We start from the raw sequence: 71,202 nt of genomic DNA, 5'->3' as shown, positions 1-71,202 counted from the left end.
CAAACTCTTCCTATATTTTTGGTTGTGAGCCTAGCCTTTAATGGCTGAGCCATCTCTCCAGCTCTGCCAAATAGGCAACTATGTCAGCAAGGCCTACCCGCCCCCCAAGTGACAGCTCACAAAGCCGGGAACCTGGAGCACACTGCATCACCTGTAGGCAGTGCAGCAGGTTGGAGAGCGTCCTTTCCAAGTGCCTCAGATCGTCTGAACCTCTTTCTGGCAGCTCAGCTGGCTTCTGCTTCTTCCAGGAAGCTGTTCTCCTGTGAGTCCTCTTTGCCTCTCCACTTGTCGGAGGGTCTACAAGGCAGCTGAGCACTGCTTACTCTGGCAGGGAGGGGCTTAGTGAATCTGGTCTGTTTCAGGGAGTTCTTCAGCTATTTTGAGTTGTTTACCCTCCTGTTTAAGGATCTTCCTGTGAAATGGAATATCTTGATCTCTGAAGAGTCTGTTACACAATAGGGAGACATGCAAGATCATTGGGATATCTGGGGATGGTGGGGGAAGCAAACAGATTGGTGATTATTCAGATGTGATTGGTGGGAGCTGGGAAATGCAAAACCCAGATATCTTGAACTTGGTGGGACCCAGAGACAATATGTGAAATTGTGCATTGGGGGAGGTTTCTTGAATCTAGAAAGATTGGACCCAGGAGTTAGTATTATTTAAATTTGTGGCAGCAGGGATGAGTAAGATGACCTTGTGGGAGCCCTGCCACTTAGGTGTTAGAGAAAGTGAGGCAGATCTGAGATGTATACTACATCTGCTGTAGTGGGGAAGATAGAACAGAGTCAGTATGTTTCCAGAGTTGTATGTGGAGACGGGACCGTGAGCTAAGCACAGAAGTCTGGGTATGTCTGCTGTGCATACCTAGGCTATGAGCGGGTCTCTCGCCCATATAAGTTCAAAGGGACTGGTTAGCGATGGGATTTTTGGCAGTCATTGGAGTTTGGCCAAGGCCAAGGGTAGGAGTTTTACCTAGTCTTGTTTTAATTCTATAGTTTGGTGAAGGTTTCTATTATGGCCCAATTCATCCTTTCCACTTTCTCAGTGGGTTAGGGCAGATAAGGGATGTGGAATGTCCAGGGGATTTGGAGAAAGGTGGATATTTATTGGGTGACCAAATAAATTCTAGGCCATTGTCTGACTGTGTGGAGGAGGGATGATCTCAGAAAGGAGTGTCTAAACTACAGTGTGCACCCTCATTTTTGCAGCTGGGAAGACCCCAGTCCGTCTTGAAACAGTATCTATGAATACAATTAAGTGCCTATGTGTCCTCACCGGGGCCATATGGGTGAACTCTACCTGCTAGTCTAGGGCAGGTAATGAACCTCTCACTTAGTGAGGTGGAAATAGGAGAGGACAGAGGTTGGAGCTAGGATTTGTATTTTGGCAAATCTCACAGGACTGGTGTCTTAGGATTTCTGTTGCTGTGAAAAGACACCATGATCATGTAAACTTTTATGCTGGAGACCATGAGAGTATACAGCAGGTGACAACTAGTATCTAATTGGTTGACATACCGGATGAATAAATAACTCTGATGGGAAATCCCACTTGGAAAAGACCTTGGAGTCACTGGCTGTGAATGACTGTTTGTCTCTGTCTGCAATTTTTCTCATGTGCCACTATAAACAGCTGTGGGTATTCTCCCCACTGTTTACATGATTATCTCATGTATCCATCTACTGGGCACATACAGCTTTATATGGCCAGGAAGATAATTTTTGATTAATCTGTATAATTCTGTTGAATATAACTAATACTAGGATACTTTTCATTACTCATATGGATATAGGAAAGTAATAGTTTTCTCAGGTACTAAACAGCTAATTTTAGACTCCAGAACAAATTCAAAGCAACCTGGTCGTACTCGGAAATTAATATCTGGTTGCCCCTAGAGACAAATACATGAGGTTAATTTCCCAGGTGTTTATTGCTGATTCAAGGTCAGAGCATGAAGCAACTTTAGTAGACATAACTTTCTCAGCAATGGACTTCCTGCACATATTCCCAACCTCAAGGTTCAGTCAACCAACTGTTTATTGTTGAGGTCATATGTCACTCTCTGTCTGGGAACCCTGGCCACTTAGAACTATGTGCATGGCCAAGCGTTACTCACTGGTCAGCCAATGTGACATCCCTAGCCTGAGAGAAACTGTGTGATCATTTTGTCTCTGTTTCTTATTATTTACTCAAGAAGTGCAGTGTGGCCCTTTCAGTGTGATTCCTATTGTTCAAAGGCATTGAACAATATTGCCATAGAGGGAAAGAAGTAGGAGAGAAGTGTGGTGGGGAAGGGTGATGGAGAGGGAAGTGTGATGGAGAGGGAAGTGTGATGGAGAAGGGTGATGGAGAGGGAAGTGTGATGGAGAAGGGTGATGGAGAAGGGTGATGGAGAGGGAAATATGATGGAGAAGTGTGATGGAGAAGGGTGATGGAGAGGGAAATATGATGGAGAAGTGTGATGGAGAAGGGTGATGGAGAGGGAAATATGATGGAGAAGGGTGATGGAGAAAGATGATGGAAAGGGAAATATGATGGAGAAGGGTGATGGAGAGAGAAGTGTGATGATGGAGAAGTGTGATGGAGAAGGGTGATAGAGAGGGAAGTGTGATGGAGAGGGAAGTGTGATGCATCTGTATGTAGAGATGTAGCCATATGGAGACAGAGAGATTTTTCAGAGATTTTTCAAGATGAAGTAAAAGCAAAGTTACCTTTAGAAAGTGTGTGTTTCCTTATTCACCTCTCAGATAGAAAAGTCTAGCCCTCACTCATTTGTGGATTTTTTATTTTTTGCATACCCTGGAGGCAGCCTTAGAGTAAGATCTTTCTGGGGTCTTTGATGGAGTTGAAGAATAGATAACTATTGTTACAGTTTTCCTTAGTTATGATAAAAGATAAAGTAGCTATAAATATTGTAACTGTAATTCTTGTTTGATACCTGTTATATGTAATTTTACTATGTTAAAGTTAAAACCTTCCTCTCTATTTGAACAGAAAAGGGGAAATGGTGTGGGAAGTCCTTCTGCATATGTTACTTTTATTGACTAATGAATAAACTGTTTCTGCCTGTGGCTTAGCAGAATAGAGCAAGGTAGGAATTCCAAGAAGATAGAGGAGGAAAGAAGGCAGAGTCAGAGAGAAGTCATGTAGCTGCCACAGGAGACTGACGCCCCCACTGAAGCCCACTGGAACTTTGCTGATAGGTCATGACCTCATGGTGATGCACAGATTAACTAAGATGGGTTAGTTTAAGATATAAAAGCTAGCTAGAAATACGCTTAAGCTATTGGTCAAACAGTATTGCAAATAATATAGTTTCTGTGTGATTATTTCGGGTCTGGGAAGTCAGGAATGAACAGCCTCCATCTACAGATGACACCAAGGAAAATGGGCCTTCAAAACATAGCACACAGAAGCTGTGGCAACATACACAGTACCTGCATGAGTCTGCAACAATGGGGTCCTTAGACTGAGAGGAAAAGTGGACAGAGCAGAATGAAAAGACCAGGCTGGGGCTAAGCAATTCCTGGTGGCCTACGATTATCACCCAATGCAGCCTGACTAAATTCCTGATTCAGTTCCTGAGGCCTGAGACCCTTCATCATAGCAGTAGAGCGAGGCAACTGTCTGGATCAGAGCTCAGGATTCACACCTTATACCACAATGAGGAAGCAGACACCAAATAAGAAATGGGTAGCTATTGAAACCTCAGAGCCCATCTCTAGTGACACATTTCATGCAGCGAGGCCACACCTCCTATGCCTTCCCAAACAGCACCACCCACTGAGAAACCAACATTCAAATGCCCCAGACAGTTGGGGATATTGCATTCAAACCACCACAAAAGGCTGTTGTGTGAGGTTTCCATCCTGTCCTGTCCCACCCATCACACAGAAACCATATTATTTGCAATACTGTTTGGCCAATAGCCTAAGTGTATTTCTGGTTAACTCATATCTTAAATTAACCCATCTCCATTAGTCTGTGTATTGCTACAAGGCTGCGGCTTATCGGGTAAAGTTCCATGTCTGTCTCTGGTGGGGCCACATGGCTTCTCTCTAACTCCGCCTTCTTTCTCCCAGTATTCAGTTTAGTTTTCCCTGCCTACCTATATTCTGCCCTTCTATAGGTCCAAAGCAGTTTCTTTATTAATCAGTGGTAATCACAGCATACAGAGGGGAATCCCACATCAAAAGGTTAAAATTTTGCTTCAGTTTCATGGTTTGTTTCTGAGAAAGGAACTTGCCATGTAACCCAGGCCAGCCTCAAACCCTCAACCCTTCTGCCTTCATCTCCTGTACGCTGGGGTTACAGGCAAGCACCCAGAGGGGCTGCCTTGTAACATCTCTGCATCTGATCCTTCTGCCTCCACCTCCAAAATTATAGGTGGGCAGCACTGTGAATGGTTTCCTTTTTCTTCCTGAAGATCTACAATGAGATTTTGCTCATTCACTGCAGTCAGAATTGTCCCTAATTCTACATCAGACCTGACAGGAAGTATAATTGTTGAATGGAATTGAAGTCCAGCATCCTGGATACTCTGAACTTCTTTTCCCAGAAAGTAAGGATAATAATTCCAACCACAGTTTTATGCCATAATAGTTATTATTTATATATTTTTAAAATATGGTCTCACTATGTAGCCCTGGGTAGCCCAGAATTCTGTATGTAGACCAGGTTAACTTTGAACTCAAGATATCTGCCTGTTTCTGCCTCCCGATTTAAAGGTGTGTGCACCCACAGCTGTCCTTTTAATTTTATTGTTTAAACACTAACTTTGCAGGAAATCACTGTGGAAGAATCATAACAGAAAAGTCGCCATGTGTGGATTAAAGCTCACCAATCTGTTAGATAGGCGCCTCGGTTAGCTATTTGTCCTAGATTTGAGACCTAACATCATCAAGTACTGAAAGACTCAGGAAAGAGTCAGGAAAAGCTCTGTGTCCTGTGGCTCTTTGGGGCCTCCATCTCTGTATCAGTGGCTGAGTTATTTGACTTTCCTCATCCCACTTCAGCTACAGCAGAGTAATGAGCTTTACACCTGAGCTGAGCATTCTCAGGGTTTTAAACTTGGTACAACTGCTCAAGGAGACACAATCTCAGGTATCCCAGGCTGGCCTGGAAGCCCTGGTGTTCCTGCCTCCAGCTCCAGAGTTCTGGGATTACAGGTGTGCACCACCACGCCCCTATGTGATGTCCAGCATCTAAGCGAAGGCTCTGTGCACGACAGGGAGGTACTCTGTCAACTGAGCTACATGCCAGGCCCGACTGTTTTTCTGAGAGAGTCTCATTATGTAGGCCATGCTGTCTCCACAGTGCTCAGAAGTTCTCCGCCTTGAGAAGTTATTCTTGGGGCTGGGTACCTCCCTCTAGACTTAGTCATGTAACTCAAAATCCTGGGAGGGGTGCAGTAAGGGTGGGAAAAGAATTGGAGCAAAGTATGAAGTCTATTACTTTGTTTGTTAACTTAAAAAGTCAATAAAGCCAGGGAGAGGCTCAGCAAATAAAGTGCTTGTCACGAAAGCCTAACAACTGATCCTTGGAACCCATGTAAAGGTGGAGAGAACCAATTTCTACAGGATTTTCCTCTAGTCTCCACATACAAACTGTGTGGTACGGATGCCCATATACCCATCACACACATATACATGCTAAACACATAGTAAATTTTAAAATATGTAAGTAGCCCAAAATATTCATCCAAAAAACTACCCCTTATTGGTTAAGCAGATATGACTTGCAGCTTCTCTGATGTACCGTAATTGAGTTGATTTGCTAGTTGTCAACTTTGCATTGCGACTGCCCTCTTGCAATATCTATGCACAGAGGAGGAGAAGCCAGGAACATTTCCCATATCTCCTCCCCTTTAAGGAACAGAGCCACAAGTTTGCCAGGTGAGGTACATATGTCACAGTCCTTTCAGAAAGTTATAGAGAAGTACTGTATTACAGACTGGGAGCTTATCAATAATAGAGACTGATTTCCCTCCTGTGTGGCCCTGCAGATATGATTAAGTGGAAAGACTGGCCTGTCCTCACTGAAGCCAGAAGAGCAGAGCCTTGTAGAGAAAGATGTGAAGGTACTTATACCATTGAGTTCAACTCCAAAGGGGAAGTCCAGGTGTCAAGGAATGCAGGTGGCCTCAGAAACTGCCCTGATCCAGGAAAGCAACTGTTCTCTAAAGCCACTAGAAGGAACACGGCCCTACTGACAACTTTTTTAAATCCGTGAGGCCGCCAGCGCTGTAAAACAGTATATCTTCGTCATTACACACCCCCAGATATAACTTGTGTCAACAGTGGTAGCCCATCTCTTGTCGCTTGTCCTAGGAATTATCCTCCTCTGGGCTGAAGAGCCTAAAGCTGACCTCTCAGAAGGGTTGCTTCCTGGGGGAGTGCTGATTCTCCTCAGCACCCACAGCTGCTACTTCACCTTACAGCACGTCTAAAGGAGTGGTTAGACTCCAGTCTAGAAAGAATACAGCAAAACAAATATTTTGTCGGATACACTGTGGGTCTTGACAAGACTAAGACAAATTGCGAAAACTTTTTAAAAATACTGTTAAAACAGTCTTTGTTTTGTTTTTTGTTTTTTTTTTTTTTTGAGACAATGTTTCTCTATGCAGCAATCCTGGCTGCCCTGAAACTCACTCTGTAGACCAGACTGGCCTTGAACTCACAGAGATTTGCCCACCTCTGCCTCTGCCTCCTGAGTGTTGGCTTAAAGGTGTGGGCCACCACTTCCCAGCTTAAGAGTTTTGAAATTTTATGCATTTTTATGTATATGAATGCTCCATCTGGATGTTTGCCTGCATGTCAGAAGAGGGCATCAAATCCCACTACAGATGGTTGTGAGTCACCAGCTAGGTACTGAGAATTGAACTCAGGACTTCTGGAAGAACAGCCAGTGCTCTTAATTGCTGAGACATCTCTCTAGCCTGATTAAAACATATCTTTCAAAGGATACATGATGTGGGATTCCCTTCGATGTGCTATGAATATGTTTTATCGCTATTGGTTAATAAACAAGCTGCTGTTTTGGCCAGTGGCTTAGCAGAGTAGGACAAGGCAGGAATTGTAAGCAGATAGAGGAGGAGAGGGTAGGCAGAGTCAGGGAGAAGTCAGGACCCACCAGAGGAGAAAGATGTGAGACGCTAGGTGGAACCTTTCTTGTAGACCACGAGCCTCTAGGTAAAATAAAATATAATAGAAATGGGATAATTTAAGATGTAAGAACTAGCTTAGAAATACACTTAAGCTATTGGCCAAACAGTATTGCCATTAATATAGTTTCAGTATGATTATTTCAAGTCTGGGTGGACGGGTAACATACAAGCAGCCTCCCCCAACAGATATACATACAACAGATACGATACGTTCAAAGGCGGGGGTTTGTCTAGTGGTACTTTAACCCAAAGGATAACTGGCAATCCAGGTGCCATAAAGCTACGCTTCCGGGAGTTGAGTTTTTTCTTTTCATTACACGCCATGGAAGAGTGCTGATGGTAAAGACAGGGTGGAAGAGAACAGCTGGTGATGTGGGTGAGGCGATGAGGTGGTAATCAGAGGAGTCAAATTCTTACATAGAGCTGGGCCCACACACGAGGAGTACGTGGATCTGTGGGACCAAAGGAAGACCCTGTGAGCAATGATGTCATCAACGTTTCTCAGTCATTTAAGAAGACCATTGCTTGCTGCAGACAGGAAAAGAGACTGAGGGATAATAAGGATATGGAAGGAGAAATTCACCAAGCCCACAGAATCAAAGAGTCTATGTTGATTAGAGAAGAACCTTTGTTGGTGACCAGGCTGCTGCAGGCTATGTTGATGTCTACAGTCTGTGTTGGCGATGGAAGCCATGTGGACGGCTGTGATCCCAGCCACTAGATGCTATGGGCTGAGAAGCTTCTTTTGCAATATATCAATGATTGCAGCATACACACACACACACGAGTCCAGACAGGAAGCTATTAAAGAGACCTTTAAAACTATTATAAAGACGCTGAAGTGTAGCTCTTCACAACGGATGGCTTCTGGGGCCAGGGAAGGACTCGGTTTTCTTTAAGGGGTTAACCACTGGCTTTTGACCACGCTCCAATGACTATTTTGGATTTGGTGGGGAAATTTTATTTTTTCACAGCATGGAATAAGGGTGAGAAGTAGAAGCAAATGTGATCAGGTATATTGTATGGATTTCCCAAATAATTAATAAAAATATGTTGGGGGAAAAAAGGAATACACAAAAACAGTCAAACTCTTGGGAAGTGATTTTCCCATCCAAACTGCTTAGGAAGAATGCCACTGCACAGGTCCAACACTCTCTCCTTTAACTTAATCTTTAATATTTATCATTTTAAAAATACTTTGCATAGAGCAATTTTATTTGATAAAATTAGAAAGCTGCAAGATTGTAAAGCTTAAACTACTTAAAAGTGTAAAGGCAAAACACCCACCTCTTTTGGTGCCCTGTTTTCACCTTACAAGAGTAGTTCGTGCATTGTTGTTATATTTCTTAATGCTTCTTAATGTATTCAGTGGATATATACAGTGTCTGTGCATATATTCTATAATAAGATAGATATGAGTTCAGATTAGATAGATAGATAGATAGATATTATGTAGGTATACATTGAAACAGATGTTGCATAAATTCTGTTTGGTATTAATAATAAATGCTCAGAGTCAGCTCTCAGGAGCTGAAAGCTGAAGGATCAGAGAAGCAGCCACGAGAGTTCTTACCTCTACCGATGCTCAAACCAAAGAAAAATCCCATCCTCGGGCTGTATTCTCAGACTGCATTGAGCTCCTGTCTCCTACCACCTTATATTCCTATCTCTGCCCAGCTATATCCTTTCCTGTCTCGACCTCATTAGTGCTGGGATTAAAGTCATGTCATCCCAAACACTGGAATGCACCATCACCGCTTGACTCTGTTTCTCTTTTAGAATGGATCAGTTTTGTGTAGCCCAGGGTGACGTTGAACTCATAGAGGCCCGTCTGCCTCTGTCTCCCAAGTGCTGAACTTAAAGGTGTACATCACCACTGCCTGGCCTCTAGGGCTAACTAGTACGGCTAGCTCTGCATTCTGATCTTCAGGCAAGCTTTATTTGTTAGATTAAAAGTAAAATATTACCACAGACAGAGACAATGAATACAGATGATAGATGAAGGTGTAGATAGTGGGCTGTTATTTTATCAAAAAGAATCTCTAATTCCTATTTTCAAAACTACCTTAAACCAGGTATGGTGATGCATGCCTTAAATTCCAGCACTCAGGAGGAAGAGGTGGGAGGATTTCTAAGAGTTTAAGGCTAGCCTTATCTACACAGGGAATTCCAGCCAGCCACATCTGCACAGTGAGATTCTGTATCAAGAGAGAGAGAGAGAGAGAGACAGAGAGAGAGAGAGACAGAGAGAGAGAGAGAGAGAAGGAGAAAGGGAGAGGAAGGAAGGAAGGAAATAAGAAAGAAAGGAAGGAAGAAATCTTAATATGTTGAAAATTTTAAAACCACTCATCAATTAGAATTAGGAAATCTCATAGTTTCGATCATAATATTAATTTTAAAAAACATACACATTTTATTAGAACAATATTGATAGCTCAGTTATGTAAGACTTTCTATCTGTTATGATTTGAATGTCATAGGTCCCCATTGGCTGATATGTTTGAACATGGTTACCAGATGGTGGTGGTGATGTTCGGGAAGCAGTGGCATCTTTGGGTGCCACAGAGCTGTAGGTGGCAGAGGCTCCTGGGGTCCAGCTAGGCCCTGCTTCGAGTCCCACTTTCAGCTTCCTGGTTGGCCGCTCTTACATGACCTACAGTATTCGCCAGTGAACAAGGACTGGACCATGCCCATCACCATGCATTTCCTGCCGTCACAGTCAAATTCTTGAGCCCGAACAAGCCCTTCCTCGCCTAAGGTGTTTCTGGTAGATATCCTGTCACAGTAGCAAGAAAAGAGAGCATCAGGAACGGGAAAAAACACGCCCTAACGCGGAGCTTGTGTTTACTCTTTTAAGGAAGAGTTCTTCCTATGTGAGAAACACTTACTGGGCTGTTTCACAATATTTTTTGAATTGAAATGTTATTTTCTTTCATATTTTACACATGATTGCTAGTATAAAGGCTAATATCTCATATGTTTATCATAGAGAGAAAAACCTTGCTAGCCTCATAAGTTCTGTCAAATTTAGTGGCTATTTTTTAAATTGACACTTAAAATTGTACATCTATGGTGGGTTAGAGTCTTTTGTTTTCTAGGAATATGTTCACATCAATTAAAAATAGCTTTTTTCTAGCAAAAAATAGAAAGAAAAGATCCTTGCATAAATCTAATGAACATCAGTTTTTAAAGTTTGGAAGACACTCGCAACCTTGTCAGTCCTTGGCCACGGGGTTCTGGATTGCATAACAGTGGAGACAGTGGGCAGGCAAGAACGGCTCAGCACGTAAAGATGCTTGCTGCCATGCCTGACAATCTGAATCCAATGCTCAGGATCCACATGGTGAAAGAAGAGAAGGGACTCCCAAAAGCTGACCTCTGACCTACAGAGAGAGAGAGAGAGAGAGAGATACAGATACACACAGAGAGATATACACAGAGAGACATACACACAGATACTCTCTCTCTCTCTTTCTCTCTAAACAAATATAATTAAAAATGTTTTCAAAGAGTGGAGAAAGCAAGCTGCACACTGGCATGTTTGTATTTATTGATTCAGTGCCCCCACCCCCTCTCTGAGCTATGAATGTAATATTACTATCTGCTTTAATGCCTCTATGATTTAGATGCCATGATGGTTTATAATGCCATAATGCCATTTGGGTCATAATCTGGAATTATGACCCAAATAAACCCTTTCTCCCTAAAGTTGCTTCATCAAAGTATTTTATGATAGTAACAGGATAAGCAACAACGACTTCACACTTGCAGGACAAATGTGTTACCCACAGCCTGTCTTTCCCTCTTCTAAATCTGCTATCTTCGATAATTAAAAATAATCTTTTCAATGCCCCCCACGCCCCCACTGAGCCTCAGTATAAGGCCCTCGCTGGCCTGGAATTTCCTATGTAACCCTGGCTGGAACTCAAAGAAATTTGCCTGCTTTAGGCTCAGGAGAAAATTGAGGGATGTGTGCCTAGCACTCAAGAGCTAATTCTAAAGCTACAGAGAAACTCTGTCTCAAAAAAGAAAAAAATTAATTTCAAAAACAATAAAGACAAATTATTCACTTCTACAACTTCTCTGAATGTTTTAAACATTCCATGCCACTTTTAAAATATTTTCAATGAAATTAGAATAAAAACATGCAATTTCACATACTAGGGTTTTTCAACAAATACAACACCAGACACATCCCTCATATCCCTTATTATTATATATTAATTAATTAATATAACAATATATTAATATTATGTATATTGTTATTTTAAACACATCTTTATAGTCTTTACTTATACTCCTAGTCCCCACACCTAGTCTTCATAGAGAAAAACGGAATGTCAACTAACATTCAGTTGAATAAGTATAATCTAAAATATAAAAATAACACTGCAGTGGTCACCCCTTCTCAGTTTAAAATTTCAAATAATGAATATAACTCTTTCTGCCACTGGAGAAATTCTCTTTTGGTAGGTTAAAAATAGTTTATCAGAGTTTGGCATATCTTGTACCTTTCAAGATTCTCTCTCTCTCTCTCTCTCTCTCTCTCTCTCTCTTTCTCTCTCTCTCTCTCTCTCTCTCTCTGAATAGTATGACAGCCATACTATTCAGGCCACTGAAAAAAAAGACCTCCCTTTTTTCTAAAACTGTATGAAGAGGCTGGAGGGATGGCTCAATGGTTAAGAGCACTCACTGATCTTCCAGAGTACTCAGTCTCCAGCACACACATGATGGGTCACAACCATCTGTAAAACTCTAGTTCTGGGGGTTCCAGTGCCTTTTTGGCTCTGCAGGAACCAGGTATACATGTAGTGCACATGCATACATGTAGATAAAACACAGAGACACATAGCATAAGAATAAACAAATATTTACAAATTGTGCAAAATTAAACAAGGTGAGACGACTCAAGTCTGTAATCCTAGCACTCAGGAGATGAAGGCACCTGCTGAAAGTTTGAGGTCAGTCTGAACTTCCAAGGCAGTCTGGGCTACAGAGTGAGAACCTGACATACTATCTATCCTTCTCTCTCTCTCCCCCCCCTCTTCTCTCTTCTATCTGTCTCTCATCTATCTATCAATCATCTATGTGTACCTATATATCCATCTATCTATCTATCTATCTATCTATCTATCTATCTATCTATCTATCTATCTATCTATGTATCATCTAACATATAATGTGATTGTTGGGGACCAGCCTCGACAAAAATACCACTCACCAGGGTAGTGGCGTGGGGCCTAGGAATATAAGTAAAGAGTCCAAAGAAGTGTTTAAAAATAATAAAACAGAAACCATAGACTGGTACCGGGAGGGAGTTCCAGTGAATACTGAAAATTGCCTGCATTTAATTTCCCATATGCTTTTATACCTCAATACAAAAGAGGGAAGAAGGCAACCAAAGACTTCTTTAACATGATAAAAGGACAACTCAAACAGTTCATTGCTTTAACACTTTGAGACATTAAGTCATTGGCATTCTGTTGTTTAGGCAGTGAAGCCACTCTAGACCAAGTATCCTAAAGAGATCCATTCCCCAGGTAATCTCCTATTACAGAAGAAGGAGCAGAAGTACACTTGCATATCCTGACCATTTGTCAGGATGGAGTGGATATACTTGTCTGGGCCATCTTAATGTCAAAAGAACCAAGTAACCAGGATGTGTAGCCACACTTCTCAACAATTTTGAGCAACCTCGAAACTCTCTGATCATCAGACAAGGTGCAAATAGGCTCACATTTATGGACCTCCACAAGTTTGTGCTTCTGTAACAGGACAGATGATTGCATCTGCCTTAGGTGAACCTTTTCCCATTTCCAAGACCTACCCATCTTTAGTACAGCATCCCAACTATGCTTGTTCACGTCTTAGGGGGGATAAGAATCAAACCCATCTTCTACTGCCAGCCTCTGTCAGCAAAGGATAAGGGAGAAAGTACCTCTGGGCTTTGTGTCTCTGAGCCAAGTTTCTGTCAAGAGAGTTCATCTGCAGTAAGATAATGCTTTGTGAATATACATGCTCCTATGGCTACAGTTTCTCCTAATTAAAGGAATGGAGAATCACCAGGGTGATTCCCTTTTCAATTGATCTAGAGTGTCTTAACAATTTTCAGCTGTGTTAAAATCTAAGCTTTTTATCAAATATGTCAAATCCAAGAATTCATTGCAAATGTCAAATTTTTCTTAACATCTTATGGTAAACTAAAACAGTTACAAACATTAACAGGTCAATACCATACTTCTAGAGTGGAAATTAGCAATAAACTTCTCTGATGGGTGAGAATCCAACCGCATTGCTGCTTTTAAGTAATTATCCCAGTCTCTGAGCAGCAGGTAAAACCCTTAGGTTACCTTCCTTATATCTGAAGAGGGGCTTCAGTCACTCCTTGTAATGAGTCTTTTTTTTTTTCTCCTGAGGGGGACATTGAGTTCTCAGGTTCTATATTTCAAACAGCAGATTGAATACCATTCTGGCAAAATGAGTTCTGTGTCCGAAAGAATATAACAGTCAAATGTTCAGTCTGCATTTCTGGTCTGACCCTGAGGTAAACAAGTAAACAGGACTCACTCGATCTGGCAGTCTGTGTAATGAGTCTATCAAGAGACTGGGAATCACCAGTCGTCACCATGGTTTTCTTTCCCTTCTCAGACTGCAGCAAGTTGTAAGTCAGGAACATTGGTTCAGGTTCTCCTTTCCTCGGCCTGAAGCATGGTGGTCAGAGGAGTCAGGATTGCAGGTTCAACAACCTCTTTCCACTTCTATGGAGTCATCTGTGGCCTGAAGCATGGTGGTTAGAGGAGTCAGGACTGCAGGTTCAGCAACCTCTTTCCACTTCTATGGAGTCATCTGTGGCTGCAAGGCCATTGGGTGTAATTGTAAGGTTGTCAGTTCATTCTCAGCTGCGCAAACTCCTGAAACAATCACATAGAAATCTTTATTAATTGTGATACTGTTTGGTCAACAGCTTAAGTGTTTTCCTAAATAACTCATATTCTAAACTGACATATCTCTTTTAATCTGTGTATCACCACATGGCTGTGGCTTATCAGGTTGCATCCCTGGCATCTGTCTCCAGCAGGGCTACATGACATCTGTTTAAATCTGTCTTCTTTCTTCCAGCATTCAGTTTAGTTTTCCTGCTTAGCTCTATTCTGCTAAGCCACTGGCAAAAACAGCTTTACTCATTTACTAATAAAAGTAACACATATATAGGACTTCCCACACCATTTTCCCTTTTCTATTTAAATAAAAGGGAACGTTTTTAACTTTAACACAGTAAAATTACATATGACAAAACAGGTGTCAAGTAAGAATTATAGCTACAATATTTATATCTACTTTATCTTTTATCATAACCAAGGAAAACTATAATTATCTATTCTTCAACCCCATCAAAGACTTTAAAAAGATATAATATTACCTAAATGAACAGGAAGTGCATTGTAAGCAACTTCCAAAACTCTAGAATTGATAGAGATATCTCACTGCCTGGACAGTCATCCAAAGTTGTTCTGTATCATTGTGGGCACCTATCTTCAGCCTACTGACTGGTCCAAAGTATCTGGCAGAGTTTTTCATGAAGTAGGAAATTTTAAAGACAGTTCCACCTATATTGGGACTTTGTCAGACACTTTTTCTGTGTCTTGCAGAATGTCTGGTAGACTCTTTAATGAAGCAGGAACCCTGGAGGGCTGTCTCACCTTCTTTAGGCAGCGTCAGCAGTCATCTTTCTGTCGGTCGTGCAAGCCAAGTCAAGCAGTTCAGGCACGAGCAGTTTCTTGCTCAAATGGCTAACAAACTCCATGAGGAGCCTCTTCCATTCCCATCATCCTCTGGAAGTAGATTGGTGTTGCCAGGAGCACACATGTCTCATTGTCATAAGCTCTTAAAACATTTTAAATGCCATATTCTAAAGGTCTCTGAAAGATGTGAGGAATACCTATCTAACTGAAATATATCTGTATATATCTAGAAAAACTAACATGACTACAAACTTGACTATTATAGATGATTATCTATCAATCTACTAAATAAATATTACATTTTTAAATGAGCTGCACAAACACAATACCTTAATCAAGAGCAGAAATATATATATATAAAACAAAATTGATCTTAAATTTGTATCAATAAATCAAGATCCATACCAATGCAAATCTCTATAGCATATCCCCCTTTAAAATATAAACAAACTTTTATAAATAATATTTGGATTTCCCAGACATGCAAAATAAAACAACTTTGAGATACCATCTTACACCTGTTAGAATGGCTAAAATCAAAATCACTAGTGATAGCTTATGCTGGAGAGGATGTGGAGTAAGGGGAACACTCATCCATTGCTGGTGGGAACGCAAACTTGTGCAACCACTTTGGAAATCAGTGTGGCAGTTTCTCAGAAAATTGGGACTCAACCTACCTCAGGATCCAGCAATACCACTCTTGGGCATATACCCAAAAGTTGCTCAATCATACTACAAAAGCATTTGTTCAACTATGTTCATATCAACATTAATTGTAATAGCCAGAACCTAGAAACAACCTAGATGCCCCTCAATGGAAGAATGGATAAAGAAATTGTGGCACATCTACACATTAGAATACTATTCAGAGGTTAAAAAAAAACACACACACAAAAAAAACCAATGACATCTTGAATTTTGCATGCAATGGATGAAATTAGAAAACACCATCCTGAGTGAGGTAACCCAGACCCCCCAAAATGAATATGATATGTACTCACTCATAAGTGGATTCTAGTCATAAAGAAAGGACATTGAGCCTATGGTTCATGATCCTATGGAAGCTAACTAATAAGGTGAACCCAAAGAAAAAATATGTAGATCCACCTGGAAATTGGAAGCAGATAATACTGCCTGACAAAATTTTGGGAGCATGGGGTCAGGGGGTAGAAGGAAGGAGAGAAGGAAGAGAGGAGGGGGAAAGAGGAGGGTTAGGGAGAGCTTGAGATGGAAGAAGGACAGATATGAGAGCAAGGAAAGAGATATCTTGATTGAGGGAGCCTTTTTTGGTTTAGTGAGAAACCTGGCTCTAGAAAAATTCCCAGTAATCCACAAGGATGACCCCAGCTAAGACCTTAAGTAATAGAGGAGAGGGTGCTTGAACTGGCCTTGCCCTATAGTCAGACGGATGATTATCTTAAATATTACCATAGAACCTTCATTCAACAACAGATGGAAACAGAGGCAGAGACCCACATCGGAGCCCTGGACTGAGCTCCCAAGGTCCAGTTGAAGAGTGGAAGGAGTGAGATTATGAGCAAGGAAGTCAAGACCATGAGGGGTTCACCCACTGAGACAATTTGCCTGACCTAATGGGGGCTCAACACCTCCAACTGGACTGGGAGTGAACAATCATGGGATCAAACAACTCCCTCTGAATGGGGTTGACAGTTGGGGCAGACTGTGGCCAATGACAACGGCACTGGGATTTATCTCTACTGCATGTGCTGGCTTTTTAGGATCCTATTCTCTTTGGATGTGTACCTTGCTCAACCTAGATGTAGTTGAGAGGGCCTTGGACTTTCCACAGGGCAGGGTGCCTTACCCTCTTTTAAGATTGCAGGGAGTGAGGGGGAGGTTGTGTGGAAGGAGTGAGAGGAGGGGAGGAGGTGGGAATTTGGATTGGTATTTTTCAAAGTAATAAAAAAAATTTTGGGAATTTGGACACAGTTATTCCATCCAAACTGCTTTCTGCTTTTTGTTGGGCGAAGTAATTTTTGGGGGTGTTCATGGCAACCTTTTGGGGGGGTCTTCGTGCATCAAACCACTTTAGTCTGAAACAAATCCATAGGTTCTCTTCCTTTGTAGAAACAAAAGTTTCAAAGCTGTGCAGGTTTTCTTTTCTTCTACCACTGAATCAGGAAGACCTCTCTTAAAGGAATCCCGCCTCTGTTTGCTTCTAGCAACCAAAAAGTCATGCTTAACTCTGTTCTTTTGTGTCTAGGATTCCTTTCCAAGTTTTCTCAGGTTTTACATGAATTTAGTCAGTTCCTTGTTGGTGCACCAATTTGTTGAGGGAGACTGCTAGTTCATTTCCTGACCACCCTGACTCGAAATAATCACACAGGAATCATATTATTTGTAATCTTGTTTGGCTGGTTGTAAAACACAGTGTCTGCTCTACAGTCTATGTGTTGCATGCCAGGAATCAGGCTGGAGATTTAAAACCACATGCACACAGACAGAGACACGGGGACACTTGTGCTCAGGGGCAGGTTGTATAGGGATCCTTAACTGATAGCCACGCCCCAGCTCTCGGGATCTTTCAGCTGCAGACTCATCAGAACCCACTCCCCTGCCATCAGGGTCTCGTGTTCAGAGCAGCTGCAGGCACAGGTAGACAAGTTGTTTTGCTCAGTTCACTCCAGCAGGCAAAGGATCTGAGGCAGGCAGAGAAAGTCAAGGGGCCAGGGGTCTGCAGCCCCCAACAGCCAATAGCTTAAGCATATTTCTGGCTAACTCTTATATCTTAAATTAATCCATTTGTACTAAACTATGTATCACCACTTGGCTGTGGCTTAACAGCAAGATTCCAAAGGACTTCCCACACCATAAGTGTCCCCTTCCATTGTGCTCCAACATTTTGGCTAGACTGGCAAGCTCCCATGATTGGCTTGGCAGGGAGCCTCTTAGTGCTGGGGTTCTAAGCGTGTGCCACAACATCTGGCTTTTCATGTGAGTGCTAGGGATTCAAACTCAGGTCCTCATGATAGGAAAGGAGAAATGTGCATATATTTGTGCAAAGAGGTTTTGTGCATGTTTTAATACCTTTTTCTCTATAGTGTATTACTATTTAGTATCAAAGGTTCTCTTTTATTTATTTGTTTATTGATTGATTGATTGATTGATTTGGTTTTTTAAAGCAGGTTTTCTCTGTGTAGCTCTGGCTGTCCTAGAACTAGCTCTGTAGATCAGGTTGGCCTCAAACCCAGAGATCCACCTGTCTCTGCCTCCCAAGTGCTGGGATTAAAGGTGTGTGCCACCAAGTCCAGCTCTCTTTTATTTATTTTTTAGTGTGAGGTTGTTTGTCATTTAGTTATTAATTATGTGTGTGTGTGTGTGTGTTCATGCACACACATGACATGAAACTTGTGTGAAGTTTTCCTCTGACCTCCATATGTAACATGAAGGCCGGCTTGTTGGGGTATCTGTCCCACCCAGTACCCCACAACCGGCAAGTCCCAAAGAAAATCACACGGAGTCTACATTAGGTTATAAACTGATTAGCCCCTTAGGTCTGGCTACTTATTAGCTCTTATAACACATATTACCCCATTATCTTTATCTATGTTAGCCATATGGCTTGGTACCTTTTTCAGCTGTCAGCTCACATGTTGCTTCTTTGGTGATCTGGGCAGGAATGGCAGAGGGACTTCCTCCTCCCTAGCCTTCTCCTATTCTCATTGCCCCGCCCTCTACTTCCTGTCTGGTTGACCCGCCTATACTTCCTGCCTGGCCAATCAGCGTTTTATTAAAATACATGATTGACAGAATACAGATAATTCTCCCACACCATCCATATGTGCACCAAGATACATGTGCATGTAGGTATAGGTGAGCTTACAGTCACAAACATATGCACACCTACACAAATAAATAAAAATAATATAAAACTTACATTGTACCCACACTGTTTTATTTTAAAGGTAGGAAATTGGTCAAACTTAAATATTTACCCATGGGAGAAAGAATTTATTATGGTAATTTGTTATGTAGTCACAGTGAAATATTAAAGGAAAAAATTATGAGAGTCCTTGAATAACATGATGGACTCCATGCCACATTTCCATCAGAGGAGTGGTCTGAGAAGGACATGTTTTGGGTTTTTTTTTTTCCTGAAAGTTTGAATTGTTGTTGGAAGTAAAAAATTCTTTTGTTTGACTTTATTTATATGCATATGATTCTTTTCCTACATGTATGTCTGTGTGCTGTGTGCACGCCTGGTGACCTCAGCAGCTAGAAAAGGACATCAGGTTCCTTGGAATTGGAGTTATAAACAGTTGAGCTATCACATAGGTGGCAGGAAGAGGACAGCAAGTGTTCGTAACTACCTAAGCCATTTCTCTAGCTCCTTGGAAGCAAAAATATTTTGAATGTTTTTTTACTTGACTCAGTTAAATTTCTATATTTATGGGTACCATGCTACATTTTTAATACCTCTCCGATTTGTGTAATATTTAAATAAAATTATAGAGACAAATTTTTACTGTACTTCACAAAATTGTCACAACAGTACAAGATGGGGGGGTGGTTGAGTGCTTAAGAGCACTCGCTGCTATCCGCAGAGGACCTGGCCTTGGTCGCTAGCCACCACATGGTGGCTCTAGACCATCTGCAAGTCTAGTTCCAGATGTGCGTGCAAGCACTTCTAACTAAGACAGAAGTTGGCACCAGGCTCTGAGGTTTTGCTGTGATAGGCCTGACCATGCTTTTCTTTGGAGGAATTTGGATTTGAGGACTTTGGATTATTCAAGCAGTGGAATCCTTTAAGCTCTGCTTAATGGGCCATACTAGCAGAAGCATAGAAGACAGTGGTGCTGAAGGTGATTTGAACTGTGGGGCCCTAGCTCAAGAGGCTCCAGAAAAGAATGTTAGTATGTGGCTCAGAGACTGGTCTTTTGATAGTTTGGTGAAGAACAGCTGCCTTTTGCCCTTGTTCAAAAAGTCTGCCTGAGACTAAGGTGAAGAGTTTTGAATTAATTTCACTGGCAAAGGAAATTTCCAAATGGCCAAATATAGACTCTTTCATATGGTTATTAGTGTTCACTCTTATGAAATCTATAACGAAAAGGAGCAAGCTGAGAAAGGAAAAATAGAAAATGTACAATTTTGGGGAAAATGGGGGCACCGGGAAGCAGAATGGAACTAAGTCCTATGTTCAAGGAGATAAAAAGATTAAAGAAAAGCTTGGTGTTAAATGGAATAAAGGGAGTGGTGGCCTCAGATCAAGACCCCATCCAGATAAGTTTCCAACTTATGAAAAGGAATTAAGGAAAAGCTCGGAGTCAGGTGGTGGTGCATACCTGTAACCCCAGCACTGAGAAGGGAGAGGCTGGTGAATCTAAATTCAAGGCTGGCCTGATCTACGGAGCAAGTTCTAGGACAGCCAAGCTTAAGTAGTGAAGGAAAACATCAAAAACAGAAAGCTGATGAAGATGTAATTGAACAAGGGGGCTATGTTCTAGCCCCAGCAAGCAGCAGAACTTGGTTTTGGCCACATGTTTCTGGCTTTAGAGTCAAGGATAGAAGAAAGGGGTGAATCTCCCTCTGTGACTAAGAAAAGCTACGGAAGCCAGGAACGTGTCAGGGGTGTCCCTGAACAGAGGCCTAGAGAGGACATTGTGTGAAGCTGTGAAGGTAAAGCGTGGATTACCTTGGGAACCCCAAGACGCTGGAGATGCCTGAGTCATGGGATCCTGTCGAGTAAAGCTGCTAACAGGGAGTGGAACCAGCCCAAAAGAAAGAAGAGTGTTGGCAGTCAACAGAGCTGAAAGGATTTGGAGATCTGAAAAAGATGTTGACAGCAGACATGGAGATGCAGAGTTTGGAGTTTGCCCAGCTTGCTTTTGGTCTTGCTTTGAACCAAAATTTCCTCACTAGGCTTCAGCATTTTCTCACTATTTTGAACAGTAATGCACATCCTGTAAAATAATGCTATTATATGTTGGAAGTATGTGATCTGCTTTTTGATTTTGATGTTACAGGGGATTACAGTTAAGAGATTGCATGAATCTCAGAAGAGACTTTCAACTTTGGATTTTTAAATAAGTTTGAGATTGTTATAGACTATGGGGACTTTTAAAGTTGTACTGAATGTCTTTCTGCATTATGGCTACAAGTCCATGGGAGCCAGGGAGTGGAGTGTGGTTTCAATAGGAACGGCCGCCATACACTCATGTGTTTGAATGCTTAGCCCATAGGGAGCATCACTATTCAGAAGTGTAGCCTTGGTAGAGGAAGTGTGTCGCTGTGCAGACAGGTTTTGAGTTCTTATACGCTCAAGCTATGCTCGGGTGGCACACAGCCTTTTTCTGCTGCCTGTGGATCAAGATGTAGAACTCTCAGCTCCTTCTCCAGCACCATGTCTGCCTGCATGCCACAATGCTTCCTACCACAATGATAATAGATTGAACCTCTGAAACTGTAAGCAAGACACCCCAATTAAATGTTTTCCTTTGTAAGAGTTGCTGTGGTTATGATGTCTCTTCACGGCAATAGAAACCTAATTAAGATACCTCCTTTCCCCCTTTTGAGACAAGATCCTCTGTAGACCTGGCTGACCTGGAACTTTCTATGGAGATCATGCTGGCCCCTAGCTCACAAAGACCCATCTGCCTATGTCTCCCCAGTTATGAGATTAAAGGTTTCCTCCACCATACCTGCCTACCTTAGATAGGAAACCAGTAACAGATCAAAGTAATATTTCATCAAAGTGGTGCAACTTGGCGAACTAATGAGATGATTGGGATTATTCCCAGGAGCGTGGGTTACTTATGAGAGCAGGAATGACCCACGGCGGCTGAATCATTGAAACACCTACTCAGTACATGAGCACTTACGTGGCTGGAACGTTGGAGCTCTGAGCAAGCCCCGCAGGCAGCTTGTCCAGAATCTCCTCCCCCAGTCATTGCTGGCTCTGTCTACAGCCTTGGAGAAGGACCTTGTGAATCTTACAAGTTCCTGCTTTCCCAGACACAAGTCTGTTTACCCTGAGTCAATACTGCAGGATGGAATGCTTCAGCTAAGAGAAAATGGACACATAATCCGTCTGGCTCAAACAGAGCCCCGGTGAGCTATTATACGACCTCACTCTTTTCTGGATATGTGTGTGGTTCCCCCACCCTCGTGGTCTTCTAGAGTTCCAGGACTTTATTAAAGCTTTTAAAACCCCTCACTGGCTCGTTCACTCTCCATTTCTTGACAGCCTATAATTAACCCCATACTTTTACTTTGTTACTGCACCTGCGTGTGTTTGAGAAATGACCTCAGGGTATGTGCTTGTAAAGAGCAAACACCCAGTCGGGAAATGAAGACAGGAGCAGAGCGGTGTTTCCGTGTTTCCGGGTGAGGGAGCTGCAAGGAAGGGATGTGGAAGGTTCCTAAGCACCTGCTTTGCATACCACTGCGCTGAGATGCTGTGAGTCTCCAGGCCTCTCTGGAGCTTGGACAGGTCGATCAGAACTGTAAAGTTAAAAATGTCACAAGGCTCATGTTTCCTGCTGAAATAAAATCAGTTTTTGAACAAAAGCAAATATTTTTCAGATTGTTGTAAAATGTTACTTTCCAGGGTTCTGAAAAGTCCTGGTTTGGACATTCCCCCCACCCCCTTCTTTTCCTTGTTGCCTGTGTGGAGCCAACTTTGTTGTTCTTATGAAAAGACTTTTTTGTTTTTAAAGATTTATTTTTATTTTTCAATTGTGGTATGAGTGTGGGTAGCCACACAGTCCAGGATCCCCGGGATCTGGAGTTACAGGATGTGAGCTACCTGATGTGGGTGCTGGGAACTGAGCTTAGGTCTTCTGCTAGACATGCCCTCCCTCCAGCACCTGGAAAAGCTTTGGATTAACATGTTTATTATATTCCCATGCTTCCCAGCTATTTATTTATTTAAGTTAATGAGCTTCATATAACGGCTATGATACAGCTGGGTTTGTGGAAGCGGGGGGGGGGGATGCTGCCATAGTGAGCAGGACAGGACCAGGGGTATGGCTGGATCAGTAGAATGCTTGCTTATTAGCACTGAATCCCCAGCAGTGCACAAACCTGCAGTGGTGGCACATATCTGTAACCCCAGCACTCAGAAGATGGGGACAGACTGGGTGGTGGTGGCATGTGCCTTTAACCCCAGCACTCAGAAGGCAGAGACAGGCAGATCTGTAATTCAAGGCCAGAGCAAGTCCAAGGACAGGCTCCAAAAAGCTACAGAGAGACCCTGTCTCAAAAAACAAACAAACAAACAAACAGGCACTTTTCACAGCTATAGGAATGCCACCCGAGAGGTCCCGAGCCAGAGCCAGGAGGCCTGAGCCAACTTAGTACAGGGGCTGTGTTCTTGACACCCTAGAAACTTCCAGCCTGGACAGGCTTTCCCTATCCATTAAAGAGCAAGCTTGGTTCAAAAGAAAAAGGGAGAGAGAGGGGTAGGGAAGAGAGGGAGGGAGTTAGGGAGGGAAGGAGGGAGGGGAGGAGGAAGGGAGGGAAGGAAGGAGGGAGGGAGAGAAGGAGGGTGGGCTAGGAAGCTATGCCTGGCCGCTCTGGTCAGTACCTGTCTCTAACATCATATGACACTGGGTCCACACAGACGCCGGTCTCCACTGGAGCGGCACCTGCTACATAAAGGTAGCACGGCTTTCGGCTTTCGGTGTTGACACCATCAAGGCTAAGCCCTGGGCATCTCTCGGTCTCACTATCACTTTACTCAAGGTCTGCTGGTGTCACACATCTGCATTCTGGTGTAAAGAAGTCTGGGAAGGAGATTCTTATTCCTCTATATTGTGTAACTTGTGGTTTCTCACTAAAGCCCTGTGGTGGCCTGAAGAAAACTGACCCCCATGGGTCAATAGAGTAGCACTATCAGGAGGTGTGGCATGGGTGGAGTAGGCGTGGCACGGGTGCAGTAGGTGTGGCACGGGTGGAGTAAGTGTGGCACGGGTGGAGCAGGCGTGGCACAAGTGCAGTAGGTGCAGCATGGGTGGAGCAGGTGTGGCACGGGTGGAGCAGGCGTGGCACAGGTGCAGTAGGCGTGGCACGGGTGGAGGAGGTGTGGCACGGGTGGAGTAGGCGTGGCATGGGTGGAGTAGGTGTGGCACGGGTGGGGTAGGTGTGGCATGGATGGAGGAACTGTGTCATGAGGGGGTAGACTTTGAGGTCTCAGTTTTCTTCCTGCTGCCTGTGGATCCGGATGTAAACTCATAGCTACCTCTCCAGCACTGTCTGTCTATTCTGCCATGCTTCCTGTTGTGATGGTAATGGGCTAAACCTCTGAACTGTAAGCCAGCCCCAGTTAAATGCAATGTTTTCCTTTTTAAGAGTTGTCGTGGTCATGATGTCTATCACAGCAATAGAAACCCAAAGGCAGCCTCCAAAATGAAAACTTTCCCTTTCCCATAAAACACATACAATGTACATACAGTGTCATGAAGAGCTCACAAGAGAGATTCAGTGGGTATCAGACACTTGCAGCCTCTCGAGCCCTCAGCATCGCACACGGAGGACCAAGTTTCCAACACAGGAATGCTTTCAGAGAACTCAAGCCATATTCAAACTTCAGTCATACTTATGGACTAGATGTTTATGTGATGTGTGATCTTGGTTTAAAATGACCACGGAAACACACTTCTAGGAAGATGTAAAGGGGGAATACCCACCAAGAACATAGGTGGCATCAACCATGGCCTGAGTCATGGGCTGAATAAAGAGGAGAAAGGAAGCTTTCATCTCTACAGATGAGTTCATCACACTGGCAGCAGGGTGGCAAGCTGCTTTATTCCCCAGTACTGTGACTTCTCTGCCATGACGCACTGTACCTTCAAACTCTAAGCCAAACCAAATATTCTTCTTTTCAATTTTTTTAATCCCTCTCGTTTTGTTTGGATAGGAAAGTACTATACGTTTTTCCCCACTCCCCTTTCCCCTTCCATTCCCTTGCCCCCCATGCTCCCAATTTGCTCAGGAGATCTCATCTTTTCCCCTTCCTAGGCAGATCTTATTATGATGATTATTATTTTTAGTGCCACACAGCTTTAATCCCAGCACTTAGAAAGCAGATGCAGATGGATCTCTGTGAGTCTGAGGTCTACAGAGCAAGTTCCAGGATAGCTAGGGCAACACAGAGAGATCCTACCTCAAAAAAATTTTTTAAAGGTATTTTTGTGTGTATGACAGTCTGCCTGAATGTATGCCTGAGTCTCACATGTGTGTGCAGTACTCATGGAGGCCAGAAGGTGGCATCAGATCCCCTGCAATTGGAATTAGTTGTGAGTCACTGGGTGGGTGCTGGGAACCAAACTCAGGTCCTCTGTAACAGCGGCAAGTTCTCTTAACTACTGACCACTGCTTCTTGATGCTGCTTTTGCCAGGTATTGGGGCGCAGAACCGAGAACACACAGACAACTGGAATCAACAATGGACTAGACCCATGACAAACCTGACCATGCGGGCTGTGGGCCTTTGGAACTGCCTATAGAAAGACAGCCAAAGCATCTAGAACTTTGGGCAAGGCAAGCTCTAGAATGGCAGAGAACTTACTGAGTTATTCTGCTGGGAGTTTGGGAGACCAGAACGTGCATGTTCTGAAGTCTGACTGAGGCTGGATTCAAAGGGAACGAATTAACTTCTGCAGCACAGAAATGTCAAGACATCGCTAGTCTGTTTGCTTGTGAGACAGTCTTCCTAAGTTTCCCATGTTGGCCTGAACTTGAGACATGTGTCAGCCTCCGGCATAGCTGGGATAAGCAGAGTGCCCCATGCCTGCCCCGATCTCTCAGGTGAGCCCCAGTGTCTGGTGAATTCTTTAGTGCTCTCACAGTTTTTTGTTGTTTTGTTTTTCAATTTTAATATTCTGTTGGCAGAGAGTTGGAATTACCTAGACCACAGCTGTTAGAAGCAGAATCATGTATATTCTCTTGAAAAATAATGATATGAAGACATTTGTATGTGTGTACACCTACATACATACTCTTAAAAGAATATATTGGTCAATTATAATGTATGTGAATGTGAATATGTAGTTTTAACCAAAAAAATGTTGTCTTAGGCTAATTCTTATCTGGGTTAATTCTGAGGAACTCTGACATTTTGAGAAAAAGCCAACTTCTGAGAATAAACAGTTAAACTGTGACAGTTGTACATTATCATTATTATTATTTTAGATAGGGTCTCATGTATCTTAAACTCATTATGTGTCTGAGGATGACCTTGAACTTCTGATCTCCTGCTTCACTTCCGGAAGTACTGAATTACAGCTATGAACCACCACACCATTTATGGGATGCTGGGAATTGAACCCAGGGTTTCATTGATGCTAAGGAACCGCTCTACCAACTGGGTTACATCTCCAGCCCAGACCATTGTTCTTCTTCTTCTTTTTTTAATATTTATTTATTTATTATGTATATAATATTGTGTCTGTGTGTATGTCTGCAGGCCAGAAGAGGGCACCAGACCTCATTACAGATGGTTGTGAACCACCATATGGTTGCCAGGAATTGAACTCAGGACCTTTGGAAGAGCAGGCAATGCTCTTAATCACTGAGCCATCTCTCCAGTCCCCCAGACCATTGTTCTTAATCAAGTTATACTACCAGCTGGCATACTTTCCCGCAATTATCAGTAATTATATCTTCTGCCTGAGTCTCTATCTGCAGAGCTAGAAGCTTCCTCTTTGATATCCTTAAGGCAGAGAATGCTTTTATCAAGTGGTGAATATTTATTCTCAAGAAAAAGACTTAGGTGATTTTAAAGTAGTAACTTGGAGGCTGCAGAGCTGCCTCTGTAAGTCAAGTGCTTGCCCCAAAACATGAGGACCCAAGTTTGTACCTTCAGTGTCAATGTAAAAGCTGGGGTAGCAACTTCTGCCTTTCACATAACACAGTCTCAAAAACAAAACCAAGCAAGACAAGGTGGAGCACGCCTTTCATCCCAGCACTCAGGAGACAGAGGCAAGGGGATCTGTGAGTTTGAGGCCAGCCTGGTCAACAGAGTGAGTTCCAGGAAACCCTGAGTCAAACAGCACCCCTATAAAAAATTTAAAAATCCTAGCCTGCTAATGCCGTGAATGTTGGCTGTGTGTGTGTCATTGGAAAGATCTTAACCAAAAAGAAAAGAAAAGAAAACAAAACAAAAAAAAAGAGGAGCAACATCACTGGAAAATCTATCATGAAATCCTTCTGGGAACCCAGCACATTAAAACAATAATCTCATCTCCAGCAGAGGATTGGAAGTGGAATGAATTGTTTGAATTTTCTTTTTTTTTTGAGACAGGGTCTCACCGGTGGTGTTGCTTTGCCTAGCCTTGAACTCCCTATATAGACCAGGTTGGCCTTGCATTCAGAGATCCACCTGCCTTTGCCTCCTGAGTGCCACCATGCTGGGCTAATTGCTGGGTCTGGGAAATCAGGGTATCTGGTCCCCAGGAACTGAAGGTACAGGCAGTTGTGAGCTCCTGTTGTGGGTTCTGGGAATCACACTGGGGTTTTCTACAATACAATACATATTCTTTACAAAAATGTTTTTTGAGATTTATTTACACTTTGTGTATGGGTGATTTGCTTGCATGTATGTTTATGTAACACACACACGCAGTGTCTACAGAGGCACAGGTGGTTCTGAGTCACCACATGGGCACTGGGAGTCGAACCCAGGTCCTCTGGATGAGTAGTCAGTCAGTGCTCTTAACCACTAAGCCATCTCTCCAGCTCCAGAGTATTTGTCAGTACTGAATAAAAGGGTAAATAAAAAAAAAATCCTTTTTGCTAATTAATCCCTGTATCTCAGTGCCCCCAAACAACAGGTCAATAGCAATTAAATAATTTTAGTTAACAAAATTTTAAAAATTAACTAAAAAGGGAATAACTAGGTCACAGTGGAGTTACTACTTATGATAGACTCTAAGACTTTTGTGTACATATATTAACTATTGAAAAAAAGGAACATGTATTAGACAAAATTGGGGAGGAGGGTGTCTTTATTTCCAAAGCCATTTAAACGCTAACTTAGAAGCTCATAAACACAGACACCCGCCATCCGCCAGTGCTGTTATTCCTTCCTAGGTCACAGCAGGGGTACTTTCCTAAGCCTTTGTCCTTACCACGATGATGTGTTAAGTGTGTCCAAAGTCCTAGGAAGAATCAAATTTCTTGGGCTAATTTTCAGTATTTTAGTAATAATGGCAGAAATGATCATCAATAGAACTATCTCTACAGGAAGTCGGGTGTGGTGGAACACACCTTTATTTTTTTTAATTTTTTAAAAAAATATTTATTATGTAAATAATAATACACAGACAATATTCTGTGTGTATGCCTGCAGGCCAGAAGAGGGCACCAGACCCCATTACAGATGGTTGTGAGATACCAGTTGCTGGGAATTGAACTCAGGACCTTTGGAAGAGCAGGCAACACTCTTAACCTCTGAGCCATCTCTCCAACCCTGGCATATACCTTTAATCTCAGCACTGGGAGGCGGAGGCAGGTGGATTTCTGAGTTCAAGGCCAGCCTGGTCTACAAAAGGAGTTCTAGGACATCACACAGAAACCATCTTGAAAAACCAATCAACCAAACAAAACTACAAAAAACCCCAGCATGACAAAAGCATTGATTTTAATTGGCATGATACCTATCATCTCACAAAGTTCTGAAAGCTGCCTATCTTTGGAACTCAAATCCATCATAAGCTACCTGGGAAAATTGGGCTCAAACAAAATCTAATGCATGGGAAAAGAAGAATCAAGTGTTCTGATGATGAAAAATTTGGAAATCACACCACTCAAACTTCTTTCACTAAGTTTATTAAAAAACAAAACAAAAAACACACAACATAAACAAGCAAGAACCCTACACATAGGTGTGATAGTGCACACCTGGAAACCAAGCAGTCAAGAGTCAAGGGCAGTCTGGGTTACACTATGAGACCCGTCTCAAAAATTTGGGGTTGTTGGAGAGATAGCTGAGCAGTTAAGAGTACTTGCAACAGCCAGGAAACAGTGATGATGGTGGTGGCACAGGCCTTTAATCCCAGTACTCCACCTCGAGGCAGAGGCAGGCGGAGTTCTGAGTTCAAGATCAGCCTGGTCCACAAGGCTAGTCCCACAACTGCCAGAGCTACAGAGAAACCATCTCAAAGATCAAAAACAACAAAAACGTGCTGCGGAGAACCTGGGTTCCTTGGCCCCAAAAGGTGGTTTACAAGTGCTTGTGATTTTCATTCTAGGGGATCAGATGCCCTCTTCTGGCCTCCATGGGCACTACACATACGTAGTGCAGGCAAGCTGGAGGCAACAACACACACAGACAACTTAAGTCAATCAGAAACACTGTCACTATCCAAGGGCAGATCTTTCATAGGAGCAAATAGCTGCTTCTATCCTGGGCTTCCATCAGAAAAGTGGGTCCACTGTAGCCAATTTACTTCCCTACAAGAGATCCTTGCACTCATAGCCAAGGGTACTAAAGAACACTGACCAGTCCCAATGCCCAAGCAGTTCTCAGATACTTCATCTGGAAACCCAGGCCAAGATAGGTCTAATAGTTAAACAGGAGTTTGATGTTTAAGATACCAAAAACGGGGGCTGGAGAGATGGTTCAGTGTTTAAAAGCACTGGCTGCTCTTCCAGATGTCCTGAGTTCAATTCCCAGCAATCACATGGTGGCTTACAACCATCTGTAATGAGATCTGGTGTCTGCTTCTGGTGTGTGGGCATACATGGAGGCAGGATGTTGTATACATAATAGAGATTCCAAAAACGTCATCAGGGCTAGTTTATAAACCAGCTAACTGCCCTGACTTGAAAACCATGGAGTTAATAAAATGTGAGGACCTTTGGTAGGGCTATCCTTCCTCTCACTAAACCACACTAACACGTGTGTACGCATGCACATGTACATGTATACCTATACCCAAGGAGGCTAGAGCCACTGAAACTCCTGGAGGCGGGAGTTCCAGGCAAGAGCTGAACTCAGCTCCTTTCCAAGAGCAGCACTTGTTCTTAACCGTCCAGTCACTGCTTCCATGACTCAAGACTTTCATCTTTGAGAAACCACAATCTTGTATATATACTTTGTTCCCCCAAGGCAGGGTTTCTCTGTAGCAGTCTTTGGACATTGTTCTAGAATTTCCTCTGTAGATCCACCTGCCTATGCCTTCTGAGCATGCCGGGATTAAAAGCACGCATTTTTCTTACATATTTTTATGTGTGAGCACTCAATTGGCATGTATGCCTGTGTGCCAGAAGAGGGTACCAGATCTTTATTCAGATGGTACTGAGCTGCCTTACGTTTGCTGGGACTTGAACTCAGTGCTCCCAACCACTGAGAAATCTCTCCAGAACTGGTTTCAACTTTTACAACAATGTAATCTCTATGTGGCCTTTTCTCCAAGTGTTTGAAAATATATTCCTAGAAAAATATGAATAAGCCAGCCTGGTCTTCAGAGCAAGTTTCAGGACAGGCTCCAAAACCGCAGACACCACCTGCTTTCTGAGCTTAGTTTGGTTAGTATGGAGGAAAACGTCAATGACCAGGTACATTCTTACTCTAAGATTCCTAATAAACCAGCTCAACCATCTTTGCTTTTTTAAAGTCATACATAAAGACTTAACTAAAATTTTATTTTAAAAAGACTTTATTCATTTTGATCAGGAAAAAATGACAATCTCAATGTCAACTTGTCACCTAATTGTAAGTTTGAACTCACAGGAGCTTCTTCTGGTTCTGTACCTATTAACATAATGTGCCTCCCTCCTATTGTCTTGGTTGCGATAATTCCTTTTAAGAGTCCAACACTGGTACTTGGCCATAATAAAACGAGGCCAGTGCATTTTTAACTTGATAGCCTAGCAAGTACAAATATCAGAACAAAGTTGTTGTAGGCATTTTAAAAAAGGTCATCAGTATAAAAAGCTTACACTGGTCTTCTAAGACCAAGTACTCTAAACTTGAACAAATGTCTGTGGAACCGTGGAAACCCCTTTTCTAAGTCCAAGCATTCAATGGAAAACTCAAAGCTTGTGTTACCTTAAAATCTTAATGAAAGTTTTTAACGCCCCACAATATAGATCATGTGACTCATTTTCTCCACTGCCCCTTTCCTCTGCTTCAACACAGAATTGCTTAAATCTACTTAGCTCATGCACTATGGTGGGATGGATGCACCAGTGTCAGCTTTGCACTGCATCCAAACCTCAGGACAATCCCATATCTGACGAAGCCCCTACTACCAGTGTGACAGCATCTTTCCCTTGCATTTATTTATCTATAGTACTAAAACCTCAATAGCTATGGTGATCAGCTAAAGCTTTTTCTAGCAGACAAGCCATTAACTCTTAAAGCCAGAGAGCCATCTATTATCACACACGGTTTGTCAGATAGGAACAAGCAGATAGCCATCTAACAAGCTTTGCTATCTTTCATGGTGAGAGAAACCAGGGCTGTATAGATGCTCAGCTCAAACAGCATTGTGCCTGCGAGGCAGTCCTAGCCCAGCAAGGTGCTTCCCTTACAAACAGTCTGAAAGCACAGCTCCCACTACAGAGTCACCAATCACAATAGACTGTAGTGCCAGTCTCCAGACACCCCAGGAAAAACATCCAAAGGTATGGAATGAATCTCACTTTCACTTAACAGAGAAATGAAGCCTTAGACTGTAATCACAGAACACCTCTACAGAAACCAGGAACAAGAGGACACTAGGACCAGTTTCTTACTGTGGACCAATACCCCTATAAAACAAGCTGCGCCTTAATTATTGCTTCTTTATAAAATTACATTTCCACAGAACTATGTAGTACCTGACGCAGAAAAACAATCACATAAGGAAGCATTTATTTGAGGTTTAACATGAATAATACAAACAAAAATTTGTGTAAACACAAATCCACATTGAGTCAACACAGACAGCAAAGGACAAAGTAAAAACAAGAAACTAATTGGCAGCTATATACAGTTGGACACGACTGTGTCATGTACACTAGAAAGTCTTTTACAAAATAATCATCTTAGGTCAACACAAGATCAAGCAATCTTCAATGTCGTCCTGTAAGATGGTTTCTTTCCACCTCCTAAAACAAAAACAAAACAACCATTAGCTGTGTGCAACCCTCACAAGCTTGCAAAGGTCCACTTTCATGAATTAAGTCCTCACTTTATTCTTTTCTTCAACAATTAAAGATCACATGCATGTTTATCGACAAAGCGTAGTTTGGGTGTTTGAAAAGCTCACTGTGGAGTTCCCAAGTGATATTAGGTGGATTCACTTTAGAACACAGGAATGTAATCTTCCCAGTTATAAGACTAGCAGATGAAGGCCAACTAGAGGCGTAGCTCTAGCTAGCCAAGAAGAATGCTATCAACCAATATAAATGTCAGGCAGGTTTAGAATATTAACACGACAACGAATTGCTTTGTGCATATGATCTTTAACTTATATCCCAGATTTAAAAGTTGTTTTGGTTTGTAGATTTCACTATTAGCTATAAAAAGAAAAAGCAAGCATTAAATCTTAAAGAATGGACACTTAAAATGAGGCTCCACAATTGAAATACAACACTAAACAGAAGACCAAAATGATTAAGCTGTAAAAAGGCATTTATGTACTTTAACTCCTGCAAAAAACCATTTAAGTTAAAGTTTAGACACTTAATCTCCAAAAAGATTAAAAAGAAGCAAAGTCTGAAGTTTCCACTTTAATCTTTACGCTGGTACATGAAGTTGGAAGAGACCATACCACAGGACAGCCTTTTCTGGTGTATGCCTTGCGCTCTGCCCGCAACGTGCGACCCCCAGAGATAGACGTGGTCAGGGTGACACACGGCCTGCAATGAAGTTCCCGCTGGCGGGTACAAACAAGGTATAATGTCAGAGTTAGAAGACAACATTCTTGTTTTCCTTAAGTTGTACCCATTTCAGTACTTTACCTGTTAATAGTTCTAAAAAAGTTTAAACCTCCTGGTACACAAAGCAAACAGAAAAACTCTTAAGTTTTTCTGTAATTCTAAAAAAGGTGAGGTAAGACTTTAAAGTTAAAGATCTATAGACACTTTAGGCAAAACAGGCTCATAAAGCAATTACAAATTTACAATTTAGTAAAGACTACACATATTTTGTTTACTCTTTTCCATTTGTCTATTGATCTTTAAATGAAATTAGACACTGCCAATGTTTCCTCGTAAGCTCACACACCTGCTTTCTCCCAGGTCCTCCTCAGTAGGGCTGGTAATTGTTCTGGTGATTGCCACCCCCTCGGGATGCCTTGCCGTAAGTGCTCTGTTGACCTAGTTTGAAAGGATACATGTTTTACTAAGAAAGTTTCCCATAAAACCGCCCCTTTAAACATAAAAAATATAATTCTACCCTTGTGTAAAACTATGCATGCTGAACATTAAAAATATCAAGCCATCTTAATAGCCAATAGTTAAAATTAACTTTAAATAGCCATCACTGTCACTTTCCTATGACTACACAACATAACTTCACTCCAATCATCAATAGGAAACTCATACACACAAACAACTTCAGAATGGGAAAGTACTTCAAAACTGAATTTAATGCCACTGGTTTATAAAATTAAGTTAAGTATTCTTACCGCTGTAGTCTGCATATCCCTGTCCATATCCATAGTTCCCATAGTTATACCCAGTATAATCATATCCGCCATAGCCACTATAGTTTTGATCACCACCATAGGCACTATTATAATTTCCATATCCTTGATCATAATAGTTATTAAATCCTTGGTTCCAGTTTTGGCCCTGACCTGAAACAATGCACAATGATGGTTAGGAAACCACTTTGTACCCTCCCAATGCTAACACAACATTCTGTCCTCTACACTGTACTTTACAACAGAACACCTCCCCACAAACCAGCCTTTAACATGTGGGATCGATCATCTTAAGATTCAATCTAGTTGCGTTTTCTTAGGGGCCACTGTACCTAGCAGTTAACTGCTTCAGTTTAAAAATCAGTATCCCCCAAATTAAGTCTCACCTCTTCCACGGCCCCTGGCACCACCTCTTCCACCGGCCGTCCCACCTCTTCCACCTTTTTGTTGCTGCTGTTGCTGCCTGTATACCTCTTTGGGTTGTGCAACTTTGATTTCGCACTAAAAACAAACAGAATTTTTGCTTATGTTCTAAGCTCTGAACACAAAACCACTTTTCTTTTCAAACAGGCTTTTCACACCCACACTTCTCTTAATGTAATTCAATTCATTTACCTTCCCAGAACCTATTTGATGGTATCTGCTTTCTAACAATTTCTTTACTGGCTCTTCATCTGTGTATGTGATAAAACAGAATCCTCTTCTTTCGTTTGTTTTTGTATCCATGGGAAGCTCAATATTTTCTATCTGAAATCAGGTGCACATTCAAAACAAAACCAGCAGTTAATGGAAGCGAACAGGCGCCACAGGCTTCTCAGCAACGTCACAAGCACACCCTACTGAGCACCACTTTCTAATAAGTCGCCATATCCTTTTAAAGCATCTTCTACCCCAGAGCGGCCACCGGTTGGCCACCCATCACTTTAAGCTCTTGCTAAACGAGGCTTCTACTGTAGCGCAGAAAGCAGCCATCAAGATGCACTAACTAGAGGGCAGCCCGAGTATTGAGTCCAACCCTGTGCATATTAATGACCACTACACAAACTTGACCACCCACGAGTATTTCACAAACACACCAGATGCATGCAAGCGAACACAGCCCACCTCTCCAAAGGCTCCAAAATATTCTTTGATTTGTTCTTCTGAAGTATCTGGACTCAATCCACCCACAAAAACCTTTTTGGGGGGTTCCTTTCCCTTTAAAGCTTTGGCCCTTTTGGGGTCTATCAATTTGCCATCCAGTTTGTGTTCTTTCAGTTCCAAAACCTGGAAGACAAGTTAGTTTGATAGGAGCTTAGAAGCCCGGAGCAATTTAAAGGCGACACTAAAGGCACAGTGCAGACCACATCCCTACCTTATCCACACTAGCAGCATCTTTGAAAAGCACAAATCCAAATCCTCTCGATCTTCCAGTGACTGGATCTGTTTTAATTGTGCAGTCTACAACTTCCCCAAATCGAGACAAATACTCAGTCAGATCTTTCTTGCTTGTGTCCCAGCTCAAGCCTCCAATAAACATTTTACTAGAAATAAAGTTATTTAAAAAAAAAACAGGCTTAATAGTAACTTCGCGATTACTTCAACCCTGTAATTAAACAGTAAAAAAAAAAAAGTACAGGGCAATTTATTCACTAAGTGCAAGCAATCTGTTTTGATTACAAACGCCAATAGGCCACATAAACCTTAAGGTCACTTGCTTGGACCAGCAGACAGGTTGCTTTCTACCGTGCAAACACAAAATGCCAACGAAATTCCGTAGGGGTTCTGTTCCGATGACTTTGGGTTGCAAAGTACAACTTCTACAACCGAATCCCCCACAACTTAAAGTGAACTTTCACCCACAACACAGCTCTAGACTCAACTTGCTACCTAAAGAACTCCACGCATCAGTCAGCTACTGGCGCCCAGACCAAGTTGCCCAAACCTCCCCAGGAAAAGCCGCCCCGGCAGCAACACACACAATGAAGAGGCGGTGGCAGCTGCAGCGTGCGGCGCACCGAGCCCGGCCCCTCCCCCGCGGCCCCACGCGGCGCCTGCGCACTCGGGCCACCGGCGGCGCCGCCCTCCCCCCCCCCCAACCCCTCCTCCCTTCCCCCACCCGCGGCGGGCCTCTCGAGTCACCCCGTCTTACTTTCCACTAGTGGGGAAGCTACTGGGGTCCAGCGGGCACGCGGAGAATCGACTCGGGGAAATAGTGGGGGCAGCGCGCGCAGCTCCAGAGGGACGAAAGGCGCGCGCGGGGCCCTGGGGGAGGGGAAGAGCGGAGCGTGCGGTACCCGTCATCCTGCTGATTCTTGCTCGCGTTGATCTTGGATCCCTCTGCGAACTCCTCTATGTTGCTGTACTCGTTCATGTCCTCCATGGTGGCGGAGCCGTCGGCGAGGGGTTGGTGGCGCGCAGTGCGGGTCCCGGCGGCAGCTGCGGCGGAGCGTTGTATGGAGCCGGGTTTAAAATGGCGGCGGAAGAGATCCGGCCGCCGCCTGCGCCCTCCCTTTATAGCCGCCCCGCCCGCCAATCGGGAGGGCTGCTGGACGGTGACGTGGCGCGGGCTCCGGCGCGCCCCCTGTCGGGAGGCGCTGGAAGCAAGCGAAGGGAGGAGCGGGGCGAGCTGCCGGGGCGCCCGCGGCCGCCAATGGGAGAGGCTGCGGGAGGCGAGAGTAGCGGGAGCGGAGGGGAACAATGGCGGCGGCACATGGGAGAGCCGGGGCGGGACCTCCATCGCGGGGCTCCGGGTGAGGAGCGAGGTGGCGCTGGGGGTCAGGCTGAGCGGCCAGGAGCGATCAGACGAGCGAGCCCGAGGCGCCGCAAATCCCGGGCCGCGCCGTCGCAGGGCCACAGTCCCTCTTGCCTGGAGAGCCTTTTGTGTCTTGCGTCTGGTTCGGCCCACTCCCGTCCTGCGCCCTCAGTCCCCCAGTGTGGAGCCGCGGCGACGGCGGCGGCTGCGACCGCCCGGCTGCTCCAGGAAAAAGGCGGCGTGCACCCGAAGCTGCAGCGCGCTCGCCCGCCCTCCCGCCCGGCGCACGCGTGTTCTGTCCTCGCGCCGGACCCTCGATGAACCCCCTGGGTGGTGGCGGCTGTTCCGCCGTCGCCGCGGGGCGGTGTCGCCTCCGGGGGTCTCGGCTGCAGGGTCGCCGCAGCCCGGGTCCGAGCGGCCTCCCAGGCTGGCTGTGGCCGCGGCGGAGGGCGGGGCCTGCTCGGATGACTGAAGCGGTGCCCGAGCGCACGGGGTGGGCGGGGAAGGGGTCGGATGCGGGCAAAGGCAAGGGGACACTCACGTCCCCGGCGCGCCACTCCAGGGGCTTCCGTCTGCACGTGCCCCGGCCGTGCCACTTGCTCCGGCTCCACCAGGCTGCGGAGGGCTCGCGTCCGGGCTCCGGGCTCGGGGGTTCGCTTCTTTGTTCCCGCCCACGCGAGGCCCATTTTGACGGATCGCATTCTCGGCTCGCCGGTGGCCAATCGGTGCGCGCGCCCTGCTTTCCACGCCCCCTGGGGACCCCGGAGCACCGCCCCTCTGTCTGCTCACGTGGTCCGGGCCTGCGCTTCTGATCTGCTCTTTGGGGTGCAGCACCTTGGGCGGCTTGCTCTGCCATCGCGGTTCCCCGGAGCCGGCCTGTGTGCGTTCTCGCCTCTAGTCGCTCGTCGCTGCCAGCGCTCCGACCGTTGCTGGGCGTCCCAGGGCGCAGGCGGCGCTCTCCCGTTTACCAGCGAGGCCGAGCCCGTGGTAGCATCCGGCAGGGAAATGGTCGTGGTTTCGGTGCCCGCCGAAGTTACAGTTATCCTGTTAGATATCGAAGGTACCACAACCCCGATTGCTTTCGTGAAGGTGAGGGGCGGAAGGGAGCGGCGGAGTTATTTGTGCCTAAAAGCGTCTGAAAAAGAAATTTAAATGTTGCGGATTTTGCCTGCGGGCTCGAGGAGACGTGGTGTGGCTTTGCGTCTCTGGAATGGGGAAGAGCGAGGCTGTGGGGGTGCTTTTCCTCGCGCCACCATCTTCTGCCTTCCCTGTCCTTGCTTTTGGTTAGATAGAGAAGAATAGGAAGAAGTGGAGGTGGTCTCAGCAAAGACTTGGGGGAAGGCTGGGAGGAGTTGGGATGACAGCAGCGCCCGTGGCCTGGTGGCCTGGCAGGTAGGTGTGTACCCTGTCGCCCGGTGCCTGAGCGTCTGCCACGTGCTGGGTTGCGGCCTTGATTAGTAGTCCTTGAGGTTTAGGTCTTCCCAATGCAAAGGACAGAAGGGAAAGTTTTCCAGTGGCTCTGGAACCTTGGAAAGATTGGTTTCCGCACCATCTCTCCTGTGCGGGTATGTGGCTGAGCTGTGTACTTGCGTACGTACTTCGCTTGACTTCCAGAACACTAGACCTAAATTTCATTCATTGTCCCTAGAAAACCACGCTTTGCTTTCTTCCATGTACTCAATTTAATCACCCGTATTAACTGCAGATGTTTATGTAGAATAGCTGAGATAGGATAGGGAAAATTTCTGTCGTCTAGTAAATTGTGCAGCCTGTTTTAGGTTCTCTTTTGGGTTACGTTTTACAATTACCCGATTTTCTGAGTGTAGATCATAATATTTGTACACAGTTTTTAGATTCCCAAATGTAACAGCTACTTTGTTTTTGTTTTTATTTATTTTTGTAAGAAGAGTCACTCCCTCAATTTATAACCCAGGTTGGCCTCAGACTCCCGGCAATCCTGCCTCAACCTCCAGGGCTAAGATTATAGACAAGTGTCACCAAGCCTGGCAGCTGTCTACTCCCCCCACCCCCCAGAAGAGTTATGGTGCTTTGAACACATAACAGAGGTCCAGAAAGCGTCCACCTGGCCATTCCCCAAGATTTTAATTACAGTAGAGAGCAGTGGAAAATTTCAAGACTGCTTAAATTCTGATAATTGCATCCATTTTCTTGTTATATAACTAGCTGCTTTGTGTGTGTGTGTGTGTGTGTGTGTGTGAGTCTGTCTGTGTGTGTGTGAGAGAGAGGGAGGCAGGCAGGCAGGTACAGGGGTTATAGTTAAGTAGCTTAATTCTCTTTCTGTCTGTTGTCCACTAGGGTACCGGGAGTAATGGTCATGATGTGGCAATAGATTTGTTCCATTTTCGGCAAGTTGATATGTTGGATAAGATAGGTCACACAAGTCAGCTTAGAAGCCAAGAGTAATACTCCCCACCTTTTCCTCTCTGCCTTCCATTAGGTGACTAGAAGCTATTTCTTAATCCTTGGGCAATCTTATTCTGAAATCTTTAATAAAAATGTTCCAGGGAACTAAATGTAGTTTGTTATGAGAATATATGCACAATTCAAGGGTGGCTACAAAGTCATGGTTTGGGACTCTGAATTAAAGGGTGGCATTTAGCAGTTGAGTGTGGTGATGCTTGGGAGGCTGGGGCAGGAGGATTGTTGGTTTGAAGTCAGCCAGGGCAGCACAGTGTGACACCATCTCAAAAATGACTAAATATAGGGCCTGGAGAGATGGCTCAGCAGTTAAGAGCACTGACTGCTTTTCCAGAGGACCAGACTCGATTCCTAGCACCCATAGGGTGGATCACAGCTGTTTGTAGCTCAAGTTCCACGGGTTCAGATTCCCTGTTTTGGTTTTGGCAGCCATCAGGCACACAAGTGGCTCATAAACATACATGCAGGCAAAACACTGCACATAAAATAAGTTTTTTGTTTTTTTTTTTTAAGTTCAGGGGCAGGCATGGTGACACACACCTTTAACCCCAGCTCTAGGCTAAGGCAGAAGCAAATAGATCTCTGTAGGTTTGAGGCCACATGTTCTACATAGTGAGTTCCAGGACAGCTGTGGCTACTTAGAGAGACCATGTGAGCAAGCAGTTTCAGAGGTTCGGTTCATTATCATCAGAGCTTGGAGCATGACAGCATGCAGGCCCATGTGATGCTGGAGGAATAGCTTGAGAGTCGGACATCTTGCAGACAACAGGAAGTGGGCTGACTCACACTGAATGAAGCTTGAGAAGAGGCCTCAAAGCCCGCCCCCACAGTGATGGACTTCCTCCAACAAGACCATACACACCTACAACAAGGCCACACCTCCTAATAGCGCTACTCCCATTCGGGGCCATTTTCTTTCAAACCAGCACACTAAGTTTGGTGTTGAAGGTCTGTGATCCCATTACTAAGGAGGTAGGCACCAGAGAATTTCAAGGTCATCCTTAGCTACAGAGCAAATTTGAGGCCAGTCTGGGCTACATAAGATCCTCTCTTTTAAAATAAAAAGCCACTTAATATTTCTGTTATTGCACCTAACATTTTTAAATAGTTATTTTTATTTCATGTGCAAAGACCACTTTGTCTTTTTTTTTTTGGTCTGTGGTGAAGTAATGAGCATTTCCTTGAGCCTTCTTTTAGCCTGTGAAGACAAACTGGCACCAGTCAGCAGTTTTTGTGTTATCTTACTTGGGAAACCAGCTATCACTGCTGAGCTTGGGGAAAATGCTCTCATTTGATAAAAATGCTTGCTATTTCATGCTTTTTCTCTCGTTGCATGTAAAAACAGTTGTGATAGTATTAATCAGTACTAAATCATTGCCTCAGAGGGATCTCCCACAAGGATCAGCCCTGAAAATGATGGTCCTGTTTTCAGCCGATCAGTACACAGCCTTGTTTTATGTGTTTCCGTTTGCCGTGGCTAGTGTGTGTGTGTGTGTGTGTGTGTGTGTGTGTGTGTAGACTCACTAGTACTGCAGTACAGCCAAGTGTGTTTTCTCCACACTTTACTTCATGGCTGTCTTGAGCTGGGGGAGCACTAAGCAGCACGGGGGCACTCGCTGCCATTTTTAAAGCACAGCCACCACCAACATGATGAGTGGCTAATTGTGTGGGAGCTTAAGTAGGCTAAGTGGGCATCCTTTGTTTATCCTCTGCTGTCAGCTGGGCTGCGGGCATCTCATCCTTGGGAAATGTTACTGGTCTTCGTTTGCCTTTTTTTTTTTTTTGATATGATAACAAGCATGTGGAGGCAGGAGGATTGTGAGTTTTAGGGCAGCTGGGGTGCATAGTGAGACTTTATCTCCAAAGACAAAAATTAAGTATTCCGTCTAATGTATAATTCCAGGAAAGGGCTCGTGTAGACCTTGTGCTTCATGATTATAGTTTAGTGCTGGGCTGTACCACAGTTAGACTTACAGTGGTTTTTTTTTTTAGAATATTATCTTTTATGATATAGAATATGATCTATAATCTTTTAAAAAGATTTGACACTTGAATTTTTTACATTTATTTGTTTTGTGTATGTGGTGTACACATGCCACGGTGTATGTCTGAAGGTCGGAGGACAGCCTGTGGGAGTATGTTATCTCTTTCCACCGTGTGGTTGTCAGGCTTGGGGGCAGACACCTTTACCTGCTGAGCCATCCTGCTGGCCCAGGCTTTGCTTTAGAAAAGATTGTGATGGCGAGGTTATTAAAGCAGTGCTCAGGGCTGCAATTTAAACTTTGAGAATTAGATACTTGTTGGTTATGAACAAAAGAGGTTATGGTTAACCAAAAATCTCTCAGTTTCCAGTTCAAAATCTCTTAGAGCTGGGGAGATGGCGTAGTTAGCAAAGTATTGGTCACATGAACCTGAGGACTTGAGTTCTGACCCAGAACACTTGTAAAAAGTAAAAAATAAAACAACACCGACCAAACAAGCAAGCAAACAAAAGCCCACCAAATCTGGAGCATTCCTGTAATCCCAGCACGGGGGTCCAAAGACCAGTGGACCCCAGGGCTTTGCTGGCCCGCCGGTCTCATCAACACAGCAAGCTCCAGATGTAGGCAGAGTTGCTGTCTCGAAGGTGAACACGTGCTTGGCTTTGCTTTCTTGTCTCCAGAGGTACATCCACCCCCTCTCCCAAGCCCCTTGCTATTAATTTTCAATTGGAATCCAGGGAGTTGGTGCTAGTGAGCACTGCCCCTTAACAGCTACCCCTGAGACCTGGATGACCTTACCTTGGTATTGGATTTGAGAAACTTGTAATTGAGTTCTGGATATACTTTGGGCCAACAGTAAACCCTCTTGGAACCTCAGCTTCTTCGTCTGAGAAGAAGGCACTTAGGAACTCACTGAGGATCTGACATTCTGTCTTCTGAGTTACTTTTAAAAACCTTACTCCATTTCCTAGCCGGCTGCAGTGATCCCAGTTCCTAGCTGGTTGTAATAATAACCTCCCCTTATTTGTGGTGACTCATAAACTCATAAACTAGGGTTTATCTTTTCTTTAGTTACAGTTAACCTCCGGAACAGAATTTATGAGTTGGGCACTTTTAAGTGGAGTGCAGATACCAGTTTTCAAAAGGGACACCCATTGTTTGGGTTCTGCCTCGCTCACCTCACCTCCTGGCCCCCAGAGCACCGTGGCAGTGTACATCTCTTAGTTTCTGATCTTGTCCTCAAGAAAGATGTTTAGTCCTCAGTACTATAACTGCTGGGAGGTTCTGGAGAGAGTGTGGCCGTTCTGTGAAGCGATTCCCTTGTTAGAAGTGTCCAAACTAAGTGTGGGAGGCGGTTGGTCTAAGAGTTATTTTAGCCTGGTATGGTGGCATATCCCCATTATCCTAGAGGCTGGGACAGGAAGATCATGAGTTGGAGGATGGTTTAGGCTCAGCATTACTCCGTACTTTTAAAAAATTAAAATTAAAAGAAAATTAATTTTAATTAATTAAATTAATTCTTTTAATGAATCAAATTAAAAGAAAACTCACAGTAAGCGTAGAGCTCGTTTGCCAGTGAGCCCAGCAGAATAGGTGATGGGAGCCTCACTTCTCACCAGTAGAGCATGCTGAGATCATTATCGCTGGCTTGTTGGGTTCACTGGCATGTGTCCATATTGCAGAGACAGTGATCAGATGACGAGGTTAGTAGATCTTAGGGAGCCAGAGAATGTAATGGTATGAACTGTCTCATTCAAATCCTCTAGCCACTCTGCGGGTGAATATTATGAATGAATATACTGAGACTCAGGCTTGGGTTGAATCGGCCCTCCCCATTTCCCTCCCTCCATCTGCTGGGTATGAAACTGTGTGTGGGCATGATAAATTAGCACATTAACCCACCCCCCGAGCTTTGCCCTCTGCCCACGGTACTATTTTTGAAGGGAGAAAAAGGGCAACATTATAATTTACATATATGATAAAACTAAGTTGTTTTTGCATGGGTGGGTAGCTTTCTCCGAAGTCACAGGACCTCCTTGTCCTCTGTATGAAGCTGCCTTGGGACGACTCCTGCCATGTTAAAGGCAGCCTCATTCAGAGCGCTTGCCTTTACAGCCAGTGTAGTGCTGTCTCCCAATAAACACTTCTGCCTGCTTTGAGCTAAGTGAATGCTTTACTTTTTTCTTTCTTCCTTTTTTCTTTTTTGGGTTTTCAAGACAAAGCTTCTCTGTCTAGCATTGTCTGTTCTGGAACTTGGTCTGTAGACCAGACTGACCTCATATTTACAGAGATCCACCTGCCTCTACCTCCCAAGTACTCAATTAAAGGTATACACCAACATCTTTACCAAACTCTTTAGCCATAATTATGTATGAATAGCTACTCTTGCTATTGCATTAATTTTCTCCTAATTTCATTAGGATAAATGGCTTCTAATTTGTTTTTATGGTGAGTAGCTTATTTAAATATTACCGGTAAGCCCAGTGTGGTCGCATGTGTCCATAATGCCAGCACTCAGGTTGAGGCAGGAGGTTCTTGAGTTTTAGACCAACCTGGGCTAAGAGTCTATCTCACACCTGACCAAAAAATACTTTTTAAATTTAATTTTATTGTTGACACAGGGTCTCACAAAGCTCAGGCTAGCCTTCAGCTTCATCTGTAGCCAAGGATGATCTGAAACTCCTGATTCTTTGACCTTTCCCGAGCTCTGAGATTATAGGCATGTTGCTGTCATGTGGACTGACTTTTTAAAAATTAAACTTTATCAATTTTGTGCTCTATTATAATTATATGTTTTGGGCTGGTGATATGGTTCATTGGGTAAAGGCATTCGCCTGCAAGCCTCATGACCTGAGTTCATCTCCAGGACCCATGAAGGAAAGAACCAACTCCTGACTGGTACACACATTTGTTGATGGAGGATTCTATCCCACCCAGTTCTGCAGCCATTGAGTCCCAAAGAAACACACAGAGGCTTACATTAATCATAAACTAGTTGACCTATTAGCTCAGGCGTTTTATTAACTCTTACATCCTACAATAACCCGTAACTCTTGTCTGTATCAGCAACATGGTTTGGTACCTTTTATCAGCAAGGCATTCTCATCTTGCTTCCTCTGTATTTGGGTTACAACTGCAGACTCAACCTTTCACTTTCCAGATTTTCTGGTCTGGTCTCTTGCTTCTGCTTCCTGCCTGGTCGCCCCTCCTATACTTTCTGCCTGGCTACTGGCCAAGCAATGTTTTATTAAAACAAGTGACAAATCTTTACAAAGAACAAGACCTTTGTCCCACAGCATTTCCCTTCTTTTTTTCAAAACAAGAATTCCTTTGTTTAGCTTTTTTCCTGACCATTATTCATAGCAACTTGTAACCCACACTCTAAACAAAGACAAACATCCATAATCCATTTTTGGGGAATGTGGGTATAGTTTTCTAGGCTATTTTCTGCTGATTAAGGGGTGCTGTTAATCTTATGGGAACCTAAAGGAAATTTAGACTTATGGTCAAGTCCTGAATGGAATATTCTGTGTGGCTTGATCATCTTTCTACTAGTCTTGAGGCTGTTCTGGATGTAGAACTCAGACATCTGGGCCATCTGCTTCTACTGGAGATTTCTCAGGGGGGTCTTATTTGATCAAACCTGATTTTTCTTAACCAGAATGTATCCACATCCTCTCATTTCCTGTGGAAACAAAACAAAACCTCTTTTCCAAAGTAACATATCTTTTGACTTAAATTTTGAAGTCAGGACATTTTCAAAATATATTTGTTAGATCAATCCAGCAGCATTTATAATCCAAAGTCATTTAGCAGCTGTTGCTCCTTCTTCAGCATTCGAACAATTCAAAGACAACATTATAACACACAACATCAAGACTTTCTGTGTATTTTCCATCTTTATGTGGCTTTGTTTTACACTGTTTTTTTCCTTTTTATTTATTTATTTTTTTGGAGACAGGTTTCTCTGTGTATCTCTGGCTGTCCTGGAATTCACTCTGTAGACCAGGCTGTTTTTGAACCCAGAGAGAGCTACCTGCCTCTGCCTCCCCGCCCGGCTACTTGCTTCCTCTTTTTTTTTTAATATACTTTTTTTTTCTCTCCCAAGCCTACATATATTTTTTTAAACAAACTGTGACCATTTAGAGGTTTTCTTCATCTTTGAATCTGTCTTTACTGTAAATCTTTTTCTGACCTCATGAGTCTTTAATTTGCTAAGCGATATGGCTAGGATTAAAGCCATGGCTTTGATGACTGGATCTATCCCATTCCTTAGCTTTCTCAGAGTCTAGCTTCATGACAGAAGTACTGGTGGGAGCTATGTTTATTGCCAGAACTCTGTGGAGTTTCAAGGTCCCTGCCACCACCAAGAAGCATGCTGTCAGCTATTCATAAAACATCATTTAAGTGTTTGCTGGCGGGTCCTCTTAAAACAGCTCAAGGTTTTTGCAGGTAAAACTGAGTCAGAAAGCCTCTCTTAAATGAGAAGCATTTGCCTCTAGCAAACAGAGCCCACTCGAGAAAATACTGCTACCAGGAAACTGTGCTTAACTCTATTTTTTTGTATCTAGAATTACTTCCTAAACTCTCAGGTTTTAATGGATTTCGCCGTCCATGTTGGCACCATTTGTTGCCAGAGATTTCTGTCCTGCCTGATTCCGCAGCCATTCAGCCCCAAAGAAACACACAGAGGTCTATATTTATTATAAACTGGTTGGCTGGTTAGCTCAGGTTTCTTATTAGCTAATTCTTATGTCTTAAAGTAGCCCATAATTCTTGTCTGTGTTAGCCATGTGACTTGGTACCTTTATCAGTGAGGCATTCTCAACTTGCTTCCTCTGTGTCTGGCTTCCTCTGTGATGACTGCCGACTCAGCCTTTCCTCTTCCCAGAATTCTCCTGTTCTGGTCGCCCCACCTATACTTCCTGCCTGGCTACTGGCCAATCAGCATTTTATTAAAACAAGTGACAGATCTTTATAAAGTACAAGACCATTGTCCCACAACACATATGCTGTGGAACACACACACAGACACACATGCGCGTGTGCGTGCGTGTGGTAGAGTAGTTCACTTGTACTCTTAGTGCTACTGAGACCAAGTTAGGGAGGTGATCAGGAGAGTTGGAGGCAGTGGGAGCTCCATTTCAGCCTGAGCTAGAATAGACCTTGGCCTAAAAAGAAAGATAGATGATGTTATATCTTTCCAAAGTTTTTAATTAGACTATATTAATGATAAAGTATGGGCTTCATTATGACAGTTTCATATATGTATGTACTGTGACCATAGTCCCCATAACCCTTTCTTGCCATCTCCCTACACTCACTAAACCCCTACCTCTTCTGACCAGTCCCCCTTCCTTCATCTCTTCTTTTTTTGGTGACCCACTGAATGAGTTTAGTTGCCACAGCCCTGAAGAAAATGACCCATCTGCCCTGCAACCACTCACTGGTTTAGAGCTACAGGAGGAGGAGGAACAAAGGTGCCCTCTGCTCGCAGGGAGACCCACCCAGAGGGCACCCTACCAGAGCCGTTCTCCTTCCCTTCGTGTTTTATATTGCCCACAACAGGGTTTTATGTTTGGCATTGCGTTTTATTTCTTGCTTAGAAAATTGATTTGTTTTTAAGAACTACTAAGCCATTTCATTTCCCTTTTCCTTTGAGCTTAGGGAGAGTGGCCTCAGTATTGCCCGTGTTATCTTGTGTTCTGGGTGAACAGTTCTCGAGGCCTCAGGCTCTATCACTGGTCCTCTCTGGTTCCCTGGAAGACTTTAATGGGCTTTCTTTAAGTAGCTGCACGCTGCTCCTAGGAGGAATCTCTCGTTGCCCATCTTCTTCAAAGAGAACTTGAATAAATATTACAGCCACTGTTTTATTTTTATTGATCCTGTGACGTTTTCATTAAAACAACCACAGCCATAAAGCACATCCATATTTTGACTTCTAAACATTTACGAGGCAGCTTCTACAGTTAGATCATCAGAAACGTTGTCTTAATGGCTCTCTCCATGAGCTGTCATTGAGCTGCGTGGAGTAATATAGATTGCTGCTTGCACGGTATCCCCGCCAGCACTTAGTGGAGTTAATCATAGTTCCCTGAAAAGCAAACACTCTCATTAAGTTTTCCAGCCTCCCCTACCCCCCAGAGATTAACCCTCCCCTTGCACATGCTAGACAAGCACTCTGCCGCCCCGCTGTTGCCCTGCCCCTAACCTTTTGTTCTGTGTGCTGCTAAATCTAAATCCCTTAGATGTCTGGTGCACTAAAGTTTATTTGTAGGCTCCAGGGTTAACAGCATCATGGTTTTCATACTAGAATATTTTGAAATTGCCAGTAAATGTGTTATGACTAAAATTAAAAGTTACGATCGTTCTGAAATTACTTTTTAGGCCTGAACATTTCACTGGATTGTGCACTAAACACTAGCTTTTTCAATTTTAATTTTTTTTTTTGAGATAAGGTCTCTCTAAGTAGACCAGGCTGGCCTTGTTCTGGATGTCTGGTCCCCCTCCCCTATTGGAATTAAAGGCAGGTACCGCCACACTTGGCTTCCATTTCTTTTTTAATTACATATAGGTACTTTGCATGTATGTATATGATTGGAGATATTTGTGGAGCCAGTTTTCTCCTCCCACCATATGGGTCCCAGGGTACTGGACTTGGTGGCAAGTGCCTTCACCAGTGAGCTAGTCCCCCGTTTTTTCTTTCATTTATTTTTAATAGTGTGTGTGTGTGTGTGTGTGTGTGTGTGTGTGTGTGTGTGTGAGAGAGAGAGAGAGGGGGGGGGGGAAGGAGGGAGGGAGGGAGGGAGGGAGGGTGGATGACTGTTGTGTGTGTGTGTGTGTGTGTGTGTGTGTGTGAGAGAGAGAGAGGGGGGGGGAAGGAGGGAGGGAGGGAGGGAGGGAGGGTGGATGACTGTTGTGTGTGTGTGTGTGTGTGTGTGTGTGTGTGTGTGTGTATGCGTGAGCACGCCCATGGAGTCCAGAGGCATCAGATCTCCTGGAGCTGTAGTTATAAGTGGCCCAGTGGTCTAATGTGGATTCTGGGAATTGAACTCAGGACTTCTGGAAAGAATAATGTGTGTTGTTAACCCCTGATCCATTTTCCAGCTCCCATGTATGCCCACATACACATGGAAGTATGGAGCACAGGGCCTCTTACACTTCAACCCTGTGTGTCCCCAGCCCCACTGCTAGCTTTAGAAGGCATGTTCTAGAGCGTTATATATGTGTAATGGTATTTAATGTAATTATCGGCCATTTTGGTAAGTACCTTAAAGGCATTTTATGTTATATAAAAACTGAGTATGTGTTCAAAGAATGGATAAAATCTCCAGAATGAACTGTTTTTCTGCTGTGCAGTAGTACTTTCTCACCAACTAGCAACAGACAGATAGCTAACACATGGCCACTACATGATGCAGACATGCTGGGTGTCTTTCCTTTTATTCTGCTTTCTAGCTTCCTGTTTATTTAGTGCATGGGGGTGGGAGGCTTTATAGGTAAGGATGGGGGCACGATGGAGGAGAAGCTGGTTTAAATAGTCTCTAGCGTTTCAGGCTTTCTCCAAAAGTTTACAATTGTCTCATACTTTGCACCTCTTCTCTGGGAGATCTCCGAGAAGAGTGGCTGCAAACTTCTCAACCCATTATTGCCCGTGAGTTGGATAGATGAGCTTGTGCTTCAACGTTCGCCATCAAATTCATGTGTTAAAGGCTTGGGCCCCAGCTGGGTGTGTCTGAGTTGCTAGTTACTAGCAACTGTTCTGTTGCTCTGAAGAGACACCATGGCCAAGGCAAGTAAGAAAGTGTTTAATTGGGGGCTTGTTTCTAGTTTGAGAGGGTGAATCATGACCATCACAGCAGGAAGCCTGGCAGCAGCACAGACAGGCATGGCGCTGGAGCAGGAACCAAGAGCTTACTTTCATCCTTGGGGGCTGGAGAGATAGCTCATAAGTTAAGAATGCTGTTTGCCCTTCTGGAGGACCTAGGTTTGATTTCCAGCACCCACAAGATGGCTCAGAGCTGACTATAACCAAGGAACCTGATGCCCTCTCTGGCCTCCAAGTAAATTGTATGTACGTGATGCACAGACATGCATGCAGATAAAACACTCATAAAACAAAAATGAAAAACAAACAAAAGCTTACATCCCAATGGCATCTTTTGAACCGGCAGAGCTCACTCCCAGTACACACCTCTTCCCTCTTACAAGGCGACATCCCCTAGTCCTTTAAACACTAGGCCCACTAGGGTCCAAACATTCAAATATCTGAGCCTGTGGGGACCATTCTCATTCAAATCACTGTATAGTGCTCTTGGGAATTGGTGGAAACCTCAGGACGTGGGTCCTAATTGGAAGAAGTCATTGAGTGTGCCCTTAAAGGGGATACTGAGGCCCTGGTGGCCATGTCTCACCCTGCCCACAGCTTCCTGGCTGCCATGAGGTTAGCAGTCTTTTTCTGTGATGTGCCGGAGGCCCTGGTGTTCTGCCTTTTCCACAGTGTCTTATGTGATGAGACTTCTAAGAGCTATGAGCCCAAATGGGCCTTTCCTCTGTTGAGTTGGTAGCTCAGGTGTATTGTGAAAGGCAAAGCTGGCTAGCACAGTATGCTTACGATTTCCCCTCTAAAACCCGAGCCAGAGTTGGTCCTTGTGACATTTAAATAATTGTGCTAGAGAACACAGTAATGATTAAGGTGCATGGTGCTTTCTTTGACCTACCCCTGATTACTGCCCTTTGCCTCATGTTATTGTTTCCTTATAGCCAATGGGGAAACTACAGCTCAGCGAGGAGAAATTACACAGTAGGAAAAGGCACAAGACATCTCCAGCCTGAGATTCTGCCTGGAGTCTACTTGTTATGTCCTTCCAACAGATGTCAGAGACATGCTGCCATCATGTATGGGTTCTCTTATATTTTATGTAATTAGAACAGATCCTCCAGGTCACACAGCATCAGCACACGCTGCCACATGTATGGGTTCTCTTATATCTTATGTAATTAGAACAGGTCCTCCAGGTCACAGTGCCATCATGCTGCCATCATGCCTGTAATGAGATCTGGTGCCCTCTTCTGGTCCTCAGGCATACATTCAGGCAGAACACTATACATAATAAAAAATAAAATCTTAAAAAAAATCCTTCCTCCCTTAAGTTGGTCTTTGTTTTATCATAGCAACAGAAATTGGAACAGTGGGCTGTTGGGAGAGGCTGCTTGTTTGTTTCCTGGCTGCCCAGAGTCCTGAAGTAATCACACAGAAATCTACATTAATTGCAGTACTGTGTTGGGGGCCAGCCTCGACAAAAGTACTTTTCTCCAGAGTGGAGGCGTGGAAATTTAGGAATATAGTAAAGAGTACAAAGATGCGAACAAAAATAATCAAATGCAGAAGCATATAGGATAGTATCGGGAGGGAATTTTTCAGTGAGTACTGAAAATTTGCTCATGAATTTCCAGCTGGTTAATACACCCCTTACCCCAAAGGTAGGAGTAAAACAAGACTGCATTGACATACCAATTGAAAGTCACGGGGGTACATTCATCACACTAATGCCCTAGACTCACGTCCTGAACCAAGCACTCTGTAGGAAAACCACTCCCTGGGTAGAATTCCAAATGATTTCTGTAATGGTCTGTCCTGTCCCTTTAAGAGACAGGCCTTGCCCACCCCCCCACTCCCCCACCCTCTCACTCCCATCCACTGAGGCAGGCATAATTTTCCTTCCTGCTTGCAGTCTCTTCTTTTTCTGTCTCTCCCTTCTCCTCACTTCTCCCCTTCCCCTTCTGTTTCTCTGTCTCTCTTTGCCTCTCTGTCTGCTCTTCTCCCCTTTCCCCTCCACAGCCCACTAAATATATATCCAACCTCTACATGGTGTGCCTCTCTGTCTGTCCCTGCTGGTGACCAGTCGCTTTCGGCGACCTGCGGAGTGGTCTAGTAGAGCGCCATCAATTTCCTCTCCTTGTGGGACTGACTGCCCCATCGAGGTCTCTCACCACCACATGGCTCCCTGCCTGGGACTTGTGACCTGCTACAGCCACTTGGGAAACTGTGCCATCTCTGCCTGGGGTGGCTGCTCTTTGCCTGCTGCCACTTCAGGGACCTGTGGCGTGTTCTCATGGCCCTGCTTACTGCAGCCACGTGGGGATCCTTAGCATTTTACTTAATCCATTACAATTTCCATTAAGGGAACTGGAACTTAGTTGGATCCTTAGACTTTGGTTTTAGGTAGGAACCAACTACTTCCCTATTTCAGGAGCACAAGGTCTGGTCACAGCTGTTGACAATGGCTTTAAGAGAGCAGAACTGTGATTTATAACTAGGTGGGTGTAACAAGAAGGGGCGGGCAGACCTGCTTTTTGTCCCGCCCGGCTCCCTCCCGCATGGCTAGCTTAGCCCCGGAAATAACAACACACAAATTGTATTCATTTAAACACTGCCTTGCCTGGCCCATTATCTCTAGAGAGTTAGTTACTGGCTAACTCTCACATCTTGATTAACCCATTTCTAATAATCTGTGTAGCACCACGAGGTGTGGCTTACCGGGAAAGATTCAGCATGTCTGACCTGGTGGCTGGCTCCATGGCGTCTGCCTCATTGCCCTCTTTCTAGCATTCTGTTCTGTTTACTCCGCCTACCTGATTTTCTGTCCTATCAAAGGGCCAAGGCAGACTCTTTATTAACCAATGAAAATAACACATAGACAGAAGACCCACAAAAAAGGGGGGGGGGATTGATTGGTGATGGGATAATAATATATTGCTATTTGTGAGTTATTGTTTTTAGAAAATTATATTGGTGTTGATTCTTGTACATTGATATATTGAATATTGTATGTGAGTATGCTTCTACCTCTATTTGTATTGATATGTATACATATATTTACATTTCTACCTCTGATTAAGATATTTATGTAATGATATACATTGTTTACATTTGGAGGTCATTGTCCTTACTCATTGCACAATTGTTCATTCCCTTAGTCTTCAAGTTAGATAGATATAAATCAATAGTCATATATGTTTGTTATATTTATATTTAGGCTAATCAGGTTATTTAGGTGCATAGAGATCATACTTAGTATAGATAGTATAATCTTCAACCTCTTCGAAGAGCTGTGGAAAATGGCCTTTAATCTAACTCATAGTTCTAGAGTAGTGAGACACAATCACTCCTGGCATCACCGCTCTACTCCCGAGAGCGTTGAACACCAAAGGCACTCCACTTGGAGCTTGTCTTCTTCCTGACAGAACTGGCCTTTGGGCAAAGAAAAAGCCCGTACCTCAACCACTGACAGAATTACAAAATATCCGTAAATGGATAAAAGCAGGATTGTCTTATCTTGCCAAGACAGGATGAGAGAGTCCTAAAAGATTTCTTGCCTTCAAAAAAATGGCATGTCAGTTACATCAGGCCTTAGCCAAAGTTGGTAGACTCAACATTGCAAAAGAGACTTTGGGTGATTGCCCAGGTATTCAGTTGTCTCTTCCATTCGTTGCACATTTCGGAAGTTTCCTGCTTGTACTTCCGGGCTGCTTGAGTAAGATTATTTCCCTTCTCAGATCTTTGATGGAGTTGAAGATTAGATAGTTGTAGTTACCCTCTACATTATTTAGACTCCTTAAAATAAAATGTTTAATAAAACTTTTGTTATATGCTTCTTGCTTAATATTATTTGTTGTTTGTAATTTTATATTTATTATTTGTTTCTATTATATATAATGGTATTTGGTTTTGTTCTGTCTTATTTTAGAAAAAAGGGGGAGATGATAGGGAAGTTCAGCCAATCACATTCTGTCTGTGGGGCATGTTGCCCTAAGGCAAAAGTTTACCTATAAACCTGGAGGGTGCATCCTCCCCCCCCCCCCCCTTCTCTCGCTCTGACCTGGATCCAGCTTTCTGGACGGTTGGGATTCTGGTGTAAGTCTTTCCTTCTGTTTTATTAAAGCTGTATCTTTTGTAAGATAGTCTGGGGACCTTTAATTACCGATCGCACTGCGTCTTCAGGTGGGACCTTTGTTTGAGCACAATAACCTTGAATGAACTAGAAACAAGTCCCAAACTCTCTGACCTTTGGCCTCTTTGGGCCTCTACAATACTGTTTGACCAATAGCTTAAGGGTATTTCTGGCTAACTCTTATATCTTAAATTAACCTATTTCTATTAATCTGTGTATTGCCATGTGACTGGGGTTTACTGTGTAAAGTTTGTTCCGGCATCTGTCTCTGGTGGGACTATGTAGCTTCTTCCTGACTCCACCTACTCTCTCTGTATATTTCTTTCAGCCTAGCTTTACTCTGTTAAGCCATTGGCCCAAAGCAGCTTCTTTATTAACCAATAAAAGCAGTACATATACAGAAAGACTTCCCACACCAGTGGTCAACCTGCCAGTGCCCATATCCCCAAGGACAAATGGCCCTATTGTTCCCCTGCGGCCAGCAGCCAATAGGTCCTTTGTTGGGTGTGGATTCTGGCGTACCCTTCCCCCACCCATGTTGGACTTTTGACTGGCTTGATCTTATACAGGTAGCTACAACAGCCACATTGTGTGCAGAAGCCGGCATTTCCCACACTCCTCCGCTTCCTCTGGCTGTCACATCACATTCTTTCTGCCTCCTCATCCTTGAGATGTGCCCTGTGTCTTGGGAAGGTGGGGTTGATTTAGATGTGACATTTAAGGCTAATAAAAGAAATGCATGTTTGTACATTCCTTGAACGTCTATTATTGAAGATACCTGGATTCTTTAATTTTTATTTATTATCTCTGTATGTGTGCTTTTACTTGAATGTGTGTGTATGGTGTGTATGCAGAGCCCCAAAGGGGCAGTGTCTCCCCTGGAATTGGAGTTAGAGCTGGCTGTGAGCCACCACAGTAAGCCAGCACTCTTAACCCCTCCAGCCCCGATGTCTGGGTTCTTATCTGTAGTTGGTGTTTGTGGGACATCCGTGGCCTCTGGAAAACCCATTGCATACTCTCACTATGAGGAAGAAAGGGAGGGAGGAGGCAGTGACATCATAAAATTTATCAGAAACTATTAATACTTGTCTGAAGGTGACTGACACTCTGCTAACTTGCCTATAAAGTTTTCTTTATCATTGGCAATATCAACATCTTGGTGTTCTGTGAAGGTACTTTGACTTTTCAGGTTTCATAGAAGTTCCCAGAACACTCAAGGGTTTTGAGTTAATAGTTTTAGAACTTTTGTCTGGTTCTGTTACCATTTTCCTTCAGTTTCTTTTCTAGGCCAAAATGTGAGCTGGATGTGGTAGCCTATGGCTATAGTACCGTTACTCACTAGGTCAAGGCAGGGGACAGGAGTTCTAGGCTAACCTGGACTACATAGCAAACTTAGGTAGCAAAATACCCCCCCCAACTGTATATTTTTTATTTTTGTAGAATTTATTAAAGTACCCTTTAGCCAGGCATGGTGGTGTATACCTATACTCTGGGAGGCTGAGGCGTAAGGATTGCAAATGTGAGGCAGTTTAGGCCAATAGTGAGCCCCATCTCAAGAAGGCGGGTTTTGAATAAACAGTGAATTTAACCAGGCTTGTTGAATTTAGCTCAATATAGAGTCTCACTTAAAATATAAGATCTCTGCAGTATGGATATACTGCAGATGGGTTCTGCACTCAAGCACAAACCTGTTTCAAGGTTGGATTTCTTTTGAAGACTGTGGCTGCACCACCTCACCCTGAACCTGCACGGTGCCCACTGCACTGCAGGAAAACATTTGCACGCTGCAGCTCCTTGAGCTCGTTGGCAGTGGGGGCTGGGCCTTTTCTTTGTAACCCACTTCTCTACTCCCTACTGAAGCATTACCATATCTTGATAATAGTAGATGTTTAAAAGAAGCTGCTACATGTGCCGTAATGTAATTTGAAAAGATACATGTATGTTTAGACATGTTAACTAAAGTATCAGTAGAGCTTCTGCTTAGCAGGCTGAGGGCTCTGGGTTCAGTCCTCTGCACCAAACAATACTTTAAAAAATAAATCTTTTATGTGGGTGTTTTGCTTGCATGTATGTCTGTGCACTACATGCTGTCAAGTTCTCTAGGAGGACAGAAGAGGGTGTGGGGTCCCTTGGGTCTTTTGTTACAGATGGTTGTGAGACCGATGTGGATTCGGGAATCAAATCAGGGTCCTCTGCAAGAGCCTTCTTAACTGTGGAGCCATCTCTTTAGCCTAGCTCCAAATAACATTGTGATCAATGAGAGATTATATTCTCAGTGCTTGAGTTACTGACATATTATTTGTCAGTGAATTGCTTTGCATATAACTCTGTTCGGTTTTTTAGTTTTTTGAGACAGGGTCTCATATTGTATGCCATACTGGCCTGGAACTCACTCACTGTATATCTGAGGTTAGCTCACTCTGGAGCTATTCTTCCTATCTCAGTCTCCCAAGTGTGTGCTCACAAGTGCAAGGCCTCACGCCTAGCTTCATGTCTGCTGTAGAGTGCTCTCTAGAAATCTGAACCAAGAAAGACCCTTACTCCCTCTCCTACATTGTCATGTCCTACCGTCCAGCAGATATCTGAGTCGTGACTATGGCACTTTGAGTCGGCCTCGGGATGGAGAGGGTTAGTGGTTAAGAGCACCTGCTGCTCTTGCTAAGGAGCACATTCCGTTCCTAGCATCCACATGGTAGCTCATAACGTCTTAACTCCAGTTCCAGAGCACCTGGCATCCTCTGGGCATACGTACAAAGGGCAACACCCATACACATAAAATAAAAATAAATAATAAAAAACAAAACAAAAATAAAGCAAGCAAACAGAATTTATGGTCTAACAATGTAGTCTGAAAGCTAGCAGATTTGCGTAAATAGCTGGGGAACTTGGTCTTTCTGGGCTGCATGGTCTCAGCTCTGCCATTGTGGCCCCAAAATAGCCAGAGACTGTAAGTAAATGATTGTGGCTGAATTTCAATAAAGCTTCATAAATGCGAGCGGGACCAGCTTGCCAGTTCCTGCTCTAGTGTCCCTGTTTCTTAGTCTCCTTGTGTCCCACTGGGAGACCCACAACAACAAGTTTCATTGAGATTTCCACTGCTGAATTTGTTAGTTAGATGAGATTATAAAACACAGATCACATGGTACAATTTAAAGAATAACATTCTCTTTTTTCTTCCTGTTTTACGTTTTTCCCCAGGACACCTTATTTCCGTACATCAAAGAGAATGTGAAGGAGTACCTGCAGACACACTGGGACGAGGAGGAGTGTCAGCAGGATGTCAGCCTGCTGAGGAAACAGGTCAGGACACTCCTCTTCCACATCCCCGCTGTGAGTGCTGTCAGTCAGCGCCCTGGATGCTGGGGGTGGAGGCTGCAGGGCCTTGCCGGCCTAGCGATTCACAGCGTGTCATAAAGCAAGCAAGTCATAGCAACGCGCGTCTGTGGAGTTGCTTCTCTCAGAGGCTATTTATAAACTTGGGCCTTTCTGGTGGAGTCCAAGGGGTTTTGTACAGTCATCGAATTTCACCAATGTTACCAGGTGACAGCACCTTGTCACTTTCTTCTGTCCTACCTCATGGCACGGAACTACCCCCAATGGGCTCACAGGTCCTCACATTGTGCCTCTCTGCCCGGACTTCTCAGCCAATTTGCCCTTGGTCCAGGCTGCAGACTGCACTCTGTCGCTCCAGCCAGTCTGTGTACTTTTTCCTAACACGTGGTGTGCTGACTTCAGTGGCGAAGATCTTCATGGTGTGTGGCCCTCACTAGCCGTTTTCCTACACTGGATTGTGGAATGCTCTCTAAAAAACAGGTCTTTTATTTATGGTGAGAAGTTAGGTTTAGAAATAATTGTAACATCCTTTGAATCATGCAGTATTTGAGTTTGCTGAGTTTTCTGGATAATGTGAGGTCAGTGTGAAATAATCCCCTTCATCTTTTTATTGTCCCAAAAATGTTCCATACATACATATTTCATGTTCAGATAATACATTGTTACAGAGTCCTTGTATATGCATTTCTTTTAATTATATGTGTGTGTGTGTGTGTGTGTGTGCGCGCGCATGCATGTGTGTATACATCTGTAGACACATATGCCGTGTTCACTTGTGGAGGTCAGACCACAAATGGAGAGAGTCACTTCTCCTTTTGATCATGTGGATCCCCCGGAGATTGAACTCAGGTCATCAGGCTTAGTGGCAAGTGCTTCTTACCTAGTGATCCATGTTTGCCAGATCATTCCTTTAAGAATAATTTTTAACAGTTCTTAGGATAATTGATAGCTGGAGAAAACTGATCTGCCTGGTTTTGCCCTATCTTTTTAAAATACATCCATGCATGGGTGTGTGTGTGTGTGCAAGCATATGTGTGTAAGGCTCTTTAAGTGTCCACATGAACAGGATTGATTTGTTTCTGACTTAAAGGCTGAGGAAGATGCGCACCTGGATGGCGCTGTCCCGATCCCCATGGCGTCTGGAAATGCAGTGGATGACCTCCAGCGGATGATCCAGGCCGTGGTGGACAACGTGTACTGGCAGATGTCTCATGACCGGAAGACCACGGCGCTCAAACAGCTGCAGGGCCACATGTGGAAGGCGGCTTTCGCAGCTGGCCGCATGAAGGCAGAGTATGTGCTCTAATGCTAAAACATTTCCCAGGCCTCAGATCCACCCCCCTCCCCATTCCTCTTTCTCCCGTGTAAGTTGCACAGTTAGTAAAAATAGATGAAGTTGCTAGGTAGGCATGTTAATGTACACCTTTAAATCCTAGCATTTAGGCAGAGGCATGTGGCACGATTTCTAGTTGTTCTTAGTAATAAGTATTTGGAGTCAGCTATCAGGGAGTAAAAGCTGAAGGATCAGAGAAGCAGAGCGGCCAGCCGCTCGAGTTCTTACCTCTACCAGTGCTCAGACCATAGGGGCAATCCTGTCCTCAGACCGCACTGAGACAGGTCTTCTCCTGTCTTATATTCTTCTCCACCCAATCATATCACTCTTGTGTCCACCTCCTTAGTGCTGGGATTAAAGTCATGGGATCCCAAGTGCTGGGATCACCTTTTATGTGACCTCTGTTTCTCTTTTAGACAGATTCAATCTTGTGTAGCTCAGGGTGGCCTTGAACTAATTGAGATCCCTCTGCCCCTGTTCCCCAAGTCCTGGGATTAAAGGTGTATGCTACCATCCCCTGGCCTCTAGTGGCTTAGCACTGCACTCTGATCTTCGGGCAAGCCTTATTTGTTAAACAGAAGCAAAATAGCACTACAGAGGCAGGCAGGTTCTAGGCAAGGCAAACCAAGGTTAGACAGAGAGACCCTATCTCAAAAAAGATCACATTGATATTGCTTTCATGTAGCTAATGAGTTGTTTTCTTTTTCCCTGGAAGCTATGTCCCCCAGATCTGTGGCTTTGTGGGAAGTAAAAGACTTTCCTTCTGTTTTTTAATTCAGCCTGGTGTAGTTGGGAGCTGCTGGGAGCTGGCCTTGCTGAGCCTTCTGTGGGCTAGCCAGGTCACAGCTACTGTGTGGCAGGCACTCAGTGACACCCGTGACAGCACTGGGGTCACTTCTCCAGCAGTCATGCTTTTTGCTGCTGAGAGAAACAAGAGGACTCAGCAGTTGGCTGGACAGTTACCGGTCCTGGGAGACCCAGTGCCCACTCTGACCGCCACGGGCACATGCATACATTGTGCATGCAAAACACTTAAACACGTGACATAATAAAAATCTGAAAGAGAGAGAAGTAAGCCTGTGTAATCGTGTTACTTTGAGTTAGTCCTTGGCACTGTTACCTCCTCTGCTCTTTGAGCACCTTCATAATCTCAGAGTCTCAGTTTCGCGATTTCTGCTAGTTCTCCTGCCAAGCATTGTATTGCTGAGACTGAAACACAAATGGTAACAGTTGTGGGCCGGTGAGATGGCTTAGTGAGCAAGGGCGCTTGCTGTCAAGGCTGACAACCTGAGTTCAATCCCTGGATCCACATTGTGGAAGGAGATGAATGACTTCTTCAGGTTAACCTTTGACCTTGATAAGTGTGCTATGGCATGTGCTGGTGTGTGCAGGTATGTGTCTGCACTTGCATGTACATGCACACAGAGACACACGCAATGTAAAAATATTAAGGATAGGGTCTCATTGTATGTATATGCTAAGCTGGCCTGGGCTTGCAGTGTAGCCCAGCAAAGCTTCACCTTGGGATTTTGCTGCATCGGCCTTCTCGGGGCTGGAATTTAATGTCTTTCCACATCCAGCTGACCTGAGAGGATCTTTTTAAAGGATTTTAGTCAATTTATGTAAATCCTCAGATTGAAGGCCATTTTCAGCTGCCTGGTTTTTTTTTGTTTTTGTTTTTTGAATTTTTTATATTTTGTTTTGTTAAATGAGAGGTCTGTGTCTGCAGCAAGATCTGCCTATTAAAGGAAGCATTGCTGTTCCAGGGTGTGTCCTTACATATGTGTAGAATGGGGAGAAAAGCATTTTCATGGCTTCTCAAAGAACAGTGAAGATAAATGAGTCTGCTCGTATAAGTTGCATTAATTAAGTAATAATATTGTTCATGGTGTTTATATTTTAGCTCCTTGAGAATGAAAACAGTCACTTTCTTAACTTTATTATTTATTTGTGTAAGTTTTTGGCCTTACACACTTACGTCTGTAAGTACATCACACACATTTCTGCTGCCCATGGAGGGCAGAAGAGGGCATTGGATGCCCCGGAACGGAGTTACAGGCGGTTGTGAGCCGCCATGTGGATGCTGGGAGAGAACCAGGGAACTCTGCAAGAACACTAAGTGTTCTTACATCTGAGCTGTGTCTCTGCCCATTAATTACTTTCTTATTTCATCTCTTCGTGCTTTTCTGTTGTCAAATACTGTCCTCTCCACCAAACTTGTTGCTTCTAATCTGTGATCCTGGAATTCAGTGACCTGTTTCTTAGAACCACAGGAGTTTCTGTCTCGTGGAGCTGCTTCTCAGGTACCATTCATGCCTGGGCAGAGAGGCATGGTGTCTGCGTATCGTCTGATTTTCACCTGGCTCGATGGTGTGTTTCTGCTTTGTAATTAGCTGCGTTCCCTCCAGGTTCTTCGCAGATGTGGTCCCAGCAGTCAGAAGGTGGAGAGAGGCTGGAATGAAGGTGTATATCTATTCTTCAGGGAGTGTGGAGGCTCAGAAGCTGCTCTTTGGGCATTCCACAGAAGGAGATATCCTTGAGGTAGGTTACTTGGTGTCCCAATTTGTTTGCTGTCGCTGTGATGAATACCATGGCCAAAGCCACCTGGGGAGGGTTTATTTGACTCACTTTCATATGAAGTCATTTGGGGAAGTTAGGGTAGGAATTCAAGCAGGAAGCTGGAGGCGGGCACTGATGCAGAGCCCGCAAATGAGGGCTGCTCTATTGGTTTGCTCAGTTTGACTTTTCATGCATCTGAGGGTCTCCTGCCCAAGGGTGGCACCACACACTAATCAAGAACATGCTCCACAGATAAGCCCAGAGGCTAGTCTGATGGAGACAATCCCTTAATTGAGGTTTTGTTTTTTATTTTCTCCAAAGATCACTCTAGTTGGTATCGAATTGACAAACTAACCAGCACCTTGGGTTTTTTTGTTTTGCTGCTGTCAAAACATAAAATATCAAGTAGTAAAAAGCACCTACTAAGTAAACTACATTGGCAGCTAGACAGGAAAAAGATGTGGGAAACTGAAGGTACCTTATGTAGAGGGGTGAATGACCTGAACCAGCAGGTCATCCATCAGTGACAGGTTCCTTAGAAGTGAGCAGGGAATGAGAAAATGGAGAAGCCGGAAAAGTTTGGGGTCAGGAGGTCCTGCACAAACTGACAGTTCACACTGGCAAGCACATCTTACATACAGCATGCAAGGGGGAAAATGGGACAGAGTCAGTCGTAAGTTAATCAAGCACACTGCACAAGGGGACACAGGATGTCTTAGATGTGCCAGGGACTGAGCACAGCCGCCTTGGGACTGATAACTCCAGCCTCTCGGGAAAGTCAGGTTACCAGGAACAGAGACTGGAACCCCTTTGAGGCCCTGTTAAGCCCCAGATTGGACCTTGCCAAGTCTGTCCCTGAGAGAAGACCAAACTAGATTCCTCTTGTTCTTTACCAGAGATCTCTGAGAAAGCCTGGCTCTCAGCAGATGAACTGTTTTGTGTAGTACCAGCTTTTGAATTGGAAGCCTCTTAAATTTTTCTTGTGTAAGTGTTGTGTCGCTTTGGCCAGCAAAGAAAACACAACACCGGACTCTTCTCAATGCAGTTTAATCAGGAAACCTTGAATAATCTTCTGACCCTGGAGAAAGCCAGCCCACACCTAAAATAGCCCTTGGGTAGCCAACTCCAGCAAGCCACGTGGGAAATGTGGATAGGCCCAGGTACACAGAAACAAGCCAGATCTTTAGTTTTAGCCATGTATGGAGTTATTTACAACTGAAAGCACATACCACCCGGGGGGTGGAGAGCAGAGGTCAGCGCCATCTTTAAGGTGCGGCACAAAGCGGCTCACTACATGTAAGATCACCAGAAGTTTGTTTAAATGTGGGTTCTGGGGCTGGGACACCTCAGCTGGTAAGTGCTGCTGTGCATACCGGAGGACCTGAGTTTGTCTCCCAGCGCCACGTAGATGCCAAGCACATGCTTCTCATTCCAGCCTTGGGGATGCAAAAACAGGACCATTTGGGCTTGTGGGCCAGCCTGCCTGAATTGGTGAGCTCCAGGATCAGTGAGACCAGGCTTCACAGGATAAGGAAGGGCTAGCAAGTTGGGTCCACTAGGAAAGGCACTCACCTCCAAGCTTGGTGAGCTAAGCTTGATCCCTGGCACCCACATGTAGGAAGAAAGCCAGCTTCTACAAAGCTGTCCACTATAGCACGCATGTACATAGACAAGCTGTTCTCTGTAGCACGCATGTACACAGACAAGATGTCCACTGTAGCACGCATGTACACAGACAAGCTGTCCTCTGTAGCACGCATATACACAGACAAGCTGTCCACTGTAGCACGCATGTACACAGACAAGCTGTCCTCTGTAGCACGCATGTATACAGACACAACAAACAAACTAATCAATTATGTTAAAAATAAATGGAGAGTGGAGGAGGAGGAGATGCTAGCTGTCACCTCGTACACAACCGTGCACACCTGCACAGTCCAAACTCAGAAAATGTAGGTTTCAAGCCACGTGTTGTGGACTCAGGAGATTAAGGTAATAGTGTCCCCTTTGTGAGCCTGAGACCCACAAGGGCTGTATAGTGAGATGCTGTCTCAAACATCAGAATATGAAGAAGAGTGTCCTGTTTCCTAGGAAGTTCTGAGTTGTCAGTGGAGGTCAAGAAATATCCACCCTAAGTAATGTTGGGGAGGCTAGTACTAAACCAGATACTATATATATTTACTCTGTATACAAAGATACAAGTATACGTATACCACTCACACACTAGAAAGGGAATGTGCTCTTTTGCTAATACAAAGAAATTAGTATGGCGGTTTGAGAGAAAGTGGCCCCCAAGGAGTGGCGGTGCTAGGAGGTGTGGCCCTGCTGGAGGACGTGTGTCAGTGGCGCCAGGCTTTGAGATCTTACATATGCTCAAGGTACCGCCCGGTGTCACAGTCTGCATCCTGTTGCCTGCATTATCAAGGTATAGCAGCTTTTTCTCCAGCACTGTGTCTGCCTGCAGGCCACCATGCTCCCTGCCATGATGATAACAGGCTGAACCTCTGAAACTGTAAGCCGCCACCTCAATGATCACAGTGTTTCTTCACAGCAGTAGAAACCCTAAAACAGTCAGCAACTCAGAAGAAACTTCTCCCCTTCCCAGAACGGCTGACTAACAGGATTGGATTGGTGAACTATAACTTTGTGGAGGGCGGTTGCTGGGGTGTAACCACCAGGGCTTTGTGCAGCGCTAGGAAGGTGCTCTGCCATTCAGCTGTGCCGCCATCTCTAAAATTAACATCTTCTGGGCCCATCCTGGGAGTGTAGGGTACAGTTTGGTTTGGGTAATGCCATATTCTAATTTTAGTATATGTTCTTTTTGTCTGTTATAGCAGATATGAAACCAGTAATGAGATCTTTTAATCAGTGGTGGCTATTTTCCAAATACAGACAGCAACTTTCTGTCCAGTGAGAGAGGCAGTTAGGTCAGCTTGCGTATGGCGTGATATACCTACTGATTTCAGTAGTGAAAGTCTCATTCTCCAGTTACCATGTGAGGCAGATAGAGAAAATAAGTATGCAAAATTGGTCTCAACTCTTTTAATAGTTAGCAAACCAACCCTGGGGCCTGCGAGATGGCTCAGCAGGCAGATGTGCTTGCCTGGCAAGCCTGGTTATCTGGATCCAATTCCTAGAACCCATTTTAAAAAAGCCGGACATGGTAGCAGCCCTTGTTCTCCCAGCTTTAACCGTGAGATCAGAAGGAGACAGGGACCACTCAGAAGCGAGCTAGACTGTGTAGTATACAGAAGCTACAGGAGAGACCCTGGCTTCACAAGTCCCAGTCCTCAAACCGTAGGATTGCCTTTTTGTCCTTGATTGTTAAACCTGTTTTTAGTTGGCAAAAGATGTTCAAACAGTTGAAGCTGAACCTATTAAATATAAACTTAACTTTAATTACTACTGGTTAAATTAGCAAGCATTTGATTCCAGTTATGTCCAAGACCTCAAGGGTAGTGTGCAAAGATGTGTTAATTAGAAATGAAGCTGGGTGTGGTTGTGCTTACTAGTAATTCTAGCACTTGGGGGTGGGGGCTCCAGGATCAGGAGTTCAGGTTCAAGGCCAGCCTTGGCTCCAGTTGACGCTGTCTTGGAAGAAAAATGAAAGTTTCTTGAAAGCAGAGTAGCAGCCTATTAATAAAGGTTCTGGCTAGAGATATTTTTTTCATACTTTGGTTTTTGAGGCAAAGTCTGGGTATGTATCCCTGGATGGCCTGGATTGTGTCGTGTGACTCTGGCTGGCCGTGGTAGCCTAGAACTGTTGTGATGACAGGCATGTACCAGAACACTCGGCTAGACATCCTTTCCTTCTAGGATCAAAGGGTGATGTCCACAACCTTCTCTTTATTGTTGTTGTTTTTTGTTTTATTTTTTTTTGTTTTTCTGAGACTGGGTTTCTCTGTATAACTGCCCTTGCTGTCTTGGAACTTGCTCTGTAGATCAGGCTGATGTCAAACTCATAAAGATCTGCCTGCCTCTGCCTCCCGAGTACTGGGATTAAAGGCATGCACCATCACTGCCCAGATACAACCTTCTTTTTCACCTGGAGCAAAACCCAGTCCAAGAAGTAGTTTGGATAGAAACAGTGTTACAGGACATGCATGTTTAAAGGATTTGGGGCATAAAACAGTGCTAATGACAGCCAAATGAAACATAGGTTGAGCTAGTAGATTTCTTCCAAGTATTTATTACCATAACAACTTTGTTTTTTGGTAACTTTTGTAAAGTACCATTAGCTACATTTTCCATAAACCTTTATGGAATGACGTCACCGTGACTGGCAGTCAGTTCAGAGGACAGCTGCAGTGAGTGGGCGTAGTTTGTCGCACGTTTATTTGTACTGAGTAGTCCTCCCGTTCTCTCCAGCTTATTGACGGCCACTTTGATACCAAGATTGGACACAAAGTGGAGAGCGAGAGTTACCGGAAGATTGCAGATAGCATCGGGTGTTTAACCAGCAACATCTTGTTTCTCACAGATGTGACTTTAGGTAAGGAACCGGCTGCTCGGTTTTGGTTCTTGTTTCCTTGATGTAGTAGTGAGGGAAGCAGCTTGACAGGAGTAGAGGTTTGGTTTTCTCATGGTTGCTGTGTCATCTCACACAGTCACAGATCAGCCGTACCCTCTCCTGCCTACATCACCTATTTCCCGAAAGTTCCACAACCTCCCCGATCTTAGCATCACCTGATGGAGACAAAGTGATGACATGCCAGAGCTGTGGGGAGCAGCTCACCATCCCACTGGAGCAGCTCTCTCGTGTGTTAATGTCCGCATCATCCCGTGGAAGGGTTCAGGGCTAAGAGCGCTTGCTGTACAGTCATGAGATCCTGGGTTCAGATCCCCAGGAGCAATATAACCAAATATGGCTCTATCTACCTGGAATCCTAGCCTTAGTGAAGAGAGATGTGTTCTGTAGACTGGGACAGAGGTAACGGTGTAAGTTATTATTTTGAGTTGTTGGGAACGGTGACCAGAACGGGAGCTGCATGAAGACAGGAGCCCTATTTGTTACATGTCTCTTGTCCACCTGTGGCTCCTAGCTCACAGCAGATGCTTTTACAGATGGTAGCGTTTGTCTTTTGCATAAAGATAAGATGGAGAGATGAATGTAAGCCAAGGTGTATTAGAGACAGCCGCTGTAGCACCCGGCCTTCCTGAGCTTGGTTTTCCGCTCTGCTGCCCAGCACTGCCCTAGTCCCTGATCATACTTCATTGGTGTTAGACCCTACAGCTTGCCCTTTGAGAAACAGCTCGGCTGTCTGGGGCTAATATATAGGAATGGACAAAGGGCGTGGGCCAGAGCAGGCCTGTTACATTCGTCATTCACAGTACAGGATGAGCTGTGTTCTCTGCCATCATGTACAGTCAGGTGCTTTTTAGCATAGAATTAATATATATGTAAAGGACCTCAAGGTGTCCGTCTTTCAGCTGCAAGGAAAGCCAGGGCCCAGCTCACTTCTTGATCTCTCTCACAACTTGGCTCGTCTCAGGCGTCAGGTTTGATGCATCTCACCTGTCACCTGTCCTTTGCTTCTCACAGAGGCCAGTGCTGCTGAAGAGGCAGATGTGCATGTCGCTGTGGTGGTGAGACCCGGCAACGCGGGACTAACAGACGATGAGAAAACCTACTACAACCTCATCACGTCCTTCAGTGAGCTCTACCTGCCGTCAACATAGAGCAGGTTCTGAGGAAGGCTAAACTGTCCCCCTGATGTCTGTCTACCTTTATTCTAATTGTAAAAGTAACTTACTGTGTGTACACACAGACATATGCAAGTGGATATACATGTCTGTGTGCTCAGATTAATTTCCATGGCACATGTGTGAGCAAAGTAGTCAGTTCTATGAGAACCAAATTCATGTAAAGATACTTTATGTGTGAACCATAACTCTAAGCTTTACCAAGGCCAGAGTGTATTTGACAGAAGAAACTGCAAATCAAATGTGTGATATTTATCAAATTGTTTATTGAAATGGAAAGCTAGTTTTGAGAAATTATTATCCAGAGACCTTGTTATTTTAAAAACTGGAAGTGCTTCACAGGCATTCGTAAGAGGAACCCCCGACTCTGCCTTGTGAACTCGAGTCACACTGTTGCACTCAGACTCGCTTCCCGTGTGCACGAGACAGAGCCGTTGGTTTCTGCCCGGACTCGCTTCCTGTGTGCACCAGACAGAGCCGTTGGTTTCTGCCCGGACTCGCTTCCTGTGTGCACCAGACAGAGCCGTTGGTTTCTGCCCGGACTCGCTTCCCGTGTGCACCAGACAGAGCCGTTGGTTTCTGTCCGGACTCGCTTCCCGTGTGCACCAGACAGAGCCGTTGGCTTCTGCTCAGAGGAGGGGAATTGGTTTGGTCAGTCAGGTGTCAGGTGGTGCTGGGCAGCATGTCCGCCTCTGGAGCAGTGTTCGTGGAGCAGCTGAGGAGCGGGGGCTCCACTACCCCTGCCAGTCTTAGCACCGTTTTATAGTTGCCTTCTTATGTCTTAGCATAGTTTGAGAATATATGTTAATGACTATTTTAAAAAATGTTTTATTGAAACCATGAAGAACTCTAACGTGTAATATTTCCTCTGAAATGGATGTGCAGATGTACATTTTATGACAGCATTGTTTATCCCAATGCTCTCCTGACAGGATTTCATGTCCGTGTCCTGGAATTAATTAATAAAGGCATTTAACTTTTTCAGTTTCATATAGATTGTGGAGTGTACTTCATGCTGCCAGAAGCAAAAAGGAAAATAAGCCTTGAACAACTGAACAGCTGGACTTTCTTTAGTTTTTGTAGTGTGTGATATGCCTGTCTCTTTTAACAGGCTATAAATGAAAATCATTACCTAGCTTCAACTTGTATTTATTTATTTATTTAATTTTTAAAAACTTAGTAGTTAGTTTATTTTTTATATATTTATTTATTATGTATACAATATTCTGTCTGTGTGTATGCCTGCAGGCCAGAAGAGGGCACCAGGCCTCATTACAGATGGTTGTGAGCCACCATGTGGTTGCCGGGAATTGAACTCAGGACCTTTGGAAGAGCAGACAGTGCTCTTAACCGCTAAGCCATCTCTCCAGCCCTTCAACTTGTATTTAAATGTTGTTACTATTTAATTCCGGCAGTAAGCATTCATGTATGAGTGAAGTTTCTTGGAACTTTAACCATGTTTTTTTCTCTTTTTAATTTTTTGTGTGAGTTTGTGTGTGATGTGAATGTGAGTTTGTGTGTGTTGTGAATGTGTAGTGTGATGTGAATGTGTGTGTGTGGTGTGAATGTGTGTGGTATGAACTGAATGTGTGAGGCAGGACAGTGTGATAGTTGGTTCTCTCTTGTCATCTGGGGTTATGGGTATTGAATTTAGGTCATGAGTCTTGGTGGCAGAAACCTTTACCCACCAAGCCATCTCATTTTTTGTTTTTTTGAGACAGGATTTTTCTGTGTAGCTTTGGCTGTCCTGGACCTCCCTTTTTGTAGACCAGGTTGGCTGGACTCAGAGATCCGCCTGCCTCTTCCTCATGATTGCTGGGATTAAAGGCGCGCACGACCACCATTCAGCACTATCTCGTGTTTTTTTTTTAAACTATGTAAGAATATGCTTGAAGGAAACAGTTATTTTTCTAACTAATCAAGAAATCTTGGAAGAATAATTTTGGGGATACATTGAATAAGGGAAAGTCTTGCAAATGTGATGGGAGAAGGTGATAGAAAAAATGTTATGTTGACGATCTAGATTTTGTGTCAGACTAGAAAATAGAATCAAATTTATGTAAGCCATAGAAATGGGACTAATTTGTAAATGATGATAAAACCATAAACTAATGAAAGGGTCAGCTATATATATTTGTAGACAAGGACATGGGCAGAGGCAGAGTGAGTTATTCTTTAATAGCACTGTCTTAGGGTTTTTGCTGTGAAGAGACACCATGACCACAGCAACTCTTATAAAAAGAATAATTGGGGTGGCTTATAGTTCAGAGGTTCAGTTCATTATTACCATGGTAGGACATGGCAGTGTGCAGGCAGGCATGCTGCTGGAGAGGCAGCTGAGAATTTTACATAGTGCCACTCCCTTTGGGGGCCTTTTTCTTTCAAACTACAACATTTCATTCCCCGGCCCCCAAAGGCATGTAGGCACATTATAATGCAAAAATGATTCAGTCTAACTTCAAAAGTCCCCATAGTCTGTAACAGTCCCAAACTTATTTAAAAGTCTAAAGTTCAAAATCTCTTCCAGATTCATGCAGTCTCTTAACTGTAATCCCCTGTAAAATCAAAATCAAAAAGCAGATCACATACTTCCAACATATAATGCACAGGATATGCATTAGCATTCCTTAAGGGAAGGGCGCATAGTGAGGAAATACTGGACCTAAACAAGACTGAAAACCAGCTGGGCAAGCTTCAGACTCTGCGTCTCCACGTCTGATGTCAAAAGGCTCTTCAGATCTCTCGCTCCTTTCAGCTTTGTGGGGTGCAACACACGTCTTTCTCTTGAGCTGGTTCCATTCCTTGTGAGCAGCTCTCCTCGGCAGGATCCCATGGCTCTGCCGTCTCCAACATCTTGGGGTCTCTAAGGCAGTCCAGGTTTCACCTTCATAGCTTCACACAATGACCTTCTAGGCCTCCATTCAGGGACACCCCTGACATGTGCCTGGCCTCAACGGCTTTCTTTAGTTGCAGAGATGGTTCCATAATACCTTTCTTCTATCCTTAACTCTAAAGCCAGAACAGTGTGGCCAAAGTTGGCAAATTCTGCTGCTTGCTGGGACTGGAACGTGGCCCCCTTGTTCAGTGATGTCTCCACCAGCTTTCTGTTTCAATAGTTTCCTTCGCTGTCTAAGCTTGGCCTTTCTGGAACTTGCTCTGTAGACCAGGCTGGCTTCAGACTCAGAGATTTGCCAGCGTCCACCTCCTGAGTGCAGTTAAAGGCGTGCAACACCACACCCGTCTCTAAGCTTTTCTTTAATCCCTTTTCTAGAATTGGAAGCTCAGTTGCCCTGGAGGTCACCACTTACTTTATTCCACTTCTTAATCTATCTGTCTCCTTGAACACAGGTCTTAACTCCATTCCGCTTCCTGCTGCTCTTCTTCTCCTCAAATTGTTCTAACATCTCATATTTTTCTTGCTCAGCTTGCTCCTTTTCTTATAAATCTTCATTAGAATTACCACCAGTAACCACACAGCAGAGTCTATACTAGGCTGGGCTGTTTTGAAATTTCTTAAGTCAACAGAATTAATCCAAATCTCTGCACTTTAGCCTCCGGCAGAACCTTCAGACAAGGTCAAAAAGCAGACACTTCCTTCACCAAAATATCACAAGAATGATCTCCAGACCACATATTAATATTATTATTCTCTGAAACCCCAGTCTTTGGTACCTGCTTCTGTCTTAGGGTTTCTGTTACTGTGAGGAGACACCATGACCACGACAACTCATATAAAGAAATCATTTAATTGGGTGGCTTAACAGTTCAGAGATTCAGTCCATTATCATCATAGTGGGGCATGGCAGTGTTTAGACAGACATGGGTGCTGGAGAAGGAGCTGAGCATTCTACATGTTGCTCAGGCAACAGGATGTGAACTGTCTCACTGGGTGTAGCTTGAGTTTATATGAGATCTCAAAGCCCACTTCCATAGTGATTCCTCCTCCAACAAGGCCACACCTCCTCCAACAAGGCCACACCTCCTAACAGTGCCACTCCCTTTGGTGGTTATTTTCTTTCCAACCAGCACAAGCAGTAATTAGAAAAGTAAGGAATGGAGAGAAAGAGCCCCGTGTAGTGGTATATCCATATAATCCCAAACTTTAGCAATTTTCAAAGAGAACCTTTAATCCCAGCCGAGGTTGGAGGATCTCTGAGTTCCAGGCCAGCCTGGTCTATATACCAATGAGTTCCAGGACATTCAAGATTGCATAGAGTTCCAAACAAACAAAAAATTCCCAACCAACCAAACAAGAAGCCCCCATCTTTAAGGCGCTGGAGGTGGCCCAGTAGTCAAGATACTGGGTGCACCTGTAGAGGCCCAGGATTTGGTTCCCAGCACCTACATGGTGGTTCACAACCATATAACTTCAGACTCAGGGGGTCATGTATCATATGCACATGTGGTCCACAGACATGCATGCATGCAGAACACTCATACATGTAAAATAAAATAGTTTCCCCCCCTGGGACAAGGGACTCTGGAAATGGTGGGGTTTTATGCCTGTCTAGACAGATATACTTTGTTCTGTGTTTTAGGGAGAGAAGTCTCAAAAGCCGATTGTCTAAATCAGAAAATCTGGAGTGGAAAGGTTTGCTATTTATGTTGGCCCTGTTTGCTGAACTTGACTCATGTTTATGAGCTGTCTTAGGGAAGGCTGACAGCCTTGGCCTTAATGCTAATATGGGAGCAGAACAGGCTCTTCCCAGCAGGTGGTGCTCACACCTCACAGACCTTGTCAAATGGATGGCTTCTCATCATCAGATGGAGCCGGGAAGGAGAGGGGAGATGAATGAACAGTTCATTCCTCTTTAAAAGCCAATAGCATGGTTTACAAGAACAGAGTACTTGGGCAAACTTTTGGCAATAATGCCAACTATAACCCGTTCACTAATTCCTCTTCCCCCTCTTGTATCTAATACATTTAAATAAGAACAATTTAATTTTTGAGTAGACAGGTGCTAGCAGCGCCGTTTAAAAGGGCTTGCTTTCATGTATCTCTCATTCCCATCAGAGAAAAATATTGACTATAATATGTCCCATAACAATTTGCTGTAGTACCACTTGGGCCTTTGTGTCAAAATTATACTATCTTTAGTAGTATTCAACAATTATTTGCAGAGCCTAACCTGGTGGTTTTTATCTCTAATCCCTGAAGGTATAGAGGCCTGGTGTGGGAGGTCCTTTTGTATATGTGTCGCTTTTATTGGTTAATGAATAAAGAAGCTGTTTTGGGCGTATGGCAGGGCAGAGTAGAGCTAGGCGGGAAAACTAAATGAATGCTGAGAGAAAGAAGGCAGAGTAAGAGAGACACCATGTAGCTGCTGAAGGAGAAAGACGCCTGTTGGAACCTTGCCAGTTAGCCACAGCCTCATGGTAATACACAGAATAATAGAAATGGGTTAAGATGTAAGAGCTAGCTAGAAATACACTTAAGCTATTAGCCCAACAGTATTGTAATTAACATGGTTTGTGTGTGATTATTTCGGGTCTGGGCAGCCAGGAAAAGAACAAGCAGCCTCTCAACAGAAGCCAGCTTGGTTGTATAGGGAGTTCCAGGCTAGTAGCCAGGGATCCTGTGTCAAAACAACAAAACCTACAGTTCTTGCTAATCGAATAATGAGTAAAATCTACCCTTGAGTTTCACTTACATTTATTCT

At 44.0% G+C, this 71,202-nt stretch overlaps 2 protein-coding genes and 1 long non-coding RNA gene across 7 annotated transcripts; 1 reads left to right on the top strand and 2 right to left on the bottom strand.

Annotated features, from left to right (window-relative positions):
• Positions 1-31,706: 31,706 nt before the first annotated feature.
• Positions 31,707-36,225, bottom strand: Hnrnpdl (heterogeneous nuclear ribonucleoprotein D like). 5 transcript variants are annotated; one of them, XR_015738528.1, is made up of 9 exons: positions 35,782-36,225; positions 34,860-35,028; positions 34,610-34,771; positions 34,121-34,252; positions 33,892-34,006; positions 33,488-33,658; positions 33,085-33,176; positions 32,630-32,734; positions 31,707-31,964 (listed from the first exon to the last, which is right to left on the bottom strand). XR_015738528.1 is itself a non-coding variant. In XM_087908837.1 (8 exons), exons 1-7 carry the CDS (start codon positions 36,222-36,224, stop codon positions 33,106-33,108), a joined length of 1,263 nt encoding a protein of 420 aa, XP_087764963.1. In that variant the 5' UTR covers position 36,225; the 3' UTR covers positions 31,707-31,964; positions 33,085-33,105. The 5 variants fall into 5 exon arrangements, 3 of the variants coding, with proteins under 3 accessions (XP_087764963.1, XP_087764965.1, XP_087764964.1); XR_015738529.1 differs by lacking the exon at positions 33,488-33,658; XM_087908837.1 differs by lacking the exon at positions 32,630-32,734.
• A 969-nt stretch (positions 36,226-37,194) lies between these two features.
• Enoph1 (enolase-phosphatase 1) lies at positions 37,195-66,532 on the top strand. Its single transcript, XM_048426590.3, has 6 exons — positions 37,195-37,328; positions 55,813-55,914; positions 57,038-57,240; positions 59,689-59,821; positions 64,208-64,331; positions 65,382-66,532. The coding sequence occupies exons 1-6, from the start codon at positions 37,245-37,247 to the stop codon at positions 65,516-65,518; spliced, it is 783 nt and encodes a 260-aa protein (XP_048282547.1). The 5' UTR covers positions 37,195-37,244; the 3' UTR covers positions 65,519-66,532.
• On the bottom strand, positions 46,517-51,344 carry LOC146893760 (uncharacterized). Its single transcript, XR_015002634.2, has 2 exons — positions 51,201-51,344; positions 46,517-46,754 (listed from the first exon to the last, which is right to left on the bottom strand). It is a non-coding gene; the product is annotated as an uncharacterized LOC146893760 (long non-coding RNA).
• Positions 66,533-71,202: the final 4,670 nt, after the last annotated feature.

This window comes from Myodes glareolus, chromosome 8, assembly GCF_982192425.1.
Source record: "Myodes glareolus chromosome 8, mMyoGla1.1, whole genome shotgun sequence".
Classification (NCBI taxonomy): Eukaryota; Metazoa; Chordata; class Mammalia; order Rodentia; family Cricetidae; genus Myodes; species Myodes glareolus.
The sequence above is the reverse complement of the archived record's forward strand: the minus strand, read 5'-3'. Positions and strand labels throughout refer to the sequence as shown.

Coding starts and splice junctions, on each gene's coding strand:
- Hnrnpdl (XM_087908837.1), bottom strand. CDS start 36,224: ATGGAGGTCCCGCCCCGGCTCTCCCATGTGCCGCCGCCATTGTTCCCC. Junction 35,029..35,781: donor AAGAATCAGCAGGATGACGG/GTACCGCACGCT, acceptor CTTTATTTCTAG/TAAAATGTTTATTGGAGGCT. Junction 33,659..33,891: donor TGCCAGGGGCCGTGGAAGAG/GTGAGACTTAAT, acceptor GCATTGTTTCAG/GTCAGGGCCAAAACTGGAAC.
- Enoph1 (XM_048426590.3), top strand. CDS start 37,245: ATGGTCGTGGTTTCGGTGCCCGCCGAAGTTACAGTTATCCTGTTAGAT. Junction 55,915..57,037: donor TCAGCCTGCTGAGGAAACAG/GTCAGGACACTC, acceptor TCTGACTTAAAG/GCTGAGGAAGATGCGCACCT. Junction 57,241..59,688: donor GCTGGCCGCATGAAGGCAGA/GTATGTGCTCTA, acceptor CGTTCCCTCCAG/GTTCTTCGCAGATGTGGTCC.